This window comes from Falco biarmicus, chromosome Z (genome assembly GCF_023638135.1).
Source record: "Falco biarmicus isolate bFalBia1 chromosome Z, bFalBia1.pri, whole genome shotgun sequence".
Classification (NCBI taxonomy): Eukaryota; Metazoa; Chordata; class Aves; order Falconiformes; family Falconidae; genus Falco; species Falco biarmicus.
The window spans coordinates 34,079,288-34,151,376 of record NC_079311.1 but is presented as its reverse complement, the minus strand read 5'-3'; the positions used below and the strand labels follow the sequence as shown (position 1 = coordinate 34,151,376).

Here is a 72,089-nt window from a genome sequence, read left to right as displayed (position 1 = left end):
GCATTAGAACAGCAAATGAGATTTTTTTAGACATTTGACTGATAAAATTGTTATTAATGCTTCTCTAGTTATGAGAATAAATTTGTCCTTGTCATATGGCAACAGTTGGCAAGCTGAGTCATAACCAACAAGATAAACACTTGTGGTAAAATAACCTTTGCCCCCACACTCGAGCTAAGTGGGCAAAATGAATCTAATCAGTCAATTTATTTTGCCCTTACTGCATCTAGAAAACTTCTGGGAATGCACAAAATTTCCCCATGTACTAGTTATTTAATATGGTTTCAAGGTTATCTTCATGGAGAAAGTCAGACAGGTAGATGATGTGTAGAGGTTTAAAAAGCACAGCATTTGTTGGCTGTGGGGCAATAGAGATGCCAGGGCCACGCTTCTGCTCCTGTGTAGCTGCCGTAGCCAGCCAGCCATGGGAGGGACCACTGCGGAACGACACGCAAAGCAGAACAGCAACAGCCTTCCCCCACCTTGGCAAATCCCTACGTGAACCATCTCACAGAAGTGCACAGCTTGAAATTTCATCAGCTGGTACTCCGGCATGTGTGCAACTCCCTTCCCCCACAGACAACAGCATTTTACATGTAAACATGCTAGCAAAGCCTGGCAACGTGGTAATTCACAGGCAGCCCACAACAAATGGATGACAGAGGTGCATGAACTGAAAACTATCTTTCAGATAGCACTTGTAGGGGGATCAAACTCGGTTTCAAGCCCAGCGCACTCGGATAAGCATGCAAAAAATTCAGCCTTGGTTTCTAGGTCTTGGGAACATGGTGATAGCTTGCTTTTTAGAAACAGACCAGAGGTGTTGCAGCCTCTGGAGACATAACCCATCTTTATCTGTAATCACAGATCTTAGAAGTGGAGAGTCTCCAGGGACCTGCCAAAATGACCCCCAGGCTGTCCTTGGCACTGAAGCAGTGTCAGAACCTCAGCAGTGCTGGCAGCCACAGAAAGGACCAAGCAGTAGAGCCCACGCTACTGCTCCCTCTCCTGCCGTGCCACCACAGGCCTGGAAACACGTTTAACATAAGGAAAAAATGCATTTAGAAAGAAAGCAGGGTGGGGAATATGGGGGAAAGAGTTATGGAAGAATATGGGGGAAAGAGTTAAAAGTCTGTCAGCACCTTAAGGATGGTCCTCTGAAGCTTTCTCAAGTCACTGCAGCCAGCAGCCCAGTTTTAAAAGATGCAATACACCAGTATTTTTTGGAAGGGCAGCCCCGGACTGCTTAAGTGGCAAAAGCTGTGCATGGTCAGTTGGGCCTTGATTTTGTCTGGGTTTGAAGGCACTGCCATATAAATAACCACCAAACATTTCAAAGCCTTTGAAAACATTTTGTTTAATTTAACATTTTAATGCTAGGAATGGGCTAGGTTTTAGGTGTGGTGGTTTCACATATTTTTGGAACCTGTTTATCCATCTTTTATTAAGACTCTGAGAAGGCAGCTCAAAATACTTCAGTGACTCCAGTGATGCTGTAATTTCTGCTTCTTTGTTTTTTTGATTATGATTAAGTTAAATGCCTGTCTCCATCTCAGGTTGCTTCCTGGAGAGGCACTTAAGAGGCCAGCATCACAAGGTTTCAGATCAATGGCTGAGCTGGTAAGCAAAGACATAAAAACCTGTTTTATATCTGTCATATCTTAGACTTATCCCAACAACCCATGTCCCAGCTAAAGTTTGTATTTTGTCTTCTTTTATTTAAGATGACAAGGGAATAATTGTTAATAAAGTATATCCTCTTCTTGCAATGCTTGCTGTGCTTTGACAAACCGATGTACTTTAATGGTGGAAAATTAGCAGTGGAAACTCCAACTGGTAAACTTTCAGCCCACATCTCATCACAAGGGCAGGGGTTTTCAAAATATCTTTAGCCATGCTTGCCCCATCTGAAGTAGCTTGAAGGACTTTAGTATTAAGTTACTTTTTTCCTGCCCTGTTGCTTCCTTCAAAACACAAGTGACAGCAGCCCAGCTTTTACTAGCCGTCTTGGTATCCACAGAACCATGTGCTTTGAAGGGATGTTGCTGTCGCCATGTCTCTGACCAGCTGTTGATAACAAGGACCAGTATGCACAGTGGGAGGCTTGTTAGTAAAGCCTAAGGAGTAGCTTCATGTGCTGTGCAACAGAAGGAAAGTTTAAGGAAAATTCTGTGCAGATGAAGAAGCAGAACTTAGATCTGGAAAAGTCTTCCTCTTTTAAGTATTTTTTCTGCCAATATTAGCATAGAACATGAGTATCCAGGCATTCGTCAACCATGGAGCACATACTACTGCCTGCATCATGGATCTGGTTCTGTTTGTGGCTTCATGACTAGTTACGGACACAAACCACCAAGCAGGTATTTAAAAGCTTTAGCTGTCCTGTGCCTCGTTCTTTTTTATGAGTTACCCCAGGTCAGCTGCTGCATGGATACAGTCTGTCATGCCATACACATCACAAGCTAGTTTTCATAACATGGTAAACAGCCTTCAAGTGTCACTGTGGATGTTTCTCAACAGAATACTGCACACAGGGTATTAAAAACTCACAAAATTTTTCCTCCTGTTTGACAGGATACATACAAAACTGAGATTCTCAAAAGCCAAGAAAGCCAAGTTTAAGTACTGCCTTGCCACAAACTAGGAGCTTTGATTCCCTAAGTCCGTTGGTTTCCTACTTATCTATAGGCCTGCAAGTAAAGTCTGGGGTTTTTTTTCTTTGGTCTGTTTTTTCTTTTTAAATTGCATCCAATACACTAAAGGGACAAGGCAGACCGCAGAACTCGTAACCGTGGGTTGCCACATCTCAGCTGGTGGGATACTACTGTATCCAGCAGAGAGTATTCTGAACAAGACCTGGCATTTGCAAATGCAGAGAGAAGTGGAATGCATTCCAATTCCCTCTACAAAATACGGTGTTTCTGTCCCTACATAAGTCACTATAATGAGAACAGAGTGCATATGGTCTAAATACCTTTCCACTGCATCTTTTATTTTCCCCTTTCCCCTCCCTGGAACATGGTCAGGCCAAAGCAGAAGGATCTCCTTCTCTTCACTGCTCCTTGGAGCAACAGAATGAGCCAGTGACCACAGTGTCCTGCGCATCTTTGTGTCCCTCCCTCACCTTGCTCCAAAATGGGATAAATGAATTAACATCCTGAGAGAAAGAGCCCTCAGCACTGCACAGATCCTTCTTCACTGAGATGAACAGGACAGTTTTCACCTCACCAGGACAGTGCAGATTAACTTCTGCAAGGGCTTCCCCCTGTTGACTTTCTTTTCTCACACCAACTTGGCTCTTCCTGGTCCCTGCAGCAGACGGGCATTTAACTTTTTCATTTGGAGTGAGAGCGGCAAGTTTGGAGAAGAGAACACTACCACCTTCAGAGAGCTGGTGGTAGAGCATCTGGAAATGCACATGAGCAGTCTGACTGCAAGAGCTGAAATCAAAACACCCGAGGCTGCTGCTAATACTTCTTCTGAGACAGGCTGTCTTTAGGTAGCCCCATGCCAACCACAGCAGATCTCTTTTGATCATTATATCTTTGTGTTCAAATGCACTATCAGATATGATTTAGGGATGGTTTTTTAATTCCTTTTTTGTTTGTTTGTTTGCCTGTAAATGCATGAATTTGGTTTGAAGGGTCTGGGCTTTCCACAGGGTATTTAGAGCCAATCATGAAAAAAACCCTAATCTAAAATAGTCCAGCACAGTCTCACCTCAGCATAATTGGTTTCCTTTTTGCAGAGTTCAGTTTTCAACGTGAACTTCCATATCCTGACCAGCTATCTCTTACTTGTTTACAGTGATAAACTCTTGCCTGCATGGTGGTGCTTTTGCACCAGGAGGTGCTGGTCCGTGGTGTTCCCTGCAAGGAAGCCACTCTGACTTTTTTTAAGTATTATTTTACATGCTTTTTACTGAAGCTAACACTATAAAGAAAAAGAACTGTGGATAATGTTACCTCCCTTCAGATGCTGGCAACCTTGAGCTGTACAGTATTTAATGATCCAACCCCACGTGCAGCATGCTGTGCAGATCCAGCCTACAGGAGGGTTAGCCTACATTATAGATTTCCTTAAAAGAAAACAACTCTATCGATCATTCCTACTGTCAAACAAAGGCAATGTTCAAATGAGATCTTTTAGGTAAAGGCAAGGCCATGCAGTTGGTGTAATTGCTGGTACCGAGCGGCAGCTGCCCACAGGCTTCCCCATCCCAGTGAGCTGGCAGGCTGCCCCACGGCTGAGGGATGCCTGCAGCACAGCAGAGCCAGATGGCCACGCTGCACCTGCAGCCCCACAGCCCAGCTCGGGCCTTCGCCTCCTCCAGAGAGTTGCTGCATGGATCACCAGCACCTCGGTGTACAGCGGTGTCCTGGTCAGCCGTACAGGAGGTACCACTAAAACCTCTTATTGCATTGGGGCTTCTGGGGCAGTGGAGGAGCCTTAGCCACCGCCTGTCACAATTACACAGGGAATTAATGAGGAGAAAGCATCCGCATTTTGTTTTGCCTTGCTAGCTTAGTTAAATCACAGCCTCAGTGACAAGAGAGCTGCCAAGCTGGCACGTCTGCTCTGAAGGAGGCAACCAGCCATAGGTGGGTTACCCCACCTGCTTGGGGAACCTCCACCCGGTTTGAAGGCAAAATGCACCTTCTCATCAAAGTGTGATAACCTGTTGATGGGTGCAGGAGCAGCAGGTGCAGGAGGACAGGAATGGCTCAGGCACCTTGCAGCTGGCCTCAAAGCAGCAGCCCTGCTAGAAATGTGGCTGTTTCAGAGCATGCTTTGCTATTCCAGGAACATGGACAGACCTGCTGGCCAAGAAATGATGTACTGTAAGCATCATCCAGTGATCCAAAAGCACTTCTACAAAAGAGCTGTTAGGCTAATGCATAATATGGCCCAGAGCAGAGGTCTTGCACCAAATTACCGCCTCATGCCTGCTTGCTGCAGAGACTTCTGTTGGAAAACCACAGGAGGGCTGTTAATCAAAGTAAATCAGTGCTAGTCTGCTGGCTGCAGTGGAGCGGCTCCAGCGTGCGTTTGGTGCTGCGGAGCCACATGCCAGGGGGGGTGGCCTGTTTTGGATGCTGCTGTGTGTGCATAATTGGACATGCCTGATCCAGGCAGGCTTGCCAGGACCCTGGTGAGGTTTGCAAATGCGTTTGGCAAAAAGCATGCCAGGAAGAGTTGCTGAGCCTAAATGTCCTGGAAGTTTCATCTCTTTTGGAAAATGCTTCTCTGGCATGTGGAACAGACACCCAGCCAGCAGCAGTGAGAGCATGGTGAGTGGCAAAGATCAGCAAATCTTACACTTGCTTCTTAAGAGATGCTTCAAGAAGATCAAGCAAACAAAATTTCCAAATCGCATGCTGTTTGAATCAACAGCTTTTATATTCTGGTGCAAGGAATAAATGCCCATCAACTTAGAGATAATTTTAGGTGTCTTCAGTTTCTTAGCTGCTGGACAAGACAGTCTGATACTTCTCATTACCAGCATGACTAGCTGAGCTACCAAACCAGGAGAGAGATATCTAAGAACCCTCTGCCTTCCAGCTTCCTACCCCTGCTTGTTCTAGGAAGGCAAAAAACAGCTGTGCAGCTGTGACTTACCCTCCCTTAAGAGTAAGCTTGTTGCTTTTACTGCTTTGCTTCAAATGATGGGAAGAAGATTCACACCTTGTACGAATGAAAAATGCCGTTACAGATTGTTGTTCCCAACAGTCTTTGCTTTTATACAGTTACCTTTCTATTTATACCAGCCAGAGGAGACCCCAAACACAAATGCTCCTGCCCCCTCCTAGAACAGCTAAACCGTTTTATACTCCTTTTATCCTCCCTGTCTTAGAAATGCACAAGACACACCAGAGCTGAAAGAGAAATTCTTCTCTCCAGACTACAGCCAAACCAAAACCGAAGTGTCAGTGTGGAAACCCTGCTTAGAATATCTGGGGTTGCACTGCCACATTTACAAGGAGGTTTGTGCTTCACACTGCGTGTGACATATTTTTTGATGCACGTCATAAACCTTTGTTTACACATAAATCTTTCCCTCCCTTAAGTAATAACAAGTGTTGAGGCTGTAGCACATGCTGATGAAAGCAAGCAGACATATGCTTCATAAGGCATCCGCTACAGCATGTGTCTCATGCAGCAACAAATTTGTCACTTTGAAAAAGAAAAACCCAACCAACCACCAAATCACAATTTGTCACTTTGAAAAAGAAAAACCCAACCAACCACCAAATCGCAGTCACCAGATGTGAAACACCTGAAATGCTACTGCTCTTTGCACTGGAAGCAGTTTGTGGCTCAAAGGCCCAGATGAATGACTTTGACATTAGCCTGGCACATGCACTCACCTGCCTCTGCTGCATCCTGTGTCACAGCACAGGATTTGTGCTCACATCTGGTGTCTCCCATTTCAGTACAAATTAAAAACCGATTTAGGGCCATGAAGGACATTCTCTGCCTTGCAGTGTGGGTGGGAAGCAGCTCTTCCACCCTGAAACAAGTGAAAACCCCATCCTCCAGCAGTGCTGGTCTGAGTCGTGTGCTGTCTAACAGCAGAAGTGCAGCATGTGTACACCCAAGGCATTCCTGGCATCCCAAAGGGCATTCCTAGCATGAGGTGCATTCCCAAAGATGACCAGCTGCGGGCCAGTTAGCTCTGGCCGGCAGGTGAGTGCACTCAGCTGCACAGTGTGGTACATCAAGACGTGATGAAACTCTGTAAAACATAAACACTGTGTCATACTGTCACGCTAACTGACTTGTGGCCAAGTGGCCTCAGAGATACCTTTCCCTGTGCCTAGCACTGCATGGAGACTCTGCTGCTGATCTAAAGAACTTACAGAGAAAAGACCAAGGATGGAACATGGAGCAGCTCACCCAGGGTGCCTGCCAAACTAGTGACAGGGTTGGGAACAGATCCCAGCCCTGTTACCAGGCTCTTTGCAAGGCACAGTCCAGCAGCCCTACATCTTGGCTGCTGATCCCCAGCACTTCCTTTAGCAGGATGCTCATGCTGCTGCCACAGTGTTTTCTGTTCTGAGTGCAATATGGCTGTGTGTGACAAGGACAGGAAAGATAGGACGCATCGCCCTAAGTCAGGCTGACTTTTGTCTGCTCTGCAAAAAAACCCAGAAATTTTAAAGGATTACTCCTCAATGATTGTGGTGAATGGTTTCAGCTGTTTGCTTTCTACGTACCTTACAAAAGTTTGAAATTCAACTTCTGGATATAGATTCGATCCCAAATGTCTGCATCCTAGAATTTGCCTCAACAAAGGTCCATATTTGGCTGTGAAACTAAATACCTCCCAGATGGCTCCATTTTAGTAGGTGTTTGAGCATGTTTCAGTGTGGTATTTAGCATATGGGAAAAGAACAACAAAACAGAACATACCCACTATTTCATCATACTTATCTGAAATGTGTATCTAGGATCTATAAACAAAAAAGCTGAGTGTTTCACAATAAATATGGCATATGACCATGTGAGCTTGGGCTGCTAGTGCTGCCCTCGTGTAAGGGCTGGCAGATGGGTGTTAAACCAGCGTGAGCAGCAAAGCTAATGTATGTTGAGACTCAGCGATATGCAGCGTGCGGGTATAGATAAACGCAAGCAGATAACCATTAAGTGGTGAGCAGGGAGCCCTGCTGACTGCTGTTCTTTGTTCTGTGGTTATTCATACACTGATTATATCCTCACACATACCAGTCCGCTCAAGGAAGCCTATGCAGACACACGGAATTGAAATCTCATTCAGTGTTTTAAGTCTTCATAGTGGTGGCACACCATGCTTTGCTTCTAATCCATCTTATGAAAGCTGAGTGGAAGAGGAGAGGGACTTGTTTCTTATGTGCTTTTTAAAACAACTGTTTTATTTATATAGAATTAACTCTTGATTTTCCCAGGCTTGGATCACCCACCCTTCCAGCTTGCGGTTAGAGGGAAATGTCACTGTAGAGGGAGCTCAGAGCAACTGCTCACCAGGCTTATCCCCTCCATCCTCCCTGGATGTCAAGACTGTGCTGCCACAAGCCCCAAGGAAGGCCACCTGGCCAGCAGGGCTGGTAACACTTGCTGTTCCTCTTCTGGCTTGGAAGAGATGCAGCACTGGGCTTCTGTCTTGTTTGTCTTCAAACTTGCCTCTCTCAGTGGATCTGGACTGCTGCTGTGGCCTAATGCAAAGCTACTGTAAAGCCATCACTCCCTGACATAGCCACAGTTAACAGAGAGGTGGTGCCTACACCCTCTTAGAGGCCAAGGTGCAGGGATGAGCTTGTTCGTGACACCCCAGTATAGCAGAAGAAAATGGCCCAAGCTGATTTTCCCAAGTCTCAGCCCACTAGAAGATGTCTGAGTGTCTGTTTCTGTGTAGATCCCCCTTCACTGAAAGAGGCAATTTCACACAGACTTAAATTAAATTCCTACAAATATTGGACCCATCCAATGCCTGGAAGGAGTGGGAAATCTTCAAGAGGACCCAGTCACCAAAATACTCAGTATGGATGGCACAGGAAGCCATCAAGAGGCTGCAGAGTATAGACCACACAAATGCAACAGGAGATAAGAAAAATTTCTTAGGGGACGTGGAGGCTCTATTTTGCAGTGCAGGACACAAAGCTGGAGAGACACTCTCATGGACAGCACTTCACTAGTGGGCCAGACAGAAACAAGGCTTGTTCTCCCAATGTATAACATCAGCTCCACAGCAGTGATGGAGTCACAGCACCTCAGAACTGGCACAGGGTGTGGGAACTGGGGCCACGCAAATCTGAGGAAAGCCAAGCAATATATTTCACATTGTATAATGATAATTTAAAGGAAAGGCAACAAAGCACTTCAGGGTGATCACTGCTGTGATGGCAAGCTACAGCATTTTATGTTACATTTTTGGAAATACAGAGCAAAAGGGGTTAAGGATGTCACTGAGATGACCCATCATTCCTGTGTTTTGAGGTAAAATCACTGAATCCAGTTCTACAGGCAGGACACTGAGGCAGAGAAAAGTACTAATTAATTGCATTGCATGGCAGTGATTGGAAGAGCCAACCCAGCAACACAAGAATAAATAACCCAAAAGCGCATGTCATTCCCCATGTGCTTCCTTCCACTGTGACCAACACCATCTGCTTAAAAAAAAAGACATATGTTGCTATATTGAGACTTATCTGAAACCTGACTTTGTTCATTTAGAGTCTTTGGGTATCTCTGCACTACAGCACAATGCAGAAATAGTTCATTTTTTAAACAAGGGCATGACACATCATACAGGTTGTAACATCTAACAAAGCAAGGTTTAAGAGGAAGTATAGAGGAGCTGAAAGCTGGAAGTGGACAAATTCAAACTAAGAATGAGGGCTATACTTTCAATGAGAAGGCTGGATGATGCTGTTACGAACAGCAGAGGGAAGCCAGAAAGTCACTGCCCCTTGACACTTTCACATTATGTCAGGCTAGGAAGATGTGTGCAAGTCAAAACTAGTTATTGATCTCAGCGTACAGGCAGCTGTATAATAGCTGGTGATGAAGATCAGGACCAGAAGACCTGCTGGTTCTCTGTTTCAAATTCAGTGAAATGGTTGTCTCTGTTCAATGCACATCCTCTCTCTTTCCTCCTTACTTTTTCTGTTTACCTTTCACTTGGATCCTCAAACTATATAATGCACTGGGGATTTTTGTAGTGCATATGTTCCATGAAAAGGAAGCAGGCATGCCTTCAGAAGGTCTGGGAGTGGTGTGTGGCACATGCCACTGCTTAGACCTGCGCATAACATTGTTCCCTCAACAAAGACTCAGGATGAGCTCTGCCCTCAGGAGTGCTGAGGTCCATTCCCACCAGAACTGTGTGATTCTCATCACAGACTTCCTGAATTTTATTTCCCTCTTGGACAAAGCATGAAGAGTGTTAAGTGCCAGCAAACCAGTGCACATCAGTGCAGAAGGTACGGTGTGTCTCCAAGGCAGCTCAGGGTGAGGATTTCTGTGCCTGTCCCCAGAGCTGCACAGACTGCATGTGGCAACTCAGCCTAGCACAGGAGAGCCGTATAGCAGAAAGCTAGGAGGTCCTAACATGCTGGCTGTCATGCAATCTCATTTGTGAAGTGGACAGTGAGAATGTGTCATCTAACTGTGTACTTTGTCACTAGTTTTAATGGTGTGGTTGAAGAAAGTAAACTTTTCTGACATCTCCACCAGCTCACAGGCGTGAGCACTGTCACTGGATGAGCTGGGCTTAGTGGTCTTTAGGAGGCAGGTGGGACTTATGTATCCAGGGCAGACATTTTAGAACCCCTTGAAACACTTGGGTTACGCATAGCACAGGGAAAACTCGCTGATGTGCAGTTCACCCCCAGACCCAAGCACTGTAAAGTAAGGTGTTCCCACCAACTATCCCTGTTTGGCAGTCTGAACTGGAGCATGCACACTTGGTGATCCTGGTATATGAAGCTTAATTGAAGTAGAACAGTCTGTTGGCATTGAAACAACAGAATAATTCCACCATCCTTTCTCAGGGGGGATATCCTTTTGCCTCTCACATATTTATGAAGAAAATTAGTCCAGATCCTTCATAGACATCAGTAATGGGACAGCCGCCACCAGGACCAAGTTCTTGGATCATGCTCCCAGCTGCTACGACCATGCAAAGGCACAACTGGCTGCTGTGACATTTAATTTTTGTCCCACACAGGAATTTATTCCTTTGGCTTTGCTCTTTCGCTCTGTTAACTCCTCAGTGCGAAAGTCCCTTGCGAAGCCATAAAAGAGATATATTCCCCAGTCAGGCACTGTCAGAGAAGTCTGACTTTTCTTCATAGCCCAAATATCTAGCAAACCAAGCTGACATGCAAAAGCAAATCAGTACAGAGAAAGGCAACATACTTGCTACACATACTTTTCAGCAAGATTTGAAACAATCGTTTCCCAGCATCTGCCTTAGGTGACTGCTTAGGTGATGCATGAGACCGTAAACCCCACCTGACAGGACATCCACAGAGGAAGCAATGAACCATAAGTGCATACAGCAGTCTGTAGCTTTTTGACACAGGAGCTTTGAAGACCTCTTTTTTCCTTTGTGTTGCTTTTTTGGAAAGGAGCATGATGCAGTAGAATGCCACAAGCAACAATTTAATGACATGATGTTCATCCTAGACACATTGTTGATCAGATGTGAGATGCACCACCACTGAGCAAGGTGGCATTAACCACACAACCTCAGCTGAAATTGAGGAAAGAACAAATGGTGGGGCTCTATTTCTGACTTGGCTGCAGACCTGACGGAGGCATTGCAGAGGTAAGAGAACAACTCCTGTACAGAAACTGCAATTAAGGCTGTGAGGTGACTTGTGCAAATCACATTGTCCAGTTCCCCTGGTAGCCCTGTGATTTCAGACTCACAGCTGCACACAGTGGGGGCTGCCTTTTCCACCACTGTGCACGCTTGCTAGCGTAAGGTCACCCAGCTTGAAATACAGCTTGCTCAGGCCCGTTGTTTGGGTGAATGACCTTGAAAGATATAACCTTTGTCCCTGTATCATAAACTTCTTCCTCTACTGTGTTTCTTTTTTTTTTCAATCTTCCCCTTATATTAAAGCCTCAGCATAATTAAAGGCTCCAAAAAGCAGCAGTTTTATTCCCTGTTACCCCAGTGAGTACTGTTTGTGTTGTCGCATTGCTGCTATAGAATACTAGGAAGATGTATATGTATTTTTTTCTAAATTACTCTTCATGAACATGGAGCCCATTATAGGAGGCTGGACTAGAGACCTGTAGAGGTCCCAACCCATTTGCAGTGTTCCGGGATTCTGTCAGGGATGCCAAGTAAGGCAACCTTTATATTACTATTGATCACACATGCCACAACTCCAAAGGAAGTCAGTGATGGAGTACTCAAGCTGGCATGGGGACACAGGGACAGAATCTGTGATAGCACATAGAAAGTATAGGGTCAAGAAATGCTCTTTTGTGGCAAAATATTTAAAGCGATGCTATTTGTACAGCAGGTAGAGCAGACTGCCTGCTCACGTCACAACATTCCCAGCCCCGCTGCACAAGCAGCCTGCCCCTCAGGAGACATTAAAAATGCCCTTGATTTTACGCATAGGGTTTACGCCCCCCTCGCACACGGCATTACTGACATTTATGCTGGCCTTTTCAATAGCCAGCATGTACAGACAGGCACATTCAATGTGGGAACAAGGAGGCTGACAGTACACCATCAGTTTGGGATGTGCTGTACCCGCCGGAGCCAAAGGCTGAAGAAGCTGCATCCCGGGGGGAGCACTTAGCCTACAGCTCACCAATGATCCAGCCAAATGCTGGAGGTTGCTGGAAGCACCTGGCTGTGGACCGTACTGATGAGGAGATGCAGACAGAGCTGCTGGGATGTGAGCTGGGTGCCCTGGCACGGAGCCAGGCACAGCCACCAAACATTAGCTACTATGATTGTCTCCAAGCCAACATATCCGTCTGCTCGGACAGCTTTCCTTCAACATTCCCTCTGGCCCTGACATCAGATGGCTTTCCTTTGTGTGACCATATTTGGTCCCCTGCGTGCTCCTGGGATCACATGGGAGCAGACGCTTGGGAAAGGTGCAGAGGGAATGTAATGGTAGTGAAATAAGCAGAGGCCGAGATGGTAGATCTGTGTTATGAGGACTGGAGTAAAGCTATCTCACTATCCTAGGCCTGGGTTACAGTAAGACACTCCTTGGGGATTTCCAGACTTATTACCACTAAACACATCAAACATCACATAAGCACCAGCTGTGGTACCAGAACTCAGATCTTCTTTTCCTCAGTTTCGCTTTTTGGATATTCAAAAAAAGGGTTAATTTGTATTTTTACAGCTTTGGCCAAATTCTTGCTTTCTGTAACAAAGATATGGGTGGGATAAAGTTTATTCAACTTAAAATACATACTTTAACCATACATGTGCTTAAGGTCTTTGGACAGTAGTAATCTCACTTCAGGGAGCAGGACTTCGCAGCAGTGTTGACCAATGCCGTACAGCTTCCTTGTGTTCCTCCCGGTGCAGGTCACACTCCAGTGTCACAGCATGAGGATCTATGTGCATTTTCACGTGGGAAGATATAAGGGTCCCAAAGACATCCTTTTACCATTGCAAACTAGTGTCTCTAGCTTCTCCTCTCTGCTGAGGGTGTTAAGAATCCCTACCAGCAAGTTAGCCTCAGACCAAAGATACAGTTGTCAGACTGAGGAGGCGGGCTGAGATGACATAATGATTTTCCCTTCCTAAACTACATTGCGGACAAAGCTCACTCCTGCCCCAACTGTGAATGAGAAGGAGCAAGTCAGGGACCTAAGGACATCCCTCCCCAACAAGCGTGTGCCAGGACAGCCACCACCACTGTCCTTGCTTCATTATCCTAGTGCCTTGTCACCCCCTTGCTTCAGGTGGCAATGTGGATGGTGCAAACACTTGAGCAGCACAGCAACCCACCCATGCCATGGCAGCAGGAGGCAGGACTGGTATTCATGGCAGGCAAGCTTCTGACCATGGTGACATGCTCTGCTGGTACATATCAAGAGGGTGCCTGCTAAGAAAAAGATCCCCACCTATTTTAGTCCATTTTCTTACACCTTTCATTACCCAGACCCCACAGGAGTACAAGAGATTACTGCAACATCCCTCTCAGCTCAGCTGTTTCTGAGGTACACGTTAACTCAGGACCACACTTCATGGAGCCATCCCAGCAGCAGAAACCCAAGCAAAGATGCCACAATGGGAACACTCACACTGAAGTGGTTTCCTACAACTTTGTACCCACTTATCTCATGTCCCCTTTTTGAGCCCCCCAAGCGCCCCTGGATCCTTTCTCTGTCTCCAGCTTCCTTTGCTATGAAACCACACCCTTTTGTACACCCCTTTATGCCTCGGGTTAGGCAAACAGAAGCTGATTCACAACATGCATGTTGCTTCACTTGCCAGTGGGTAAGAGGCTGTTTCACTGGCCTTTCCACCTCCTCATGTGAAAAATCAGTTACGATATGGAGTTCACATGCTCTGAGGCTGTTTGCTGCTGGGTCACCTGTGGTTAGGAAATGGATTCAGAAGTTATTCAGGGATAAACACTCAAAGACAGAGATGGTCACAGAGGGACAGGGAGGGGGAATGCCTAATCCCTGATTTCCTTAGGAAATCAGTTTAAAAATAACTTTGCATCTAAATAAGTACTTTGGTTTTCCAAAGAGCTAAGCCCCTGGGAGAATTTGACCCAAGGTGCTGCAAAACGCTGATCTCTGCAATCCGCCAGAAGGAAGATATTGGAAGTCCTGAGGTATCACCACCTACCTTTGCCCTTAATTATGTATTTTACATCACCTGTTTCTTGATACAGGGTCATTATGAGTAAAGGAAGTCTGCACAAAATGCTCATTTACATTGCATAGCAGATTTCTCCCTCTGTAGTTTGGCTAATTGATGTTTGTCATGTTTACATATCTCACAGAACTCTAAAAGAGGTTCAGTAAGCATTAGCTATGAATTGCATTTCAACTTTTTCCCCCTACAGTAGAGCTGGCAAGAGAAAATTACAGTTTGAGGAAACTGGAAAACAAAGCAGCACAAAGGCAATCCAACACACGCAGCAGAGGAGCCTGAAGTCAGTTTGTTCTGTGAATTTTAAGTGTGGCAACACTGACAGCATTAAGCAGGGTTTAACACCTGTGACCTTGCATACACACACGCAGATCCATCCAGCTGTGAGAAGCCTGCAGACGGCAGTTACCTAGCCACCCCCTTCGCCATCCTCAGGACACACGGGGGAGAGCTTCACAACCACAGAGCCTTTCAGATACCCCTATGCACTCCATCCGCACACATGCACGCACACACATGCCAACTCCCTTCTCACTAAAGCAGCACTTGGCGCTTGAGCCGTAAGTCACAGGGGCCCTCACACTTTTTAACCAGGGGGCCGGCGCGGATGCAGTGGCAGGCAGCCATCTGCGGCTGCTTGGTTTCCCCCCCAGCCCCCGGCGGGGGGTCTGTAAATACCGGGGGCCGGATTGAGGACCCTGGGGGGCCGTATCCGGCCCGTGGGCCGTAGTTTGAGGACCCCTGCCATAAGAGCTCTGACTGAGCTGATACAGTGCTGGCATGAGTGATCTCCAGCCAAACAGACTGTGGAATCTACTGTTTGCAGAGGGAGTAACAACAGGACACGCTTTCCCCCCACTTAACTGTAGCTGATCCAAGGACGTCTGCAGCAGAAAGGAGTACCTGGTGCGGCATTGTTTGTGCTTGCAAGGAATTACAAACATATTCTAGTTCTGGAAGAATTTGCAAACAGCCAGCACGTAAAGCGCCACCTCATTTCTGGTACACTAGCTTCAGCCTAATGTCTCCTTCAGGGAGCAAAATGGTAATTGCTTCTGGGATACAGTGACAGAGTCTAACTGATGTAATTAATACCAGCCCACATGCCTTATGAAATAAACATTTTATTTCAATGAGACTACTGTGTTGACTTGATGTACTTGAGTTCTCAAAGGTGATTTACCTTACAGTCTGTCATAAGATCTTGCATTATGGAAGTTTTGAGAATAGACATGATATGAATAAACCCTCTCCAGTGACAGGCCTTCCAAGTTCTGTGGTTGCTAATGAGATCATGAGAAATGTGTAGGTCTGTTTTACCAACACCTCCAGATACAATCCTTGCTGCAATACTACTTTGTCTGACTACCCGCTATCTAGACAATACCAAATCTTTGCACGCAAACTCAGTGGATGACTCAAGAGGCTACAGGATAGTAAAACCTAAGGAGGATGGGGTCATCCTTACAGAATGATCTGAAACAACCAGTTAATAATCACAAGGCAACTAAGACATATTTTTGTAGAGCTAAAAACTAGGTACTATCTCTGGGCACAGAGCATAAGTCATACCAACAGGGTGAGATGCTCTCCTGTGCCTCCTCACAGCTAATCCATGTCCATCCCTACTCCAAGGAGGCTGAAAGATGAAGGTAAGCAAATAGGGCCTGTGAGTAACAGAAAAATTATGAAAAAATGGTGCAGAGCAAGCTGGGAGCCACTGCGACTGAGACACAGCTCTGCCCAGATACCGGCATATGGAAAATGCATCAGATGCTAGACAACATCTCATGCTTGCCAACAAGGATAGCTGCTTATGCAGCTAGCGGTTGAAACTAGGCAATTCTTAAGATACAGAATACAGATTTGCATGTTGCCAGCTATCAATACCAGACTATTTCACCCTGGAATTCTGAAAAACACCACAGATTTCCTTTTTTCCCCATACAGCTCCCCATTTTTTAACAAGTGTTTAGTGCTCGAGTTCAGGTAGGGGAAGCACAGACATTGGTGCCGAGAAGAAACATGCTCCCACTACACTTCGAGAAGACAAAAAACCCCTCAGACTGTTTATCAATGTGAAGTAGAAATTACTCCCCTACAGATGGTCAGGTCGGCACAGGCACAGCAGGCAGGCTGTTTTACCTCTGCAATAGACTACCTGAAGATTGTCAACAAGAATCATGTAGCTAAGTCTCAGAAATCAAGTCCTTGGAACTTCATCTTCTGTGCTTGGCATAATTTAATCTCCTGAAAAGGGTAATACTTTTGTTCAGCCTAACACTCTTGGCAGGAGAGCAGGAGGTATTTTATTGTAATGCTGATCAGTTTTCCTGGTTTCCAGCTCTGAAGACCTTGCAACAGAGCCTGAGTGACAGGACAGTTGGGTCAACCTGGGGATTCAGAACAGCCAGAAGCCCTAAGGACTTAAATTTTCAGAGGTAGTGCATCATTTCCAGGAAGTTAAATACACAAGGCCTCATATTTTCCAGAAGTGTGCCTGGTACCTCCTGGTAAATTCCATCCAAAAAATTTTCTAAATGCAGTGCTCCTTCCTCAAAATGCAGCCCACTACATTCTTACTTACAGACTTTACTCCACGTCATGCAAAATGCTGCCCCTTTTCCCATCATGTTTTAAACTGTAACCCCCAACTATGGATTGGAAACTAATGCATCTAGGATGTCTCTTCTTTGGAAAAGAAGCTTTCAGACTTCCATAGGAAGTGCAATCCTCCCAAAAACCTCCATGTGGAAAACAGGTCACAGATGCTCAGATTTTTGTGGTCAGAGTAATTCGCTACGCCACTCAGGCTGACCCCCTGCATTGCATGGACTATTAGAAAGAAATCTCAGGCCACCTGCAAATGTCTCATCGGTTCAGTTCTGGAACACAAACAACTCACAGATTTCATTTTCTATTCAGCACTACATGGTTTTCTCGTTATTTTGAGACCTTAATGGCCATTGGGCAGTAAGCACAGGGCCGTTCATTCTTCTGAGAATTGTATCTCACCCAAAAAACTAAACTAAAATACCACAGTTTTCCACTTCAAAAGCATTTACCCCAGGCTCGGAAGCACAAAACATCAGTGCGTGTGCTAAAAAGGCAAAGGACTTACCCCAAAATGCACAGGAAATAAGCGGTGAAGGTAAGCACTGATGCTTTCCCAGCACTGAACCGTTACCTTACCTTCCGAACCCAACAGCTCCTCAAACGCTGTGTGTCCGCCAGAATGCTCAGATTAGTTTCAAACTCCAATGATGCGCTAAAGGAGTCTTGCTCGTTACCTGGTTCAGGGAATAGCCAAGGGCTGAGCATCCATCAGTGCATGGAGACACTTCATCTCACGTATGGCAACGTCTGTGAGGGGGTGAGGATCGCCAGGCCTGCCTCGCTAGGGAGGTTCATGCGAGGGGTTAATCCTAACTCCCATCGGCAGGGTGCAGGCTGGTGCTCTGCTCCTGCACTGAGCACCCAACTTCAGCACCTGAAGTAGAAGTGAACCCTGCCATCCTCTGTGCACAAGCCACAGGAGACAGCAACCAAGACTGTGTTCACATGCATGCTTTGTTCCCTCAGCTTCTGAGCTCTTGTGGGGGAAAAAAAAACTTTTTTTGATCAAAACTCTTTTCTGATCTTTCTTTCTTCAAATACCTGGTTATCTAGCACCAAGGCCCTATTCTCCCCTCATTCCTCTCTACCCTCCTTGTCCACCAAATCCAACAAACGAGAAGCACACAGAAAGAAAATTGTGCCCCTGCTACTTCCCACAGGTTGTTAGTGTCATTTTGTCTTGGCCCTATACAACAACAATATGGCCCCCATCTTAGAGGGTGTCCTGGTTTCAGCTGGGATAGAATTTTCCTCCTAGTAACTGTTACAGTGCTGTATTTTGGATTTAGTGTGAGAATAATCTTGATAACATACTGGTTTTTAGTTGTTGCTAAGTAATGTTTAGCATAAGTTAAGGACTTTTTGGTTTCCCATGTTCTGCCAGTGAGAAGAGTGAGGATAGCTGACCTGGACTAGTCAAGGGGATGTTCCATACCATACAGAACTTCATGTTCATTATATAAACCAGGGGAAGCTAGCCAGGAGGGGCTGCTTGCTGCTCAGGAACTGACTGGGCATCAGTCAGCAGGTGGTCAGCAATTGTACTAGGGATCACTTGTTTTTTTCCCATGGAGTTTATTCCTCTCTCCCTCTCTACTTCGTTACAATTGTTATTGTTGGTTTTGTTGTCTGTTGTTTTTAAATATATATATATACACACTTTATTTCAATTATTAAACTGTTCTTATCTCAACCCACAAGTTTTACCTTTTTCTACTTCCCCCCATCACACTGGGGCGGGGGAGGGGGAGGGCAGGCAGAGAAAGCAAGTGAGCAACTGCATGGTACTTAGTTGCTGTCTGGGATTAAACCACAACAGAGGTCTATTAAAACAGTAAATTAGGCAGCTAGCAGTCCCTGTGGGTGTCTGATCGGTAGCCTCCAAGGGTTTCCTTTGAGAAGGCTCAAAACTTATACAATGCCACATCTGTATTGTTTGACAAAGCTGTTGCAGATGGCTTTATTAAGGCCCAGGAAGAATTAGTTCTCCACTGTCAGCTGGTGAAGGTCTTTCAATAAGCAAGATTCCCAGCATTTATACTGCTGGCTCAAAATATTCTTAGGCTTATGGGCCACAAGCCTTCCCTAACCAATGATGGCAGTTCCTGTTTTTTAAACCTTCAATCTCTAACACAGCAGTTTCTGGAGTAAAGCTTGGTTATTGCCATAATTCAGGTATTTTAATGATCTCCTACCTGTCAGCCAAGGTTGTAAGGATACATGAACCTTTCACACTTTTCGGCAACACTTTCATATGATGGCTATCGCTAGTGACTAGTCAAATGGTCACCTCAAAAAACACCAGTCCTCCCTTCTGTAATCCCAGTGACTCAGTTATGCTACAAAGGCCTTTGAATGTGTACCAGTGTAACTGAGAAAATGTGTCACTTTGACCAATTTTTTCTTTTATTAAAAGTGACATTTATTTTGAACATGTGCAGTCAGCATCTTCAAACTTCTGCTGCCTCTTGCATTCTTATCAACAAGATTTAGTCTGTCCTGCATGTGGTTGTGACACACTTGGAAACTGTTTATGTGTTTATCTATAATAATCATTATTACTGTTAGGCTTTCAATATCCAGACTTCAAAGATTCCAGGTGAAATGCTACACCTTCACACCTTGGGCCAGGCTTTAATAAGGGACTCCATTTTTAGAGGTGCAACTAATTGCTAGCATAACTAATTGCTATGGCACACATATCTGAGTACCTCAGAGCAGCCGTAAACCAGGCAAGATCTCCTAGGCAAGCTGAGAGCTGGAGGGTTGCACTGTTTTACATCAACAGGGAGCAGGACTAAGAATGAGTGTTTTGCAGGTCTCTCATCTGTCACATTCCTGTGTCACCTGTATCATTCCTCTATGAACGGAACAGGTCACTGGGCTGCTCTTTACCTCTGAAAGCTTACTCCTAATCACATAATGGTCACCGGTATTTGCAAGGCTCAAACCTCACAGTCTGTTTAGATCTCTCTCAATCATGCAACTAGCTCCTTGAAACTGACAACTAAGAAAAGGGAGAGAAGCCCTCAAATGCTAAAATATGGCCATGGCCAATATCACATAATGCAGAAGATTGGCTTTTCCATACAGGGTTCCTCTCAGATGTTTGCTGCTGACATTTTGCTTGTAGAGCCAGTGCATGGTGAAGCTCGAGGCTGAGAGATGTCCATGCTTCAGAAGAGGGAGCATTCAGAAGCAGATGTGGAACTGATGCCTCTCCAGTTCCTCTGCAACAGACTTTCCCCATGACCTTTTTCAAACTGTTTAATGCTGGGTCTTTTCAGGATAGTGAGGGGCTTAGAGAAACAGGAACAAAGTGGTGGTTTCTGAAGCTTCTAAATACCTTTGAAAAATCACACCAGACTATCATTCATATCTTGAAATTCTGGCCTTTCGTCTTTGCCACTTATCCTCAGTCAAAGATGGGGACGTGCAAAATGATGTGAGACACTATTATACCCCAGCCCCACCATGCAGCAAAGAGTAAGACTATCAGAACAAGACAGAGAGATCTACTGCTGACTGAGGTGCTCAAACATGATGGGGACAAAGGCTGGAACAAAACCAAAAAGGGACCCAGACCAACCAACCACTCACTCTGACTGCCACTGAAGTGAGTCGAAAGACTCTTATATAAAAGAGACTTAACGGCAGTTAGATGAAGGATTTGTTTGTTTACCTTTGTGAAGCAAGAGGCATGGCCGCAGACCTGAGGACAGGCCTGGGATCTGTCAGAATCAAACTAAGCGGGGTTCACTGCAGATAGAGGGGGCAAGAGCAGGAGTTCTAATCTGGTTACAAAAAAAACCCCAAAACCAACGAACAAACCAAACACACTACACCTCCAACAGAGCATAGCTACATACAAAACTGCAGTGAAGTAATGGAAGCACCATGGATCTCACAGCTTTGGTGGAATCTAGTGAATTGGGCATTCAGGACTAATTAGGTGGAATTAGCCATGCTATAATGCCCCCTGGCTGGGTCACATGTACCTACTCTCAGAGCTGTTATCAGTGAACCAAGTCACTGGAGTCCTCTGAATATAAAAGGCACCAGTAAATGTGCCGTACTAAGAACCAGGTGTGTTAAACAGGTTTGGTTAGCTGTCAGCACATGGGACAATTGTACTGAACTCTCCTCCTTCCACTCCCCTGACCCAGCCCCAAGCAACTGGGCTGGAGTATCACTGTGAGAAAACCAGCAAATGCAGATCCCTAAGAAATTCAGCAGCAGAGACACACGCTGCCCCTTGGAAACTTGGCTGTGTTAGCCTGGCCTTCTTCAGACAACTGTCTGGGACCAGGAATGTCCCCTACACACATACAAGTTGGCTATTCCAGAATGAGGTGATACATGTGTCATAGCTTTGACTGATGACTGACCAGACTGCATTTTCTGGCAAGAGCGTCACCAGCCAGAAGTTAATTTCAGCCTTTCATTAATACCCAGAAAGCAATGAATGGAGAGGGAAAGAAAGATAAGAGAGTTGTTAATTAGCAGGTAACAAGACTATACTGGGAATTTCCAGAGGACCTTCACCTGATGTTCAGAATGAAGCACCAGAAGTTACACTAGAAAACACCAGCCTAGAAGAAAGAATGAAAACATAACCATTCTGCATTTCATTTTGCTCATGTGAGTAACCCCTCTGAAGTTTAAAGATCTACTTATATGAATACCTGAGCATTTGCAAGAGCAGGGTACTAATTAGCACTTTCTTAGCATTACTTCACCTGTAAAGCCAGTGCTTACGAACAAAACCCACCTCTCCATACAATCACACTACTTGTGTGAACAGTCACTAGAACCCCATTTCCAAATTAAGTGTAGGCTTCTTCCACTTTGCTTTAAAGTAGGCCTTTAATGCCCCATGTATTGACCCAAGCAGATTGCTTTTTTTTAATGTTGCTTTTTTGCCTCCCTCAACGTTGACGGTGTAGATCACCAAACGATCTCCCAGTGACACATCCCAGCTGGGATGAAGGAATATGAATCCCCGAACCAGTAAAACCACAATAATATACATCAGCAAATTATCATTTGTTGCCCTACTGCAAAAATAAATAAATGGCTCTGTCAGCCCTCTGCACTCTTAAATAGTGTCTGATTCTTATTTACACATAGCCTTCCTTACAGCACTCTGGCTTTGGAAAGAGGCCTCCAAGAGAAGTGGAATGTTCAGGAAGGAACCTCACAGTCTTTGTTTCAGTTCCTTCTGTTCTACAAAGGGTCTGGAAAAATACCAGCATCATCTGAAACTCACACAGCAGCCAGCATGCTGCTGTGAAGAAGACTGGAACATTTGTAACATAGTGCTTTTATGGGGTGCTGACAAAACCTGTAGAGGGATTAATGGAAGACCTGGAAAAGTCGAAAATAAAATCTGACATGTAATTATGCAACACAAATCATTCCATTCTTTAGCTTGAAGGTCACTGCATCTTTATTAGTCACTTCAAAAATAAAGGCCTCTTAAAAAAACCCTACTTGGAAGGGCAGTTGGGAAAACTGGAGTAGCTGAGATATCCATCAGCAAACAAAAGAACAGCCCAATAATGGCTGCTCATCCAAAAATTTTGGATGGGCTCAGGCATTCAATGTGGAGGAAAATATCTAAAATAGTGCACAGGGAAATGATGGTGACAAGTTCATATGCCACTAAGGATATAGTGTTTATTTCTAGGGTTTGGGGATTTTGCCAGGTTTCTGAAAAGAACCTTGTTTCCCAAGTTGTATCAATGACACTGATGTATTCAAGTGTGTTGTTTGTGGTCGTTACCCATCCATTTAGGCATCTCCAGTCCTCCCCCAAACCTATTCAACAAATCTGACTGGCACAGAGGTTTGCATCCCTAGGAGGTTATGCAGCCAAAGACAAACTCATCATGCTATGGAAAACCAGACTGTCACGCAAACTCATCTACATGCAATATTCACAAAAGAAAAAATTATAAACATCTCAGCATAAGGAGGAGTTCTATGACGGCTCAATTTATATCAAGAGCCACAAACCCACATGTAACCAAGCTTTATTTCTGGGAAAGGACTACTTGGTTTGGGTTGTTCTGTTTTTTGTTATTTGGACAAGTAAAATCTACCTCCTCAGTTCACTATTTTACTGCAACTTACCAGATCACAAAAGACAGCTCAACTTTTTGAAGACAAGACACATTCAAATTCATGTAACAGTCTCAAAACAGGCTGTAGTGTCTTCTGAGAAGGGTAATTATCAGCCTACATCCAATCTAAAGCAGGCTAGCACTCAACTTCAGCACTGCCAGGTGCTTCAGCTGAAAGCAGAGATGATGATGCAGGCTAACATAGTTACAGGAGTACAGATTGGGCTACATGTGAGTTGACCTGTTCTTTACAAATGATTTTGTCCTTTGCTCTACTTACCAAGTCTCCCATAAGGCTATTTTTTAATTACACTTTTTCTAACTTTTCTTCTTGCCATGAATGATGGAAGTCACTGGTGCTGAGGCGATGACAAATGACACAGCTGCCAAAAATGTAGTAAACTTTCAATAAAGCTTTCCAGGAAACTGAAGTCTTTCTGAAGAAACCAAACTCCTACCAAATTGCCACGAAGGCTGAGCTGTCATTTGGGCACTGAAATCCCTCCACTTTCTATGAAACATAAACATACATTCAAGCTGAGGTGTAATTTAAGTGCCTGACACAGAGCCCCACCTAGCTTGGTATCACACAGGTAATCCTCTCTTAGATTGACAACTGCCATAAACAAGGCTGGATCACCTATGGATCACCTCGCCTCTGATGTAAGCAAGATTTCCACAATGATCACGGGAGACTTGCAGGGACAAGAGAAGACCTAAAATAACAGGGTCCTTTACCATATACTGAAGCACTATAGCCTTGGGCTAACTGATGTAAAACATCCTTCCGTGTTTATTTAGCCACCACCATCTTTTTTGTAAGGCAAGACCAAGATGCAACAGAGAAGTGATTTTGGGGGGCATCAGGGTTATTTTGGACAGGGAGGTTGAGAAAAACTTCCTTCTTCCCTCATTACAACAGGTACACCTTCAAGACCACAGAGTTTCCATTTAGTGTCAGAGTGATTGCTCCAGGGGTGATCTCTCCAACATTGGGTCCAGAAGGGATAGAAAAAAGGGAAAGCAGTTACAAGTTTTTTTAATTTGCTAACGCAATCAAAGAGATACAAAGAAAATAGGAGCCATGCAAACAAGCCATTGCTTTGTAAGTGTCTAAAAGTCTAAAAAGCAGACAAGACTATTTTCAGGGTCTCAGATTGGCATCAAGTAGTAACCTTATGGTAGGAAAGATTTATTCCTATACTGTCAGAGTTTATCTGGTATCCTTCACAGCAACAAGCACACTGTTCTCAAACAACAACCGTACTACTTTGTTTTCTGTCAGAAAACCCTGTACAATATGATACAGCCTGGTCAACAGATGGCTATTTTGTTTGCACTGAGTACCCACCCAGTGTACATCTTGTTTCTTGCAGTTACTGCCTCCTCCCCAGCCTCTCACAGTGGCTGGGCAAGCTGGCACTCAAAATGCAGAGCTTCATTCAGCAGAGTACTCACTTAACCTGAGTATTTCTTTCCACATCCACGGCTAAAAGTGTTGTTCATTGGTTTGTCAAGACACTTTTAGAACTCAGGAACAAGCTTGAGAATTTATAGGCTTGAGATAGCTCAGACTGTGTGCATTAGCAAGAGAGGTAGGCTTGAGAAGCAAATGCTTTCTTCTGCTCCATTTTCTCACAGCTAGAAAGGTGCAAGGTAACTGCAGGACTGATAATGGGGGGGGTCCTTTGAAGTGAAATAGTAGACAGCCAGTTACAGCACCTCATTTGATGCCCTGTCATTCCAGAACAGGAATTCCTCCTCCCGCCCCAATCTGCTCTTAATTGTTCAGAGATCATCAGGTGACAAATCCTCTGAGAACCTTCCACATGGATGTTCCTTTTCATATTGACACTTTTATTGAACAAAGTGCTTCAGTGGCATGGAGACCAAAGCACTCCAACCTTGAAGGATTAGGAGACATTTTAGCAAGCATCTCCCCAGAACCAAACACATTACTTTCATGGATGAAAGGGAGCTCTGACCTTCTGACTCCTGAAAGTACTTACACCATAACACACTTCATGGACTGACAGGATAACGAGACCCTCATTTTCCATTGTAGACAGCTGGAATGTGCAAGTTACAAAGCATAAAAACCTGAGAAGACATGACAGAAGCAGTCACTGCACAATGGTAAGCGGTGACAAACTGGTTTTCATTGTAAATTTTCAGTATGAGCTGTTACAAGTAGGCCAGATTTCTAGCTCTCCCCAGCTTCCACCCAAAGCAGTGATTTGTTGATAAAGAAAATTCATTCTGTTTAGAAATGCCACTGTGCTACTTCCCCCTTAATCACCAATGTTACTAGCTGAACTTAAAGATATCCCAACAAATGAACCCATCTTGGCAATCCCTCATGGCAGTCCCACAGTCAGAGAATATCGAAGGAAATGACAACTAGCTAGACACCAACCCAGAGCAGAAAACAGAAACAGCAAGCACTGCCTTGTGCATCTGCTTTGTTCCATGCTCACCAGAATCGTCTGAAAACCCAGCTCTGGCACGCTGTGAAAGAGTACCCTCTTCCTTCCAGCCGAACAACCCTGGCACAGTCTCTAAAGCACTCCTTTTCACAGCCTACAGGGACTCTGCTATGCGATTTCTCCCACCTTCTGACAACCAACTCAAGGGATTCAACTGGTTTTCTCCTCAAGGAAAACCTGGAAGTCTAGGTCACTGAAATCTGTATGATATTTATGATTTATTCTACTAGTTACTTCCGAACCTAGACAGAGTGAACAAGACCATTGAGATGTATGACTGATCTGAAAATAGTTTAGTAACATTTTCTAAAATTACTTCAGTCCACACTTTTAGAAAATTCGTATTCTTGCTCATCTGGATGATCTGTTTTAAAAAAAACCCACATAATTATGCTTCTGGGGAAGGCTTTTTCCTCTTGAAAACAAGATTTTTCACAAACGCTAACATGCTTTTAGCTAGAGGAAGAGAGATTGGAAAGTAATACCACTGTGGAAGCAATGATTTTAAAAATAAACAGATGGGCAGTTGCTTCCATACCAGGTGAAGGAGGACAGACAATTTTACAGTAAATAATATGAGATGCATAGGGCATTTATATTATATGCCATTCAAAATCCTTTTTCCAGTTTATGGTAATGTCACACATCATCAGACAGGAACTGTCAGCTAAGTCTATCTGATTCTGCAACTTGTTTTCCTCACACATCAGAACCTAAGAAATTTAAGGCTAACTTGTGTTGACATCACTGATGAATTTTTAAAGAACTAACAGTCTCAGCCAAGCTTGCTTTGTTAATTTCTACAGGTCTGCTTTAAACATTAAGAGACCACGATGAAAGTGGCAGAACTGAGCATTCAAATGCTCTTTAGACAGCCTCTACACTTAAAAAACAAAAACAAACAAAAGAAAGGACAAGATACGGAAACTGAGGATAAGCCTTCATGTAAGTTATATCCCCACCAGAATGGTAAGGTTGCATGAGAAAAGTTCTTACATTTGAGACACTGGATCAATCAGGGACCTCAGGAGATTCTTAGCTCAACCTCCTGCTCAAAACAGGGTCAGCCACAGGATCATACCAGAATGGTCAAGGCTTCAACCAGTCTGAGCTTGGAAATCTCCAAAGACAGAGACAATACAACTAGTACAGGCAACCTGTTCCAACCTTTGACTTGAAACTTACTTATTATATTAAGAACAGTGTGCTCCATCATTCAAATAAGCTTACACACAAATGATCCTGTGTCAACAGCATGTCCATCTGCCAACCTGACCATAAAATAAGGTTATCCATATGTAAAATTGACTGAAATTCCATCCCTTTGTGGTTCACAGATGGTGGTCAAAACTACACAGCCTTTCCACTTCATCTAAACCAGCAGCTTATAACTGTTATAGGATATTATCCTTCAAGCAGAATAGCAACGAGAACAAGATGACAGCAGTTCTGTTAGTAGCCTTCACAGATACTTGCTGACAGCAGACAACAGGCAATGCTCCAGGTTCTCAGGACTCATTTCCAGAGTTGAATGTGCCATAGCTTTGTGACTTGCATCCTGTGATCTGCACAGTATCTGCAAGCAGGCCCACAAAGTGCTGCCAAACATAAATGGAACATCTCAAAGTAATATGTAAGCAAGAAGAAAAAAAGTGATGAAAAAAATGAAATTAATAAAAATGCCATCAATGGAGAGCTCAAGTTTTAAATACTTGCAAATGAAAGTTATTGTAGCAGCACAGTATAGGCTCGTTCACTTTGGTTTTAGTTCAAGTGGCTCAAACTCTGCTTCTTTTAACCAAAGCCTGACTCCTGCTGCTCTCTTCCTCTCCACTGGTCCTGTCCGGACTTCAAGCCTAAAAATTTCAAGTGCTCAGACTTCTCACAGCAGTCAAGAACAGCCACCTTTCCATGCCTACAACAAAAAAGTGGCCTGTGCATGAATGGTAAAATCAACATATTCAGAATAGGTCAGATAGCAAGTTGATGTTTCTGGTCTGTCCATAAACAGTTATGTACAAGCTTTCAAATTTATTGACACAGGCAGGATAGATATAGCCAAGACTTCAGACTTCCTGCATCACAGAAACTCTGCCTGGGCATCAAACATTGAAAGCCAAAGAAAAAACCCTCATTAGTTTTCCTCTTTCCAGCTCCAAGCACATAGATGGCGGTGGAGGGGAAAGACCACTTCCAAGAACATCTAGATATCTAGTACCTCTGCTCAGTGAAATGAATTTGAAAAAAACCTATGCATTCCTCTTACTCCCAGTATTATTTTCCAAAACAGCAGAGTTCTTTATCTAAAAAAGGTAGTCAAAACCAGACACCAAGCACCAAAAGTTTCCTTCCAGATTGCCTAAAGCCAGAAAGTTAGAAAACAAACTGATCAGAGGATCTTAGAGGATGTAAATCAGTTTCAGTTAGCGACATTAGCTTTCTAAAAAGTCCCAGAATTGCAAATATTTCCAAAACCACCTCCTTCATTATCATTACTTTTTCTAAGTGTAATTGTTAGTCCTTTATACTATTTAAGCTGCTCAGATCCACCAGATAGCCTTTTTATTTATTATTCCAGTTAAGCACAGGACCAAACTCTAGTCTATTCTCTCAGACAAACTCAAACAACTGTTTCCCACCTCTACACTCAAGCTCTCTGAAGTTTCATTTGCTCTCAGACTTACATATTCAGATTTGGGATAGCAGACTCCATTAAGCAGCAGCAAACAGTCTGGCATTGTGAGGTTACACCCAGTTCGCATGACAAAAGTGATGCAATTTTAAGTAGAAATAACAACTTAAGTCCAACCCTGATACTGCAAGCTGCATAGACTATTATACGTCTATAAAAACCCTCTCATTAGCAAGACAGGTGTCTTCAGGTATCTACCCTCTCTAGCTACATCATCGGCATGTTGTTAAGACTCTAACCTAGGACTTAAAACTCTATAGGCCCAGCAAAACATTACAGACTGATACAGTAACCATATAGAAACCAGTAAGTTTCCCTTCTCCTGCCCCAAATACAAAATCAATCAACTTGTCCCCTTCTCCCCTCTCCTCACAGCTACCCTTTAAGCCAGCTGTACAAGGTGTCTGGTCAGCATTGTGTGACCTCTGTCTACACTTCTGTAGCTGCTAATTTAATTCCACAGCTGAACTGTTCATTCTTCACTTTCATCTCCCAAGCGTAGTTCAATCAACAATTACAAAATCTAAGCATTAACATGAAGACAAGAAACTATGGCTTCGGTGAGAGGTGAAGGGAGATCAAGATTAAAGTTAAGCAACATACACTTCCATCTGATTAAGGTCACTGTATAATGATGACCCTGCTAGTGTTTCTATTAAAGAAAAAAACTGCAGACCTTTTCAGGGCACTGGAATGTCTACAAACACAGAAAACTGGAGGAGATGAGCAGAATCTTGTAAAAGGTAAGTGTAGAGAAAACTATTTCATTTGTCTGAGTGTTCTAAATTACTTGCTTTCTTCTTGCCATAAAGTGAAACTCCAAGGAGAAGCTACATAAGAGGGACAAACCCCAATCTTCTAGCACTTGTCATATACACTAATCGTTCCATGCAGGCTATTAGGATAATGTGACAGCCAAGCAGAGACAATTTTTTCACCTGGAATGGGTAATATGATGACAAGCTTGCAGTTTCTCCACTTACAAACCACAATCACGCAAATAACATCTTACCACCAAGATATCTACTTATGTAAGCACAGGCTTAATCATTTAGATACAAGATATTCAAAAGGTATTATTAAGGCACGTTAAGGCCTATTAAGGCATAATACAGCATTCTAAAGACACCACAAACTCCAGCAGTGAGTGCAGCAATGAGAAGGAACTGCAGCATCAGTGTCCTCAATTTCAAGATCTAAGTAACAGACAGCAGAATTCTGCCTATGCACGAGAAGCAACCCCATCAAACTTACTTTCCTTGCCACAATAGCTTTCAACAGGGTATTTCTCTCATTAAAAACACCACTTTGTCTCTGTTTGATGGCATGAACACCAGATACAATGCATCAGATGCATGACTTCAACTTCAGCCTCACTTTGCATCAACATGCTTAAGTAATGTGACTCTTCCCCAAAAAAGGCTAAGGTCTTAATGCTTGAAAAGTGACTTTCTGTTTTTCACTTGCATTCCTAGCTTTCAACTAGCCTCCTCTCTAAGCAGTGTAGGATATACAATTCACAAATGACAAAGTTGACTCTCTAACAAGCTTGCAAAGCAACAGATCCTTTCCAACAACTCTGAAGCAAAGAAAATTCTTGAACTGAACTCAGAACACAAGGCTAACCTCATTGCTAGCAGCAGCCAACAGAGCCATTATTAAATGCTATTTACATGCCTCTCCCACAGATGGTCATGCCAAACAGTTGTATTCAGCAATAACAGCTCTCCATTCTGCTATCCTGAATACAAACAAAATCATCACTTTTGTTCACAGCAAACTAAGGTTCAGTGTTTTTAGGAACATTAATTTGCCACCAGTTTTGAACAGTGAACTAGGCACTGCTTGCATGCTTTAATCAGGTACAGAAAATGGTCTTTTGTGTATTCTACCTCCTCAGTATTTGTGTACCAATGAGCTAGATAGTTCGTATTTGAGAAATGTGACAAACAATACAGCTATATACTCATTTAACCACAATTTCATTTTTTACTGCAGCTGGGAAAAAAATGGCTCTGTTGATTTATAGCTGTATTTCATATATTGAGAGCTCATCTTAACCTTGCTGCTTCTCTGAGATTGATGAGTATTGTCACTTGCTGTGGCAGCTTCCAACAGGTTACAGTTTATAATTCAGATACATACTCATGGATCATGAATTACGTTCACACTCAAGAGGCATAATCCCATTAGAAGTTGTCCCAAATGAACTTTGCAGCATTGCTCCACTGGTACACTGCATAATTCAAACCATTCTATTTTACATGGAAATACAAATAAAGCAACGTATTTGGTATGCATGGCAAGGCTTTGGTATTGGGGTGCTACAGGAGTGGCTTCTTTGAGAAGCTGCCCCTACATCCAATAAAGCAAATGCCAGCTGGCTCCAAGATGGACCTGCTGCTGACCAAGGCAGAGCCCATCAGCAACAGTGGCCATACCTCTCTGACAACATATTTAAGAAGAATAAAAAACCAGACCACAACAAATGACATCCAGGGAAAGGAGTAAGAGTACCTAAGGTACAACTCTGCAGACACAGAAGTCAGTGAAGAAGAAGAGGTGCTCCAGATGCTGGAGCAGAGATTCCACTGCAGCCTGTGGTGAGGCAGGCTGTTCCCCTGCAGCCCATGGCAGTTAACAGTGCTGCAGATACCCACCTGCAGCCTGTGGAGGACCCCATGCTGGAGCAGGTGGATGCCTGAAGGAGGCCGTGACCCCATGGGAAGCCCACACTGAAACAGGCTCCTCACAGGACCTGTGGAGAGAGGGGCCCACACTGGAGCAGGTCTTCTGGCCAGACTTGTGACCGCGTGGTGGACCTATGCTGGAGCAGTCTGCTCCTGAAGGTCTGTTCCCTATGGAAGGGACCCAAGCTTGAACATTTTTGTGAAGAACAGCCTGTGGGAGGAACTCACATTGGAGAAGTTCATGGAAGACCGTCACCCATGGGAAGGACCTCATGCTGGAGCAGGGGAAGGAGTCCTCCCCCAAAGGAGGAAGGAGCAGCAGAGACGCATGCGATGAACTGACCACAACCCCCATTCCCCATCCCCGTGCACCACTGGGGAAGGAGAAGGTAGAGAAATCAGGAGTGAAGTTAACCCCAGGAAGAAAGGAGGGGTGGGGGAAAGTGTTTTTTAAATTTTGGTTTTATTTCTCATTATCCTACCCCAATCTGAATGGTAATAAGCTGATTTCCCAAAGCAGAATCTACTTTGCCCACGACTGTAACTGCCAAGTGATCCTCCTGTCCATATCTCAACCCATGAACTCCTTGTATTTTCACTCCCCTGTCCAGCTGAGGATGGGAGTGACAGAGCAGCTTTGGTGGGCACCTGGTGCCCAGCCAGGATCAACCCACCACAAACAAACAGCAGTATTACTATGAAAAGCACAGTTTAGGTGGATCACTCATTTCTCTCACTTCAAAAAAACAAAGGTTCCCGAAAAGACTCAAAAGAGCAGATCAGGTCTTAACAGTGTAACATGTAGCTAGAAATAAAAATGACATTTTTTCTCCACCTTTAAAGCAGGGGCACCGCAGCGTGGTTAGACTACCCAAGACTACATAAATCTCAAGTCTGTGAGATTTATGCCAAGGTACAAACTGGTTTGTTTCTTTTTATTGCAGTTAAAGCTGGTTTTGGAAGGAAAGTCCTAGACAAAGAGCTATTGGCTGAAAAGGAACCCATCATTTCTTTGGCTTTGAGAAGTTGGGAACAAGATGAACATCTGTATTCAAGGAGACTTCAATCAATTCAATTCTTATTTATACATGCAAAGTCCCACCAAAAGTTTGCTCATTAGCTCACTCTATTCAGTCCTGCCATACCACTCTGTTCCTCTCAGCCTTTAACATACTGTTTAACTCCTTCAGGCATGACTTTTCACAAACACCACTGCTTCTTCCAGGTGGAGATTCCTCACTTCAACCTAACCTTTCTACAGAGGAAGTCTCTATCCCACACTCTCAGCACTCACAGTTTATTCCATAACCCATCCAGAAGACTGACCACTTCCTTATTCGACAGCACTAATTCTGCCTCTGAAACCTTGTTGTTCTATTCTCTAACAGGAGCTGACAGCACACCTTTTGCAGCTTCCATACTTTCTCCAACAGTAAGACAGAAAGAAAAAATACACGAGATTTAGACTAAAGACAAGAGGTTGGGGGAGGGAAGGTTCATGCTTATTTCAAATATATAATTAAAAATATGTACCTGAACTTATAAGATTTTGACCAATTCTACAGATACATCCACACAGGCACTCTGAAAACACTGTGCCAGTTTTTGGTCTTTGGCTGCTGTGCATTTAGAGTCAAACGCTTCACGTTACAAGGACAGCAGTGAATTCTTCCCCTGGGATGAAAGAGCTGATTGCTGGAATATCTGGTTACTCCTAGTGTATTGCATATAAAATCCACTATCTCAGGCAAGAATTTCACGGATGTTGCTCCCTGTCCTCTGCAGCACACAGTACTAGCATTAATGTGCTGAGCCATATCAAAATAAAAAGGTACCAATTTTGAAAGCAAAAGAAATTTTTCCTTCTAGGTCTCTAGGCGCAGCTGCATAGGTCTACACAAAACCTTCACTTCAGTACTATTTCAGCACTAGATTTTCAGCAAATGAAAGCATATAGTGGATACAGTTGTGTTTTTTTAAATTAAAACAACAAAAAAGTTCACTGAGGAAAATGCCAAAGCAAAAGGATGAAGTAGGGCTAAGTATCTTCAGAGTCTACTACTAGTTTTCCATACTACTACTATTACTGAACAATATGCATGTGTCTCTTAATTTCACTACAGTCTCGACAGGAAATGCCAGAGTGCTTTGATTAGAAGGGGAGTTAAGTTGTGTGGTTGTTTTGTTGGGGTTTTTGTTTGTTTGTGGTTTTTTTGCCTAGGCAATGAGCATTTCTCACTATCAGGATGGAGGAAAGAAGCTGAGTGCTAACAACAACGAAGAAGGTTGACATCCCTTTTTCCCCCCTCGCAGGTCATATATTCTACGAGGAAATATATAAATACAGCATAGGCACTTTACAATTAGAAATCAGCAGCAGCAGCTACAGCTTGCAGCCATAAATTCCAAACTTAAGCAATGCTGATCAGTCATGTATTTTGTGGAAGTCTAACAGTTAAATTATTCCCATACATTGTTTCATCACAGGTGGAAAGACCACTTTTCTGCATAGTTTAGTGAAGTCAGTTTTATAATTTGTGGATTCATAACCATGTAACTGAAGTTTCAAACTGATGTTTTCAAAAGATCGTGTGTTTAACACTTTGTTGGTGTCCAAAACTAGGCAAGAAAGAAAAACCAAAAATGTTACTAAGATGTTCTTTCTTCATTCCCACCTTATTTTTTTTTATGTGTATTTTTCATGTGCATTCTTGAAGTAAAGCGCAATGTGACACTTCAGAATCAGAGCCACAGTTTGACTTCATCTCACATTCAAAAAGTTTTCCCAGGGTGGCAAGAATAAGCATACCTTTGATGCAATATCTTGGGTTTTAGCTAGCTTCGTAACAGGATTCTGAACAACATTAATGAACCATTGCATTAAAGTGAAGCTGTTGTATAGAGGACTTAAGAATAGACAGCTATAGAAGTGATTACTTCAGGTAATTATTTAACAGGCTACAGCCAACCAATGAAGAAATAAAATACAAACACAACCGTTTCAGTCTTTCCTGCTCTTGTTTCCTCAAGACACTTCACTACCACTTAAGCTCAAAGTACAAGTAGTTAATCCACTGACACACAACCTAAGCAGAAAATAATTTTTGTTGTACCACCAAATCATTAGTATTATTAGCGGTACCACAGCTCAGTGCTGTACCACTAAAAATATTTTCTTGGTTACCGTAAAGAGAAATTTGTACTCCATGTAATGGGAGTACAACAGTAAAAACCTCAAAGCATCTTCAAGAAATGTTGCACATAATAGCTTTAGGTTAAATAGAATGTTTTCATGCTAGCATTGCAGTGATGGGCAAAACTGCCTTTAAAAGTCAGTGTATATTAAAAGAAGATCGTTACATTTTATGATGACTGAACAAAATAAATGACAAGTACGTACTAATAAGATTCAAAATTCTATAACTAGAACTTGTTTTCAAGAGAAAGGTGTGAGTGCAGATTCTTTTGGGTTAGAGTAACTTGCCTACTTGCTTCATATCTCAAGCTATGAACTCCTCTTCCTCATAAAGTGAGTAAATCCAAAGTCCTTGCTGAACAGATATAGCTTGATCATTATAATCTACGTAAGTGCAACAGGAAACCAGTATCTTCAGATGCTGGTATTCAAACAGATGAACCAACAAAGCTGGTTCAACAACGGTAGGAAGGTGAAATTTGATTTGAGTCTCATTGCAGCAGACAAAGAAGAAGCTTCCGTTTTGTTTGCTGGCAGAAAAAGAGCATTAGATTCACAAGAGTGCACGTAACAAAAACAAACAAGCAATCTATTGCTTTGAAAACTTTTACTGCAATGTAACATTGAAGTGAACAGTAATTAGATATCCATTGTTTTTCCCCAAAAGAAAATATGTAGACAGGATATTAATTCTACATGTATGTATACAGCTTCTCAGATAATTTGAGGGGGGCAAAGGAGGGGTAGTGTTTCAAGACACTTAACTGAAATGGGTTTTCATTTGGAAAACAGAAAGTCAACATTGTCTTAACTCAGCATTAAACAAAATACTGTGTCCTTGCACTACTTTAACACATCTGAAAAAGCAAAATAACTACCCATATTTTGGCATTCAGGTTTACACTTCCTCAGATCTTTTAAGGTTCACAAAGCTGCTATCCCCTGTTACCACGCAATACTGACTGTAGAATCTAAGTAGCACAGGCTACTTCCAATACAAATACTAAGTAGAAAGAAACATGAAGCAGGGCATTACACATTTCTGGAACCAGCAGAGTTAAGAGTGAAACCCCAGAAGAAGTTAACCTACAGTTTACAGAAGGAACAAATTATCTGCAGAAGCTGATTTTTGGTTGCATTTTATTTTACACTGTGTGATAATTTTAAACAGACATACTTGCTGGATTGCTTTGCTTTGTTTCTTACATTCTCTTCTCCACCCACGCCCTCCATATACCATACACCAAGTGTTATGAATATAAGCCCAAATATCCCAAACAACCCAGTGAACAAAGTTAGTGTAATGCACTGGTGCAAGGTGTGGGGGAAAAAAAAAAACCACCAAAAAAACCCAAAAACGAAAAGAGTCTCTCAATCTTCATCAAAATCCTGTTGTAGAAGAAAGTTGGCAGCCAAGTTTTCATTCTTGTCACAAGCAAAATACGCCTGTATCACAAGTCCTTCAGGAAATCCCAATGCCTTTAACTGAAGAAGAGAAACACATTTAGAAAGTACATTTTGTATATTAAACTTCTTTATATGTCTAGGATCTTGAGATGCCACTTAAACAATTAACTGTCTTCCAGAAACAAACATTGCTGCCTAGCTCAATACAGCCTTTAGCAAGCAAAGGTGGTGTTGCCTCTGTCTTTAGTAAACAGAATTCTCACTTGAGAAAGTGATATGAATAAGTAATGAAGCACCATAAAACATGTCACTTTTCTTTCACGGCCACAGTAAGTCACTAAAACAGACCTGGGTCACAGTAGTGTCAGGAAGCAACAGCACATTGCACTGCTGCAGAAAAAATAAACACCTTCAAGCAATGCCCATTTCAAACAATTAATCATACTGAACTCAGAATTTTTAACAAAAGTTGCCTGGAACAACAGCTCCCAGAGTGATCACTAGTAGGTAACCCAACACATCACATTAAGCCATACGTTCAGTTATTTTTAAAAAGTGAGAAAATGACTACACATTGCAGCCATGACAAGTTGAGAGCAATGTTTTTCAGAAGTCAAGGAATTAATTAATGCCTGGGACAAAACAACAACGGGGATAAGGATACTAGAGAATAGCTTATTACCATGCCAAGGGAAATGCATTTAGCCTGCACCTCACTTAAAATACGTTTGGCAAACCAATTTTTGTTTTAGCCAAAGGCAAGTACATACAACTATTTGGATATTTTCTTAAAATCCTCACAGCACCTGCAAGGCATTTTACATACAGGGCAGATCAAATCTCTGCAAGAAACTATGTCCTATTATCCCTTATCAACCACTTTTAGATTTAATTTCATGCTTACAAACAGCACGAACATGTCAGGTGTACTACTAGGACACCTAAATTTTGAGGTGTGTGTTCCATGGAAAGGGGAAGAAGCATACAAGTGTCTGTTGGGTTTTGGAACATGTTGTGGAGGTAATGTTCTACTGCATAAAATAGTTTTACAAGGAAATGTAGCAGACTAAAGAGGATAATCAGTGAAGTAGTAAATGGACAAGCAGTTTTAAAAATTAGAAGTTTCTTTGAGATCTATAGAATTGACACATTAAAATTGTTCTTTTCTGGTGATCCTTATGTAACCTTTTGCTTTGCCAGTTGAAAAAAACCACTGTCTTTGATATACAATAGCCCTACCACAGTATGATAAGTCTTTGCAATTTGTTCTAAGAAAAAGTCTCAGAGGCACGGCCATCTATGCAAATAAGTATTTAGTCAGTGTTACACGCATTTATGAACGCAACGTACCACCCCCAAATATATTTTTATAGATATTTTTACCTTACCTGTATTTTTAGAAAGCTAAAATTAACTAATTCTCATGGATAGCCAAATAAGGAGGTTAAGTAGCAACTTCAACTAACCTACTTAACTATGAGAGCTCTTACTATCCAAGTCCTTTGCAAACAGTGCTCATGCGGACACACCTTTGTACCTAGAAACCTATCTTAGCATGATCTGGAACAGTACTGAAGCTTTTGCCAAGTTCCCATTCCTCAGGAAAACCCATTCAATCATCAGTTATTACAGATGACCTCTGATCACTTAAGAGACTGCATCTTCTCAGTAGGACAGATTCAAAAGATTTTAGACTCAACTGCTATAAAGCAAGAGCGTGATTTGAAAGACTACAGCAGCTATGAAGTATCAAATATAAAATATCAGAAGTTACGCATAAGTACTGAGCCTAAACAAAGTTTAAGTTAAGACATGTCTTAGGCATGCACATGAGTCAACACCAGGAACATCAAAGCAACACTTCAAAGAAAGGCTCACCCTTTCTATAGCTTCTTTTTCCTGAGGTGTTACTTGAATGTAGCTCATATGATCACTTCCACCTTCTGCTCCAATGATGGGACCATCATCAGTGTCACCTGAACCTTGGTAGGACTCTACAAATGGCTCATTCAACATAAGAACAAATTGCTCCTGATATTGACTTATTTGCTGTGACACAAAGGAGAATAAAGAAATACATTGAAATAGAGCATGTTTAAGCCTGCCAACAGGCAAATAAGAATATTTATTTTCAGTCAATTAAGTAGGCAAAAAGAATGTGTAGAAAGTATATAGAGAAAAGTTATTAAATCTAACCATAAGAAATGCATTTTCATGTTTCAGTTCAATTGCAGTGACCCTTCCCTTTTCTTGATGCCCTTTACATCTCTTACGAAGAGACTCGGACTCACTTCTGTCATAGAAAATATATTCTGTACAGCAACAACTACTGAAAAGCCAACAATAGAAGTTAACATCAGCACATCCCTTTCTTGTAAAGCTAAGTCAAAATTAGCAGCATTATTTTATTGTTGTTAAGGTTCACCTGTAGTAGTTGAGGGTTTTCCCGTCCAATCTGCTGTAGCAATGGTGGTAACAGAGAAGGATTTTGCTGAATAATTTGTCTCATCTGCTGGAACTGAGGCTGATTTCGTAAAAACTCAAGTGGATGTCCTGAAAAACAATGTGATAACCTGTTTTTTAAAACTTTACCAAGATTCTTAACAAGACACATACCTACACTGTAACTGTTGATAGAAAAAGGACATAAAAGTGGCAATACACTCCTCACTGAAGAGCTTGCTTCCTCACACTAGTTTACTTAGCTTTAAGCAAGAATTCTTTACACTAAGGTTAAACAACGCAGTGGATCTTAAGAGAAGGCTGGGGGAAGAGAAAATCACCTTCTGTCCTTGATCTCCAGCACTTTTCTCTTTGTCTCCAAGTAACCTCATTCAGAGACACCTACTGAGCCTTCTGTCTTCCTTCTATGGCCACAGAAGAGTTCTCTACCTCCTTCAATAGGTCAGTTCTGTCCTTAAGCGAGCCTTGCCTTCCTATTTATCCTATACCAGGGGTCCTCAAACTAAGGCCCGCGGGCTGGATACGCCCCCCCAGGGTCCTCAATCTGGCCCCCGGTATTTACAGACACACACACACACCCCCCCCCCCCCCCCCCGGGGGTTGGGGGGGAAACCAAGCAGCCGCAGATGGCTGCCTGCCACTGCATCCACGCCGGCCCCTGGTTAAAAAGTGTGAGGACCCCTGTCCTATACTGTCAGGTACTGCCTTGAACATAGCACTGTCTGAAGCGCTCTGAAATGTCCCATTTCCCCCATTCCTTCTTTATGGATGATGTCATGTATGCCTGTCACTACTACCTGTATGTTTAACACTCTGGCCTCTATTAAGGCTTACGTCTTGAACACCATCTCTGCCACAGCTTAAGACAGATCTTTACTACTTCTTGGATATGCTTCTTTTGTGTATTTATTTCCTTTAAGACAAAGTTCTCTTCAGCAGGCACCAATCACACTGTCCATGTGCCGCAGTGCTGAGTGAGGAGTCATGGAAGGTCTCAGGTGCTATACTTTATTACCTTATTGCAGGTAATTGCAGGCTTCTTCCTTGATATTCCAACTTCCAAGTAGTAAACGCATTAGTACAGTCAGTCAACAGTGCAGTTAGCACAAGTAGGAAACCATTGTTTTAACTGAGAGAAAACACAACCCTCTCAACATTTGTGGTCTTACATTTAAATCCAGAATACTGAATCAAAGGAATTGTTCAAGTTCCCAGCATTTTTAGGAATTTCATACTTTTTTCCAGATATGGTCATATCCGACAAGCCATTTGTTTCAAGTACCACACCTGGAATTTCCATGTTACAGCTCTTATCCAATTCACTTTGATCAGTTCACAAGCACCAAGAACTTAAAAATTCACTGAAGAAGAGAATGTTTAAGTGTGTTTACCACATGCTCTCAAATATAACCTTTCTTACCTCTTAATGAACTAGCTGTAAGTGTAGTTTCTACTGGTACTTCCACTGAAGTCTGAGAGGCACCAATACTTGCTGCTTGAGGGGGTTCAGTCACAGCCTGATCATCTCCAGGTATACCCTAAAGCCACAGTTCACATAATTACCTACGGAATGCTAAAAGGTTGCTTACCGCGTGTATTACTTAGTTTGCAAAACTAAGGAAAAAACACTAATGCTTCCACATTTGCAACTGGAAAAGAACACAGTGAAAAGCTTAATTTTATGACACAAAAAATATGGTTTGTATAGTGAGGTATAAAGCATGCACTGCATGAGTTTAAAATACATTTTACTCCATAAACAAACACTTGCTTTGAATCCTAAGATATCTGATATGCGTGAGTCAAACTAAATACACCGTTACAATATGTTATACTGTTATGCAAATGAAGTTACATTACAGCAACAGAATTGTAGCACACAATGCTGACAGTAAGATTATAGATGCCATATAGTCTGGCAAGAAATTGAGATATAAGAACATGGCTCTTTGGACCTCTTTGCTCAATGTGACAGCACTACAACAGTCATTTACTGTATCTGAAGTGTGAAGAGGGCTGTATGTTAACAAATTTTAGCAGTTAAAAAACCAGTTAACTTGCACTTCGTTTATTTTTAATGTGCAAACAACTTCATAGGAAATTAATTGCTCAGGAGGATGAAATGAAAAAATCTAAAGAACAATAACTAAATTAGAATGTGAGTTATACAACAGAGACAAACCTTACCACATTACCTTTCTCCTGCATGAGAATCCTTCAAACTTCCCATCCTAATCATGCTTGCCCTACTGTCACTGAACTCCTGCACTAAGTTTGTCCTTTCCATCCTCCTCCATGGAGCCTAGAAAGTTAGGCAGCTTGCCATGGTGAAGACACCAAGAAAGACTCCTGTAGGACTACAAGCCTTCATGGTATAGGCAAGGGAAGTTGCCCAACCGGAACCCAAGAGGCAGACTCAGAGCAGCAGACCTCTTGAAACACAAGAGAAATAGTGGGGGGAGCCATGTTAAACCCAACCCCAAAGGGACAAGACTATATAAGATCCGCTACCTCACAACACTCAGTTTCCAGGGCATCAAAAAAAAAAAAATTATCTGTTTTTCTACAGTCATTCATACAGCACACTCAGTCCAGAGAAGTCTGAGAAGGCTCTAACATATTTCACCTGCCTCAAATGAAGAAGGCACTCTTCAGTTTGGGAACCACAAAACATGAGAAGCAGTGTGGGTGGAAATAATCACAGAACTTCAGTGTAACTGGATAATGAAGAAGTCTGGCAAACCTACCTACCAGTGATTTTCTATGGTTATGTAGGTTAAAAATCCTACTATAACATGTTCTTCACGTGGTACATTCATCACTATAACTGAATAAAAAGGAGAAATACACAATATAAAGGCCACATCTAGAAATGGAGAACTGGATAGTACTCCAGGCAAAACTTCACCTCCTCACCTGTGAAAAACAGCACAAAAAGGTATAAATCACCTAATCAAGTCCATATTTAAGCCACTCAGGAATTAATGCAAGTTTTTCTTGTCATGTATTTCATTACCATTATATGGCTTGGTCAGCTTGCTATACATCCCTCCCTCCACAGAGGGAGAAGAAAATTCCATTCATGACATAACCCTGAGGTAACTCTCTTATTAGGGCCTTACAGAGCACTGCTTAAATACCTTTTTCCCATTAGATCAGTCATTTCTGGGAATCCAAGTATGATGTAGGAACTTGGGATTAATCTCATGAAATAACCGGTTGATTTCACCTATTCATAGACTTATTTTGTTACTGCAATCAGTGCCCAAATCAAACAGCATATGCTTGTTTAAACCTCGAGTTTGCTATTGAATAGAAAGACTATGGGAATTAGTTCAACCGAATTTACTTAAGATACCATTTGCCATCTTGAAGATCATCTGAAGTCTTTAATATAAGTTGAAGTTATCACTCTGAGTAAACTAGACTGTACAATTGTAATCAGATGAGACTAGTGAAGTGCGTGCACCTCATTCATGCAGCTATCCAATAGAATAAAGCATACCAATTCACATGCAATTAATTTTGAATGTAAACATTGGTCAGACAGCAAAAGGCCATTTGTGCCTTAAGGTGGAATAAACAATTGTTTATATTTAATTGAACCCCAGAGCAGTTTTTAGCTGACATTGCCCTCCACAGGGTAATAATCACATTAGGTCCAGTGCAACGAACATGCACATCTATAACAAAATAGTTCCAGTTGGAAGGGACCTACAATGATCATCTAGTCCAACTGCCTGACCACTACAGTGCTGATCAGAAGTTAAAGTCTATTATTAAGAGCATTATCCAAATGCCTCAAATACCAACAAGGCACGGGGCATTGAAGACCTCTCTAGGAAGCCTGTTCAGTGTTTGACTACCCTCACAGTAAGAAATGTTTCCTAAACATTTCCAAACTAAAGAGGCTTCAACCAATGGTCTGGTTGTTGGAGGAAAGAGACAGGACTCCTTAATTAGGGGTTAGAAAATCTTGGGTCAAAAAGAAACCTGAACCTAAATTCCTTGAAAGATGAGTCTGGAGCATAGAAAAAGAAACAGTTGTCTTCTGGAATGGAGACCTCCTTTCACAACCACAGCTCAAGGAAACAGGACTACATCTAGAAGCTCAGCCACAACGATATGAAAACCAAAAAGCTTGTCATCTGAACCACAGACAAGTGGAATCTTCAGGGTTTATTTAAGCAACAGCTATGCTTTAAGCGTAGACACTCTCCCAAAATTTTTTTCAACACTTTACAAGTACCTTTGGCGTACTGATTCTTTAAACCAGGACAGTGGTATACACTTAAGAGCTCTCAACATCCTAATCCTACCCTGCAGAATACATAAAATAACATTGATCATTTGGAGGCAAGTGAAGTAGAGGGTCAGAGAACAGTGTCATCAGTGGACCGCTATTAACTAAAGAGAAGCTTTCTTGATGCAGCCGGATGGCAAGGAACATGTTTAGACCTCAGCAGATCAAGAACAGTTAGAAAGATCATTTGCAGCAGCAGGATTCTTCTAGAAGGACCAGAGAAGTCTGCCAGCTAATATGGTCTTTAAGAGCAAGACTGATCCTCCCTACTCCCTTTTCCAGTAGGAAGAGGAACAACAAAGAAAAGATATTCTCAGTAAGAGGTAACAACACAAGACAGAAAGGGACCACCTTATATAACAGAAGAAGTCATTTTAAACAGAGGACCTACTGAAGGAGTAAAAATGAACTGCTCAGACTTGTCAGACTGTATTGTAGCAATGTTCTATTTCTATTCAGGACTTCCTGAACAGATGTAAGCTAGAGCAGGGAAATACCAGACTGAGCGTACAAGCACTCTACGTGACTGGCACATGCACAACAAGCCCAACACTTAGCAGGACACACTGGATTTATGGTGCATGGACAGACTAAATGAACAGTAAAAACAACATTTAAGGCATGAAAAACAAACATTTTGAGATGCCATGCATTTGAGATTCCAGACTTATGGCTGATAGACAGGAGCTACTGCATTCACCCTTAGGGCAATACAATATTTATTACCTTTTGTTGGCCTAATACTACCCAAACATCTTACATTCACATACTCAAAACATGTGTTGTCTGTTTAAAAACTGCAGGTTAAAGTCTTGGGATCATTAACATAAACAGCAAGCATGCCAGTGACTTGTAACTACTGAAGAAAAACTTCATTAACAAAAGAAAAGTCTTGTAACTAGAGATGAAAATGCCAGTTTTCTTACCAATCTGTCAAAAATTCAATCTCTATTTTGCAAGGACTGGTTCAAGATATCTAGCTTCAAGATTTTAATAAAGTTCAGTTTAGAATAAGGACAAACCATACTGAAAAAAAATGGTATGCTAGAGTGAAAACTAAATGCACCGGAAATACCGACTAAGCAACAAGCCCCCAGACAGATTCTCTGGTGCTTACAATTCACCTGTCAGATTAAGGTATACAATGAGAACTAACCCAAAAAGCCCCTGAAACAACTCACAAGATCAATTAAAGTGAAGCTACTCTATTTCCTCTCACACCAGTGACGTTAATGTCACCCTTCAAATCATATTTATCAAATGAGAAATTGTTTCTTTAAAAAAAAAAAAGAAACTCCACAGCACACCAGTTAAGTTAAACACAAATAACTCTCAAAACTTTCTGTTTGGAAAGTATATTAAGAACACTGTCTGTAATTAGTAAAAACAATGAACTGGAACTTTAAAAAACGTCTTTATGCTGTTATAGAAACCAATACAAAAATACAGGTAATGCTGTCACTGCTGTGTGACACAAAAATCATTCCTTAAGCCAGCCACTGGCAGTTAAAACTATCACTGTAACTGGACATACTTTACATACATCCTCATGCAATTCAACTAAGAATAAAAGCAAAGAAGTGATAGAGGTAGTTAAGAGATTACTTCAGTATTGTCTATAACACACTATGACCCTCAAAACCCCAGTCTCAGCCTTCCAGATTCCCTGCTTAGATACTGTTCTCCCTACAGATGTGCATTACTCACTGGCTGGATAACATTCAAAAACACAAGTAAATGAAAATTAGTCTTTAGTGAGGACAAAATAAAAAGTGAAAGAATAAGATGTAGTAACATGAACTGCTCACCATTAAAAGGTATTCCACTGCTCTGTCAGGATTGTTGAAGCTGGCCCTCAGCGCCGTAATTACTTCGTCTTGTTCATAGCCCATTAACATCATCTCAGTCACCATATTCTCATAGGACTGACCTGTCACTAGAGGTAACATGATCACCATTTTAAGGGAATAAGGCAAAAAAGCAGAAAGAAGTTTCAATGGACAGATTTAATTTCTACCCAAATTTGAGTTATTCATTGAAGAGTAAAGAACAGCTCATATTAAATTTGCCATGGTTCTGTTGCTTTAATTCCAAATATATTCTGATGGTTTCATTATGTATTTGATTGGAATAGTAGAAGGTAATGAACATAATGCAAACTTCTATTGAAAAAAGCAGCACTCGTGATACTTCTATACTCATAATTGCAGTAATATTCCCTCTATGCTTTCATCTAAGGTCAAGGGCATCCTCACAGCTAATATTTAATTCCTGATGTAATCAAGAAACATCTGCAGTGCAAGTTTGGAAATTAAGCTTTCTAGGCAGAAGTCTGCTGTTAGCCACTAAGGTTTCTCCAAATAAAGATTTTATACTATAATGTGGTTAAACAGGTGACAAATAGCCATGACCACATTACAACTGTATATTGCTACATGCTGGTGATGATGATCAAAGTCATTTAATCAACTTCACATCAACCAACCCAAGTCAGGCAGAAGACGTGAAAGTTACATCTAGGAAAGTCACTCAAGATTTCAATGAGGATTCAGGAGAACAAGTTCTTGTTTAGTTTAGGTATATTTGACTGGACATCTATCATATCAAATCCCCTCACCTCTTACAAAAGAAATGGACTAAAACTGGCCCACACCTGCAGCCATCAGGACAAAAACATATACTACGTATCGGGCAATTTAAGGACAACTGTTCACTACACTAATGGTAGTGTAGGGAAAAATTATTATTTCTATTCATAATATGTTTTATTTATCTTCCATAAAAGCAGAGAGCAGGCTTAATTAAAAAATTAACTGTTCTATTATAAATTGTAACTAAGCAACTCCTTAAAGATTTTTATGCAAAGACAGAAAAAAAAACCCAAATCCAGACATTAAAATACCATTTCCTTCCTTGGATAAAGGTATTACTCATCCCAGTGGAACCTTACCAACTCTGTAACAATAGCAAATTAGTGGCAAGAGAATTAAATTATTAACAGTCACCATAAACGACAGATTAAAAAAGTAGAGGAAACAAATACTGCTGGAGCTCCTCTGTTAAGACAAGCAAGTCACAATCAGAGGAGTCAAAGAAAATATCAAGTTTTATTCCCCTAGGGAGAAGGTGTTTAACTCAAGTTAACGTTACCACAATCACATTTCCTGATTTTTAAAGAATGCTTCTAAATAAAACAACCAAGGGCAATATACTCAAGAACAAGTAAAAAAACCCTAGCCCAAGGATACTTGTGCGTTATCTATAAAGATAAATAATGATTTACAACCCTTGGTTAATTTGAGTATTTACTGCTCAGACTTCAAAATAACAGTGCCAACCTGAGTTTAAGGAATGGTAAGTTCACATCTTCATATACAACTACTAGATCAAACATTTTACATCTACCTCAGTTTTCTCAAAGACAAAAAAAAAAAAAAAAAAAATCACCTAAACTTTGTTCTAAAGATACACGTCTGTATGTATCTTCAGAGACGCAAGAAAGCCAAGCCAACAATTGTCCCAATATAGTGATTTTGTTAAACTCACTGCTCATGCTTGTTCTTAACACAGCATTACTTTACCTCTATAGATTGTTAGCAATAGGAAAGGTAAACAGCAGACAGAACACCTTTTGATCTATAATTAGTTACTACAACGTTTCTGTAGTGCTCTTTCAATATAAGCTAGGTAGAGGCTAGAACAGTATGAGAGATTTGGTACAGAAAAAAAGATACAAGAAAGTCAACTTGCTCTGGACAGACCACTACATAAGTCATAATTAAAAGCCAAAGAAGGAAAGAGAATTACTGCAAATTTAGGCACATGTACAACTACCTGAGAAGAGGTTATAGACAGGTGGGGGTAGGTCTCCTCTCCCAGATAAGAAGCAATAGGACAAGAGGAAACCGCCTCAAGCTGTGACAGGGGAGGTTTAGATTAGGTATTAAGAAAAACTACTTCACTGAAAGGGTGGTCACACATTGGAACAGGCTGCCCAGGGACATGGTAGGATCACCATCCCTTGGAAGAGTCTAAAAAAAACAACTTGTAGATATGGTGCTCAGAGGCATGGTTTAGTGGACATAGCAGTTCTAGGTTAACAGTTGGACTTTATGATCTCAAAAGTCTTTTCCAACCTAAGTGATTCTATGATTCTGTGTACTCCATATACAGTCTACTTACCAAAGTTGTGAAGAAGGCAGACCAAGAATAGTAATTCAGGAATTCCACGCCACAATGTAATGATACAGTCATGCTTATTTCTACATAGAACTACTGGGAATATTTGTGATGTCAATGCTGAACTGATTCTGCTCTTTGCTTCCATTTTTCAAAAAACATATTAAAAGCTGGATTGGCTTTCAAATCCAGTTCACACTCCCCACACTAATTCCTGTCCCGTGCCCTAAAAAGAAAGCTTAGGCTGCTCCAGCGAAAGATATGGTTGCACAGGAACTGCAAGATGTGGATATGTATCTTCCTGTGGCACAGAAAGCCACATAGTTTTTCAGTCAGTGTCTAACTGAAAACAAAAGTAAATCAGTAGAAACCAATCTCTGTTTTTAATGTGAAGTCAATTACCTTCAGACAACGTAATCAAGAAACCACAGTAAAAACACGCCTAGGATCCTTCTTAGAATGTAAAACCAGCCTACATAGATTTGTGCAAGCAAATTCCTTTTAAAACGGTTTCTAAAGAATAAGAACCACAGAGTTCATACCAACTGTCCTTGAAAATCTGCTGGCATAACAAACCTTGCAGTATGCTTACCCAGGAAATTACACTCCATGCCTGTTATTTCCAAACTGTTAGGGATGTGTGGGTTTACTATATCACATACCAATAAAACAACTTCCACATAAAATAGTGAGGTGATGCTCTCCTGCTACACTGAAAGAGTTTTTTTTTCCTCCCCAATTAAAAGATAACTGAATCAAGTCCACCAGCTTAATTAAACTTGTTGATCATTATTGTTAATGTGAGTATTTGTGATGACCATATCTCTGCCACTAAGGTATGATTAATGGTTAATGCAGCCTGCAGCACCGTTGGTAGCAGCAGTCACTTTAAAAGAGTAACGGAAATTGACGGGTTGTCTCCAACAGTAGCTATTACATTTCTTCAGTCAAAATCAGATAGTCTTAAGACCTAAGCTGCAGTTAGATAGACTAAACCTGGTGGCTACCACCAATACATGTAAAACATGACTACTGCTCCTAAATCACCTTGGACTGCTTAATCACAAGATCTGCCTCCAGTATATCCACACACCCCTACACAAAAATGTAAATCAAAGTCTTCAATTAGTTTAACTTTTGAAGCAAGCGGCAGCTTAATTTTTACAGATATAAGACAAAATAAAAACCCCACCTCTCCCTTATTTCTGTGTCTTTGTTTGCTACACTAAAAAAAAACCTCCAAAAAATTAAGTAGGAGTAAGGAGTTGTGGGTTTGCCTAGTGATTTCCCAGCTACCAGAATCTGCATAAGTGAGGGGAAGAACTTACTACTGTTTTTACCCTGTTTATTCCACTAGGAGACAAAGATATTTAAACTGTCAAAAGAAAAGTGAATTGACTGTAAGTATATGGAGCCAGCAGAGTGCAGCAGATCTGCTGAATTTATCTAAATGTGTCAAAAGACAGTACTGTCAAAGCTAGAACAAGTGAATATTAAGGCAGCCATTTTATCAGACCTGCATAGTGAGAAGTAAAGGTGAAAAGAAAAGAGTATACATGTTTATGTCCAGTCTTCTATTCAAGCCACTTCAAATTGAGTAGTTAGAAAAGAAATTAAGGCAAATGGGGAAAAAACAGGAGTGATAAAGATCTTCCTTTTACACAATAAAAATATATGAAGTGAAATATTCTTCAGTAAAGAAGTTCTTGATGCCGATTCTAAGATACCAACTTTAGGTCTTAGAGAAGAGTATTTTGATTATAACTTTAACAATGACAGATACAGAAGAGAGTGTCAGCATCTGCTAATCCGTCATGTTTCTGCTGCACCAAAATAACGTCTACATTAAAAAAACACTCCACTTACCAAGTGCACTTATAGCATCCTCAAAAAGATTTGATCGAGATGTATCACCTGTTGTACTGTAAGATGAAGACAAGTGCAATGGTAATTACAAAACTTTGGAAAACTTCCTGTTTTTCAAAAAAGCAGCAGCAGCTGTAACTCTAATAGCCCCTTTTGTTTCTAAAAAAACCAACAAAGCTTTCTGAAGAGCTCTCTTTCGGTCTTATGGTGAGATCAGATTTTACAAACTTACAATACTACCATTAACAGAAGGCCAACGTTCCCCCCTACCCCCCAGTCATTTGACTCTTGCCCATCTGCTCAGGGATTAGCCGTTTACTTGCTTGATTGCTTTAAAGGGTGGGAGAACAAGGTGAATTTTCAGAAGTACACAGCAGTCTCACTAACTTCTTCCCCACAGTCACCAGTTTGACTTCAATGAGGACCCAATGAAGTCAGTGGCAAGCACTTATTAAAATCTCGGTATCCTACTTTCCCAGGAATATAAACTGCTAGCATTTGCAATTACTCCACCTCAAATTATCAAAGCTGTTAAATTACAGGATTAAAGGCTCACCTCCATGAACACCGAATTAATTCAAAGCCAAGGATGCCCCTTTCCTGGCTCCTCCAAGGGCTGCAACTCAAAGCATCAGCCCTTTGGTCTCAGGGTGACACCCGTGATAGGGATGGGAGCAGGTCTCCAGGTCTCCTTACAGATCAGAGGCATTACTGCCTACAGGGTGGTACAGCTCAACATGGGGCATCAGGAAAAAGTGTTTGGGGATTGTACAAGACTTATGAGACATCTAGGGGAACAACCAAAGGCAGGGAAAGGGAAGCATCAGTTCACCCTGCAGATGAAAACCATGGGTAAAGAGAGCAAAGAGGAGAAAAAGGGCCAGTCACATGTGAACAGCATTAGCCTGGCCAGGCCCTGTACCTCATCACCAGTCCATCCTGCCTTCTAATTAAATTATGTTTCTAACTATTCTTCATGCTGGGGTGGAAGTGTCTCTCTAATCTACATGCACATGTGTACAGAAGTCTAAGCACTCACAACTGTACAGGGAACCATGGGTCAGAAGGATCCACATATCTGTGGAGCCAGCAACTGCAGAAACCAGACACTGTGGAAGTCTCGGTGCCAGCAACTGGAGAAGGGGCCACAAGGGGTCCATGTGCCTGGGGTGTCAGCAACTGAAGAGACTATAGTGTATGCATAATCTGTATGGATGCATACACTGGCATGTGTGTAATCACCAGCAAACATCAAGCTTGACTACAGTCAGTAGGGTAAGACGCTTGAGAGTCAGGTATCGAATGGCTGCAAGACAGAGTCAGCTGCTGCAGAGCTCGGAGGGTCTGAGATAGGAGTTGCTGGGAAGACTGTAACATTTGGCGTCAGCTACTGGTAAGATTATAGGCCTCAACCAGCTAGTGAGATCTGTTCACGTGTCCATGAATGAAGCAACTAGGAGGCCAGGCAATCTAGGCACTAGCTACCAGGTTCAGTGCATGTCTACAGCCAGTTCCTGGATGGATCCCCCGTGTGTGCATGTGCAAGCAAAGGGAATCTGAGTATCAGCAGGGCTCAGGCAGTCACACACCCAGGTATCAAAAACTTAAGAGACTGGGAGGTCTGGGAGCAAACTATCAAAAGACTATCTGAGGCCAGCTACTGGAGAAATTTCATATTGTTTATATGTCTGTACATATATATTTTGCGCTAGTGGGTTTTGCACCAAGTAGCCAGAGGGAAGCCAGATGTGACCGCTGGTGTTTTATTGTTGCTTGAGTGCTGGTGTTTTCCTGCCTGTGTTAAGCTACGTGGCCAGGTATATACATAGGTATATACATATTCTGTGTATGTACTGGGAATACAGTTCAATCTTGATGCTTGATAGACCTGGAGAGATGGGGCTGCAGCAGTCTTACATCTATCAGGCTACCAGAGTTGCAACTCCTATCAGGAAGTGAAAGATGATCAGATTAATCTGAATCAGTTTTCAGGAGATGCCAAGAATAACCTAACAAGGTGTTTACAGAGATGCATTTTTTTAATGCAAAAAAAAAAATGTTTCCAACAAGAATGCCTCACTTATCACCAGTAAGATTTACAACTAAAAAAGATCAAAGGCGAAACGGGATACCAGCTTGCCTGTCCACAGCTCAATAAATCTTCACCAGCCTTAGTAATTTAACTTCTAAAGCAAATCAGAAACAAACAGTACTCACTGAAATCAAGGCAGGTGGTAACTACAATGTATTGTTAAATTATTCTCTTGCTTCCTCTTAAGTATGTACGAATACAGTAAGGGAGCCTCGGTGTATAGAATTGCAGTCTCTACATCAAAAACCTGAAAAGCACTGTTTCAATATCAAAGATCAATCTAGTCTTTACATCTACTGGACAAACACAGCAGCAAACCCCCCCACCCATTAACATTAAAAAAAGACCTGAATTATTTGACTGATAAATAAAGCTTCACTTGTATTTCATTTTAAAAAGATGTTAATTTCTCAGAATCCAAAATTACATCATCAGTTAACACAAGAAATTTCTGATTACATGTTCAGGATATTAGACAATTGTAAGTTGCTTCCTTCTCATCAAATCAGAACTGGACAGTGTTTAAATACAAACATTTCAAAAATTAGTATCTTGTGCACCAGTATTGACTTAACACAAAATACTGAAAACTAGCATATAAAAAAACCAAGGACTTGATGCTATGCAGCACTTCAAGGGCCATTAAATCAGTTAGCAACACATTTATCCCATGCAACACTTAAGCAACTTAAAGCAAGCAAAATCACGCCAGTGTACAACAGGGATGAAACCTCTAACTGGCATTTGATTTTCTTAGAAGTAGAGAATTGAGGTTAAAAGCTATCCCAACTCCCACAGCCACCTGCAGATGGATCAAGGAACATTTAGAACAAATAAGCTTGTAGCTTTAAGACATTATACAATTAAGATTAATAGCCTACATTTTGGAAGAAAAAACTCTTTCCAGAAATTAATAGATTCTCACAGCAGTAAAGAACTTACGGTTCAAACTTAACCAGCATGATTCAAAACACCAGAGGCCTATGAACAGGACAGGGACACAAGCTCCCAAGTCTTTAAGAGCTTTGTTGACAGCAGATCCATACACAGGTGAATATCCTTAGTCTGAAAACAAACTTGTGCCACAGTAACTCTGAAATGCTTAATGGAAGCACCAATCCTGTCATTTCACTCTCCACTCCATAGTTTTAGTCCCAAAACCACACTTCCCACAGGATAAGGTACAGCAAGGAGGGGCACTTCTTACAATAGTAATGTTATACCCGAGCCAGAGACTGAAATTACAATTAAGAAGAAAACTTATGTAGGACCAAGAAAATGATTGAACTAACACTGTGATGGAAAATTCCAATTAAAAATCAAACCTAGAAGCAACAGAAATGGACAAGGAAGCAGTTTATGGAGGCTCATTCATACCTTTCAGTTAGCAGTGGGTTGGCAGCAGCTGGCATCTCAGGTGGTTTTCCTTCTGGCTGCTCTTCTTCAGGAGCACTCACAAGTGCAGATTCAGAAGCAACTGTATATGGTAGTGGAGGAGAGACAGGAGCCAGTACGGAGGCAGCAGCAGGTATCAGTGCAGTGACTGGTACGGGCATTTCGGTTGCCACACAAGCATCACCCGTAGCACTCAACTGCCCAGTCACCCCAGTTGCTGCTTTGGGCTGTAAGAGAACAAAATTCAGACACGGCACAAAGCTCCTAAACCCATGCTTTCTATTAATTAAGTTCTGTTAGGACACCGGTGCCCCAACATCAAGCACAACATTAAAACATTTCAAAACATTAAATCTATAATGCCTTTTATTATGTTTAAGCAGGCCACTGATCGCATCACTAAAGTACTTATACACCTAAGCAGTCACACTATTTGAGTTACAAGTGAAATACAAAGGTAAGATCTAGAGTATTATACACCACAACACTCTAAACATGAAAACAATCTTGTGTTTTACAAAAGCACATTTTTCAGAAGAAACTAAAACAGTTGTCAAAAGACATCTGACAAACACAACAAGTGTAAGTTTTTCTCACCACTCAAATTTGGAATAGTGATAAAGACAGAAATCACATTTCATTATGAATGCTATTTGCTGGAAAATGAGACGCTAAAATTTAAACTTAACCCGCAACAAGGTTTACTTATGCACTCTTTACATTCAAAGCATTATGTATTTCACATAGCTTGAGTTCTGTAGTGAGTACCAAAACTCCAGCAGAATCAGGGACTACCATATCTGCAGCAACAAACTTAAGGGTACTTAATATTTGCATATAATTTTGATTTAATCTTTACATGTCTATTCAAAACATTAATTTGGATTGAACGCAATACTAATCCATTAATCCCATTATACAGAAATTACACTTTTCAGAATGCATGTAACTTCTTGCTAAGGTAAAGAATTACATTTTTGAAAGCTGTAATTACTGCTGTCCCTTACCTGCAAATATCGGTAAGGCTGACGGCCATCTCTGCCTTACACAGATGAATAGCTGAACTTTAACAAAACCCAACTACTCATTCAAAGCAAATCACTTTTGACAAGTTTGCTTGAACTGGGGGAGGGGGGCATATTTCCTCCTTCTTTTGTCTGAAAGGACAGGCGGTTGAGAATTAATAGCTGCCAACTTCACAGGCACAATAAAGAACATTTTAAGAATCACTCAAAGAAAAAACCTCACTGCAACACGCCTGAGCTTCAGACAAAGTTGGCAGTTGTGCCTACATGACAAGGCATGTCTGATCCAGAAGATTAAGGGAAAAACTGAGCTTACAGACTTAGCAAAAAGACCTTAACACTGAAGATATGTCCAATTCCAAAACACAGGTCTTTTAATATAAAGTATTGCATTTAGCAGTTCTTCATGAAAGTCTGTGTTTCTTCTGCTATAAACAAAATGAAAGCTGTATACTCTGAAGTCATATTTGCACCTGTTTTCTTGTACAGAAAAATACCTCTCCTCCACACAAGCCACAGGCTGGAATGCTGTTTGTTCAGAAGGAACAGTTACATTCAAACAGAGAATTTAGTGAGCCAATACCAGACAGAAGCAAAGGGCAACTGAATATAGGTTTTCTTTGTCAGACGACCGATCTCTAACTACAAAACCAACTTCATTATCTCAAGACAGATGAAGCCAGTTTTATTCATACCCCAACAGTCTGGAATGCCTAGAAAATCAGTGACTTCATTCCTGGAAGCAATCAAGCAACGGCTTAAGAGGAGAGGTATTTCAAATAAATGTCTATCACCCCCTTTAATTTGCCACTGCAGTCATTCAAAACTCATAGGTTTGATTGAAATATGTATATTTTCTCTACCATTTATGCTGTTGAGCATGACAAAATAAACAACCATGAGTTCAGAAAAACAACATCGCAAACCTGAACGGTTCTGTACAGAGGATTTAACAACAGACTATCCAGGTTCCTTTTAACAGTATCACTGGGAAAATGAAGAAACAGTAAAATCAGCCACTCAAGTTTTTTCTCTGAATGTAAACACTCAGTATAGGCAAAATAGGGCTGCAAATCAGTAATTCCTACCTATGCACACAATAATTTATTTTTACTGTCCATCAAAACTTCCACATGATCGCATTCCACTGGTTTTAAGGATAGGCATATACAGTCTGTCATGACAATGAGAAAAATAATGAAGTGAATGCAGTTTCCTTCTCAAAAATAATGACTACTCACTTTTGTCACCATAACCACCACAAAGCTCTTCTCATCTATTTTGTATTCTTTAAGAGCAGTGTCATCATCAAGAATTTTACCTGGCAAATTAAACAGATATAAATTAAGTTATTTAACAGATCATTAGAAGATCTTGGGATTCCCTCACATAAACACAGTTCCCAAAACAACCATAAAAGCATGTTTTATGCAAATATATAACCATTAATAACCCAGGAAAAAGCGTTTCAGCACTTAAGCTTTGGCAGTACAGCTATCAGTAATTTTCCTCCTATGATGTCCACAGTACTTCTTAGCTTGAAGGCTGTTTCCAGCAGTGTTGAAGATGCTTCAGATCATTTAAAACAGCACCACTAAATCTAGAAAAAGATTAATTGGACCACCTTTTACACAGATACAAGTAATATAGAGGAAAGGCTTTAGCATACAATAAGCTTAACTGAGTAACTTAGACCTACCTGACACTCTAGACACAACAAGAAAATTCCTGCCTGCTTATGTTTTGTCTGCCCTTCAGATGCAGACATCTACAGCTCTCTCCCACAGACCAAATTTATCTGCATTACGTAAGCGACTTCGCAACTTTAAAAATTTGTTCTTAAAAGAATGCTAAACATTAGAAAAAGCTAGAACCATTCCATACCCTGCTACCTTGACAGGAGGATTAAAAAAAAGGAGGATCAAAGCTAGAAATGTGCATCATACTACTGCTTTGGATGTTTCATAAGCAGAGATTAAGCAGAGATGGTACTGTGGCAAAGTAGATTTGCCTCACACGACAAGAACTCAGAAATATATTCAACTACAGACTTTTTTTTAGGATAAGCTGATTTAGAGGCAGTATCACAAATCACAAACTTAAGTTTGTATTCCAGTGAGTTTTATAGCACCTCTTCCTACTACAGAATTTTCAGGAAATATTTCATTATTTGAATTTATTCACTTTCCAAAGATGTGCCAAGGACTAAGGGAAAAACACATTTTCATAATGCTAGTGGAATACACCACTTAAGGATATGTCCTGCTAATTAGTTATCCTGATGATTGCAAGGAAGTCAAGCAATGCATATGCATTATGGCACTTAGGACAGTACCACCTCATTTGTGCTCTATTTTCTACTGGTTCCAGCCTTGCAGGTCAAATACTGAAGACCATGTTATATGTACTGTAGTAGCAGTAGTAATACCTGTAACAGATAACTGCAGCATCTACTCAGAACCTGCACAGGTTTACTTACAATTTTCTGATTTATAGGCACTTTGGAGAAGGTGCTTGCACAGTGTATAAATGCAGATGCCCTACCTTCTCAGGACACACCTTTCCAGGGTTTCTAGACTTTACCCTAATACAGATGACAATGTAACAGATCTAACACCACTAATAAGCAAAACTTTTTTTTAAATTTCAAAGTATTTTTAATAACAAATGTTATAATCGGTTCAGTTAGGATACCACCCTGTTTTACCAAACTATGAAAATTTTAAAAGCTCATTTTAATGTAAAAATGTCATCAAAACACCCTTGTATCTCTCATCCAGGTAAAAAAATTACAATCAATCTTTAGACTGTCTTCTATTCTAAAACTTATTTCCTACATTTCCTGCTCCTTGTGAGGATTGTACAATGCCACCCATGAATTCTGACTTCTGAAAAATACTCAAGTCCCATCATATCTTCTTATGTAACCCCTGATTTCTTTTAATCACTGCAGTATAATATTGTGTCATGCAATTATATATATATTGCACAAGGCCTTCTGCCTTGCCCATCTTTCTTTATTATACATGCAACTTTGACTTGCATGTCCTTGATGTGCATTCCCTTCACTAAGTACAAGGGACATAAAACTTCATAAGAAACATAGTCCTGAGGAGCCTGTACAAACACAAAAGAGACTCCCAATTTCTCTTCCATTGGCATCTTTCTATTGTCATCAGTGGCTTTAGCTTACTAGAAGTGGAAATCCAATACTGTTTACAAAGCAGTACACCGAAGCAGTAAGACCAAAGTTTCTTTCAAGCACAGTTTGAGGGGGAAATGCCTGAGAGGCAGTACTGGAATAAAACTTTTAACTTCTGACATGAAACAAGAACAAGCAAACAAAAAAAGGACCTGTGTATTAGTGCCAGAATGGAGCAGCCAGGTAGAAAACTCCTAAATATTGCCAAAAAAAATGCCAACTATGTTAGCTCACATGAAGTAACTTCATGTCTTTATCTGACATTAGTCTGCTGTTTGTTAGCACATAATACATGTCTCTAATGACAGAGCTCAAAAGTATTGAAAGTATCTTTGTATAGCAAGAATTTGGTGGTAGGTTTCTTCTGTTAATACAAAAAGAAATAATCTGATTTTTAACCCTCTGAGGTATACACAGGAACACTTCAGCTATATACAGCATAAACTGAACAAATTTATGTTAACCTATAATATGAAGCATTATCTGCTTAAATTCTGATTTCTTTTAACAACAGCGTTTCTTCTTCTTCACCTAGGATATCCCACCCAGGCCTGAAGCTGTTAGCATTTTTTACCAAAAGAGCAAAGATAACAGACACACATATATTAAATAAATCTGACAAATTCCCATTCAAAATTAAGAATTCCCTTTGACAATGTTTGTTGTTGGCTTGGTCTATTGGGGTTTTTTTAACCTGTTTGCATTTCAGTACTTACAATCTTTAGAAGATTTAACATTCACATCAAAGAACATGAAAAATAAGGTAGATTCACATACAGTATCATCAGAATATCCATTACCTCCATAAATTAGTTTTTGGCCAGCCACTGGAAAAGCATCTTTCCCCTTTTCTAATTCAATCTTCTCTTTCAGTGCCTTCACCTGAAGGACAGAAACAGTCTTCATTAAAAAAAAATAAAAAAAAATCACAGTACAAACCTACTTAAGTACACTTGATTCTAAGTTTTAAACACCAAAAAGGAGTTTTCAGTCATATCTTGATTATGTCAAGTACATCAGTCTTCCAAAGATGTCATTGTAACCACTTGCAGAGCAACATGTTCCCTTACCAAATAATCTCTTGTGCTTAATCAAATTAGATAAGTAACGTCTCCATGAGAAATCTTTTAAGTCCAAGTTTCTAATGGAGTGAAAAACTGAGAAGTCTGCACAAAAAAAATGCTTTTATCTACTGACCCATTACCCCCTCCTGGTTCTTGCCCTCACTGCTGGGGGCACACATTCTATGCACAGCTCATGGCTTACTACATCATGATGACTCTTCACAGAATGCCTATTTCTTTGGTAAGGTAACTCTTTCCCCTCTCCCAAAATTTCTGGAGCTTTACATAGCAATTTTAAGCCTACATAAGAAACCATTTTGTCTTGTTTACTTACTTAGACAAACCACTGCCACAGTCCACACTTTCAGAGCAACACATACACTAGCTCACAAGATGTTAGTTGTCACATATCAGAATGCCTGTATTCTCCAGAAAGACTAAATAATGCTATCCCGAGGAGATAAACAATGTTCCTGTAGAAGCACTTCTGTACCAATACATCTGAAATCATGTTTTAAGACAAACTGCTAGTATACATTCATACTTCTTGCTTCCTGACAGACACTCCAAGTATATTTAAAACAAAGACAACCAATCTGTCATGAACTTGTTACTACAAACTAACTCCATCTTCTGAAGTGTCTTTTTTCTTCTCTGAATATTCATAAGCTTTTTTTATGAAACCTTGTAATTGAGATGCATATACCTAGCTATTTAAGCAACTGAGCATGTGAAAATATGTTTAGCTTAACAGTTAACAGACTGGCAACTATGTGTGTCACAGGTAGCTGTAGTATTTCCATTTTTTGTTAATTTTTAAAGCTGCAGCTCACTACTAGGGTTGCCTGAGTACTAAATACACTGAAACATATTTTCTGGTGCTAAATGGAAATACTTTGTGAGCAGCTGAGCTTTGCGATTCTCAGTATAATTAAAATCTGTCATCTATTTCACATGCCAGTCATGTTTCCTGGCTTCACGTTGTTATTCTGTTAACATAGTCTTAGACCTTTGTATTACCTCTCTCCTTTTCCTTCATTGGTCCCCTTGCTTCTTCTCCCCATCAGTCTCTCTACCAGGCTAATCCTTTCAATTTGGATGTCTGGTCCAACAGGAACAAACCAAACTAACACTCACAATGAAGCTGCGTCTTCTCAGCAGTACACATAAAACAGAGCATTTGTTTTATCAAGCTTCGTGACCCAACAAAGGAGACCTGCAGAATCAACCCCCTTCTCTAAACTTACACCTTAGGTGTTTATAACACTAGCCACAAGGATACAGAACACAACATATGACTTCACCCTTATAAGACTACACTAAAATAGGAAGCCAACTCCTTCTTTCCTCAGCAGATGGAGGAAGGATGCTTTTGGAATAATTGTTACACATGCCACCCCAGCACATGTCAAAAGCTTCAGGATCAGTCCCCAGCCAGCCAGCTGCTCTTCCACAGCAAAATTAACCACAGCTCACTGTCACAGGCAGGGTCAAACTATTACACATTTTAATAATAATTTTCTGATAGCATCATCATTCTTATGCACTTACAAGAGTTTGTTCTGTTCCATCTCTGGATTTACATTTATTTTAAAAGAGTATTTCCTTGAAATTCTCTTGAAAACTAAAAAAAAAAAAAACTGTTAATTCCAGCCCCAATAATTATTTAACTCTGGAAGTCACTCACCTGACAACAGAACAGTCTCTTTAGGTCATGGATAAGCCATTAAGCAGTTTTTCCTGACCTTTAAAGCATCAGATACCTCTGGCAACTCCAGTTAAGCGTCCTGTACCCACTAGGGCAAATTAACCCTAAATCATGCTAAAAGCCTGTTCTGTTTTCAAACACCTACCTTTTAGCACACTGCTTACCTATTAATATTTTATGCCCCTGTATTAATCACTTGAAGATGTTTCTAAGCTTCTTCTTTCCTTCACAGTCACCTTATTTGTCACAGCAGGTATGATTATTTTGAGGGAAAAAACCTCAGGCTTCTTTCATGTCCACTGCACTCAAGCTACTGGTTTCAAACATCTACTTTGTTCTCCTCATGTTTTATTGTTTGAGTTTTATTCTGGACTAGTATTTCCTACAAGGGACAAAACCAAAATGTGTTCTCTCAAAAATGTCTGAACAGCTAAATGTCATAGTGCAGGTGAGTACACATTAAACACACAGGTTAATTACTATACAGTAACTGGATACATGCAAAGAAGATATTTACTATAGTGAAATACTGACAGAAAAATTACAGCTATTCATTTGCCTTTGCTGTGCACCTCACATGTGGTGCTTCCCCACACTACAGTGTGATTGATGTACTGCAAGTGACCTGGCACGCTGCCCTCTTCCAAAACCTTCTGTCTAGAGCTATGCTTTCATTGCATGAACCCTCAGGTTCTGCAATATATGTCTATCAGTTTAAGAGATCATATACTAAATTCAAACACAAACTACTTCAGTTCTTACACATATCTCCAGCTGACAGTTTACAAAAATCTAAACTAAGTTTAGGCTTAACATAGCGCGGCTGACTTACAGTATTTTGCTAACTACACCCATAAACACACTGCCATTTGCAAAGGCAAAGATTATTAACATAGGCCTCCTTTAAATGGACATTCACTCTGTAAACTTTTGCCATTCAAGAGGTACCTACTGTGCTATGGTGACTGACAGTAACTTAACACGTAAGAAATTCCAAATAACTAAAAATTCTGTAACATAGTTCAGATTATTCCTGTAAAACAGGAAGTGTACAAAATAGTCAATTCCAGAAAATACATTTCAGAACATTTTTTAGCTGTTTATACAGAATAGTAATTTACATAAGCGAATCTGTCGTAACTCAAATGAATTCACCTAAGTGGTCATACCCATTGAAAGGAACAAATGAACGGACTTGTACTTAAGGCAGCTCTTAACCACTTGAATCTGCAAGAGAATGCAGTCAGCTGCAGATGTCAGCATTTTCCTGTTTCAGGCAGAAATTCAAGAAACACTTAGGCTAAAATAAGTTTTTATAAACAGTGCCTGCCTCTTCTTTTGGCTTTCATCACTGCCTAGCCTAAGTGGCCAGAAACACTTCATTTGCAGAGGATACAACACTAACTCTCATAATAAAAAAAGGAACAGATAACAGCAAATACATCCAATTTTACAGTAACATGCTAGTGGCATAAAATTTCTTCCTGTAGTTCTAACTAGAATGACTGATGACTTAGCACCCACTAACGAAAAGATACTCATGCCTTTAGTTCTGCCAAAACAAAAGACCAAGTTCCCTACACAATCTGTATGTCAAACACAGTAGCCTGAACCACCTTCGTTTAGATTGAAACTGGAAATGCTGCTTTTTCAGGAAGGCAGAAGCCCTCTCACTGCTCTTCAGAAAGCCAGTTGCATCGCACAGCTAGTGGTACAGTGAGCTGCTGAAAAGAGCAACAGCCTAAACTTTGCCTCTAGCAAATTAGGCCACTCAGAATCTAGACATCAGCATCACCATCAGTTCAAGGTTAGTAAGTGAAAATTAATTTTGGGAAAGCACATCCAGCACGTTATCTGTCAAACTTAGAAAGCAGGTTTAAGATAGTCAACCTTGGCATCCATAACATTATGATATTTTTCTCAAAAATACAAATCCATAAACCACACCTCCAGGCTACTTAGCTTTATTCTACCTCATCAGAGTTCAAAACATATTTCAGTCCTCAGAGAAACCTATTCTTCTTCTGCCCTAATAAATTTTCCAGCAGAATAAAGGGAACCCACACTTTATGACGCCACCTGTAAGAATGAGCATCGATTAATCTCCAAAGACCTTAAATATTCAGAAACAGCACACTTATGCCACAGAGGCTAGCTTAAGACAATTTTCTTCTGCCCCCTATCCATTTAGATGTGAAACTTTTTACTGTTCAGAGATTGTACTGAACACAGTGTCCTCAAGAATAGATGCCCCGACATTTCTTTAACCGAGTCAGAGCTCACTGACTCCTAAGTGGTAAAAATGAGGTCTTCCAGAGAGATACCAGTCCCTAACTGCATCCCAGCTGGGCATCCTAGAAACATGTTACATGAACCTGTAGTGCTAAGTTGCCTAGTTGTTCCCTACAGTTACTGAAGCCAGCCAAACAGGGCATGCTGGGTTCCATCTAGGCAAGTAGCTCCCATAGCTCAGTACACTGAGCAGACTCCTTCCCTTCCCTCTCACAGATCAATTTCCATTCCTCCTACCTTATATACTAAGCTAAAACAGAAAAGAAAAAGTATCAGTTGATTCAAAGATATATTTTGTAATTCCTACTAAAGTGAACAGTATACTTCCAATCAATTTTAATTTGTAATTACACAGGCAAGATAAATTTCTGAATTTGAGATCTCTACAGAAAATAAATATAAAACTAAGAAGGGCCGCTTTCAACATCAAGCCACATTTCCGCCTTCAACACCACAATCTGTCTTCATGAGGAATCCAATTAACCTGTACCTAAAAACAAGTATGATCATTTGCTGTTACTTCTACCACAAGGCTCCTACAAAGTTTATTCTGATCTTGGAAGCCTTTTCCCAATTTCCAGCCCAAATTAATACACAGACTATTAATAACATCAGCATAAGAAGAAATTAGTATAATTCAAGCATGAATAGCCTTCCCACCTCCCATGGTGCTTACCACTATAAAATATTTATACAGCTTATTAAATCTTTCTCTTCAGTCTTCCTTACCCTACTAGCACCTCTTTCCTCCACCTGCTCTGGTGGAAAGTCATTTCCCTTGGGAACAGGTAGGTGGCCAGCACACATAGTAGAGCAGCATTACCACTCTTACTCGAAGTTCCAGGATCTATGAGCTCCAGGGTTCCATTTTTTAGTGAATTCAACTCATTAATCTATGCGGCTCATTTGACACCCAGTGCCAAAAGACTGACTGTCAATCAGGCAGCTGAGTCCAAACATTAAGCTTTGTGTTCTTCAATTCCATCATGTTTCTACCGACTTTTACTCGAAATCATCAAATTAATAAAAGGACTATGAAAATTACTGTTTCTCTTTGAGAAGAAACTGAGCAGAAGGGTTTTTAAATCTTGTAACTCTCCACTAATCCCCATCTTTTCTTTAACAGACCAAATAGGTTTCTCCCTCACTCTGGGGAAAGTCATCATTTAGACAAAGATGGAAGTTTTCATTCCTGAGTTTTCCCTCCCAATGCCTTTGAAAACATTTACCACACAATAACGTGGTATAGTAACTGCCACACAAGACATTGCTCAAAGTCACGTGAGACCAATGAGTTGTATCGAACAATAAACCAGCTAATGAAGCAACAAACTGACTAGTGCAACAGTCTTTATTACCCTTAGTCGAATTCCATGATCAGCAACAGATTAATGTTGTGCCTGCTACTGAAATGTCCAAAGGATAATAAACTACTCGACTCCTAAGTAAATGCTTTATAGTAGCTTTACTGATAAGAACACATTTGGTTCTAGCTACTTCTCCCTACAAATAATAAAAGCAGATTTTGCTGGCACAAACCTGCACTTAACAGTAATCTCTTACACTGTCTTCCTAAACAAGATGCTCATATTTAATCAGAAGCCCACCACGGTGGTTGCATGAAGAGACAGCTGCCCTACTTTGTGTCCCAAAGGCAGGACAGATGCCGCAATTGTGAAGAACCAGTCAGGTTTGCGACATTAGTGTGTGACTGGAAAAATAAACATTTTTACTCAAATGAACAAGGCAGTTAAAATTATTCCAATATTTGAAAACAGCCTCATAGACAGTATAAAGTATTCATAAACTTCTATATTTACTATTTGCAATTACTCTGCTGAAGTTTGTATACACATAAAGCAGCAGCATTGCTTGGAAGGTAGTCTGGAACTGGCAAGGTACAAATCCAGATTTAGCTCTGACATTTACTTCCTGAGCAATTACCTCTGCCTTTCTAATTTCCTCTCCAAACCTGAGCTCATCTACACTTAGGTGAAGTTTATCAGTCTAGTTGTTGCTGCTATTCATTTTGTTGATCTCTGGGCAATTTGTTTCTGATCTCAAAGTTGGCCTCTAAACATTTCTACCCTTCATTTCAAAATTGATCTAAGCCCTGTTTAAAACAGGATACACCAGGGCCAGTTTCTGATGCTAAATAGTGACTAAAAGAGCAGCAGCACACTGCTTTTTACTAACTACATGAACACACAGATTTCAACATAAAGCAGAGCTTTAAGCAACAGGAAAAAAAACCCCTCAGCTACCTGCGCCTTTCAAAAAAAAATAAAAGGCAGAAAGATGCAGCTATTGACAGTTTTGAGTGCTCCCTATGAACCCACAAGGGTTTGTTTTAAGGAGCAAGCCTACATTCTCTGAGCGGTGACTCTTGCATTGTCATGTTGATTAGCATAAACAACCCTCCAGTACTCTAAGCATACCATTTTTACAACACAGATACACTCCACTGATTTATAGTAAGTGTAAAAGCAATATAGTGGTTTGAGTATTAACAAACTTGACAAGACATTTTCAGTAATTGCAAAAAGACACATAAAAAACCTTCCCCAATACTGCTTACTGACAGACCAGTTGGAGGGGTAGAACAAGTTTTATTTTGATATGCATTAGTGCCTTTCACTTAGATAACAAAATAAAAAACAAGTTAGAAATACAAGGTGTGAAACACAGATATTCAAGCTGGGGGGATGGGGGTAAGAATTTCAGCCCCAGTTCTTCCCTTCCCTGATCTTAACATGCCTCTGGTACAAAACCAGAGGGAACAACAGAGACAGGGAGAACTAGAGTCAGTTAGCCTGTAGACCATATTCCAACTCAGTATGCTTACAGCAGTCACAAGCCCTTTCCTCTTTTAATGCTTATTTGGCGTTCCCTGTAGGGTAACATGCAGAGGAGAGCCACTGAGGCCTCCTGTCTGGCCCTTACAGGCCCAGATAAGACATGCTGCACCTGACTATATCCTGTAAAATAAAAGGTAATTTGTCTCAGTGAGTCTACTCCATCCACGTATCCTGCCTGGATCAGTGGTCAAAGATACAAATCTTGGTGGAAGAAGACACTGGCAGCCATTTCCTCCATACCTATAAGTTTACATAGCCCTATAAATGTACCTTCAGGAAAGTATTTTCCTGTGTTTCAGAAATACAGGGAAAATACTTTCAGAAGGTTTGCCAGTACATACGCCCTTGTACACACAAGAACAGTAATGAGACTGCAGACAGTAGCATGGTCATCTGCTCATACTCTGCTTTATTCATCATGCACTCTCTGTTCTCCTTAAGTTCCAAAGGGATCACCTTCCAGCCTGTTGTTGTTATCCATATCAAAGACAGATATCTTCACTCACCAATCATACCTGCAAAACAGACTTTAAATATAAGACACAATTATGTACAGAGCTATCCATAAGTGCATACAACCAATACACTACTCAGTTTACTGGCCACCTTGGGAATGGTGGTCCAGGGAAGTTTGGATTGTTGAGAAATATAATCTCATAATACAATTGTAATACTGATAAATTATTAGGAGTATAAATTTAACTTTTGCCAACAGATAAACTGGATAAGAACATTCCAAATAAAACACTTCTGAAATTATGGTCAAAGAGCCAATGCATTTGAGAAATGGCTAACCCGTAAAATTCCAATATGAATAAAATTAGTTGTATTCATAATTTATACTATATTAACCTTTCTTTTATTAAATTTTAATGAATTTGTGTCACCCCCCCCCCCAAAGTCCTTTGCAAATTATGTTAGAACACTCACTAAGATTTAAGGAAAATATTCCTGAATATTCCTTGTTCAGGCAGGAATTAGAACCTCCCATGCTTGAAAATTCTAACTCTAGCCAGGAAACAGGGAAAAAAACTAGCTACAGAAGAAAAGCACTATTAACCCCCCCCCCCCCCCCGCGACAGTTAATAAAATAAACATGAATTTTCAAAGAACATAACCTGAAAATGCTACAGTCTGCGAAGTATAAAAATAATGAAAAAACAATGTAAATACTCCCTGACACTCTTAGTCTGGTAGTCTCCGAAGCTACAATTTTTGCAGTCATCTATCAATCCTCAAGCAGAAAGTACAGGCCCTTCAAATTCACACCTCCTATGACTGCAAAAGCACATATACACGCCAATAAAATCCTAGGAGATACAAGAGCAACATAAGAATGCTCTAGAAGAACAGTAAGACACCTGCTGTAAAACCAAAGAAGAATTAGAGAAAAATATCAGGACTTTAGACATAAAGACAACTAGAAGGCTATTTCTGGATTTTGAACAGGATCATGAGGGCACTTCTCTAAACACTAAGATTATAAACTCTCAGAGAAATGTAAAAACGATCTTTTTAGCAGCAAGTGCTGCAGGATTAATCTACACTGAAACACATGTAGGAAGGAGGTCATCTAGCTCTTACAGGATTGTTTTAAGTTAATTCTTCTAACAAATACAATAAAGTACACATTGAGCAAAACTACAATGACCAAAACTAAATCTATGATATTTGTATCTTCACAAAAAAAGAAAAACACACTTCCTAATGAGATACATGTACTGCTACTTACAATTCATTCACCTACATATTGGATTGTGTTAAAACCTTATTCTTCACTCACACTTCCAGATCGGGTGTTTTTCTAACAGAAGCCCAGTTTCCCAGGAGAGCTCTGAGAAATATATTGGATACTTTTTACAACAACCCATTATTTGTTTCCATGTATCTTCCCTAGCCTCAGTCAGAATAACACTTGATGATGCAAAGTATGCTTTAAAATTCCATAGGCTTTCAATACTAATCTCCTTTTTGTATTAGCTGATTTAGTATAGCTGTCAATATACCCAACAGATACAAACAAACGTAACCAATTAAAAACCTGTGGGTTCACGAATAGTATTTGCTTTCATATGGGTTCACAAATCATACTCTGCCCATTCAGACAATAGTCTGCCCTCATTGAGAATTTTATCACTGCACTCGCTGAAGAGAATGAGAGGAGCTTGTCATTTTATCTGATGCACCCACGTAAATATTAAAAAGTGCCTCCCTTACATGTACCACCTCCTTGTTGTTACAAAGTCAGAATATTTTTTATACCTCTTACATATCAGAAAATATAAGTTATTTTCTATGACATTGTCTTTTGAAAAATTATAAGTAGCACCTCTTTTTCCCTGCAGTATACCTGTTTTATGTGGAAACATGAATTATTTTTTCTTTACTACATACCCTTTGGATCCTGTTTCATTTTTGCTGGAGCATACTCCCCACACATTTAGTACAGCTTCAGTGAGTATCAGTTGAGTATTAACAAACTTGACAAGACATTTTCAGTAATTGCAAAAAGACACATAAATGTCTAGCCTAAATGTCTAAGCTTAAAACCGAGGAGCTTCCAGTACCAAAGGGGCATAACATTAGCATTCAAAAATCCCCATAAACACATTTAACAATAAACATATTAAGGATGTACCAGAACATACACAAGTTCAAACTTTCACAACTAAGTGTCCTGTTGACAGGGTGTTAAACAAGCAGGCCTTTCCTGGGTGTTCAAAGGCGTAGTGACATAGAGGAATGTGAAAGCCAGTATTAGGTGACACACAGACTGCAGCCAAAAGGCTACTGACATCCTGAATATTCCTTGCACTTCTCTGCCTCTTGACAATTAGGTTTTTAGGTTATCAGCACAGGGAAGCTGAAAATGGAACAAGACAGACTTACTTTCAACTGGTATTTCACTCCCAAAGAAAATGAAGAATGGCTGTTGAGATTTTTTAAAAGCTTATTTCACATGTACATAGCGATAACTACAACAGAAGCACTAGATTTAGAAGCTTACAGTGTCACCACCACCTCAGACAGATGTGGCTACACAGGTCTGCATCAATTTCAGACAGAGCTCATTATCCGCTCCTAACACAATGTCTAATATATTTACTCTCTCACAGTCAGCCAACAAACACAAGAAACAGGTTGTGCATATAAATGCATGCTTTCATTTATCCTGGGGAAGTCTGAATGCTCAAGTACGGAACTGCCTCACTCACAGCTCAGAACACTAGACATGAGTAAATCCACTCCTCTACAAAGCATGATGAGCACGACATTTCATTCACATGCACTCCAGAGGTATTTTTCGCCAGAACTTAAGACAGCCATGCCTGCAAAGATTTCTTCATTTGATAATAAGCTTTCTCAAATAATAGGGCCTGAAGCTAAATCTTTTTTTAAGTCAGCCAAAACATTTCAGTCTTCACCTAGGACTTCCACAAGCAAGACTACTAATGCTTCAAGTCTAATTTTCATTCAGTCACAATACCCAGATGGCCATTACTTTAAACCACAACTAAACTAAAACTGAAGTCACATTATTAAAAGCATGTTCTGAACTTTAACTGTCTGATTAAGCAGCAAAAAAAGAATCAGTTGCTTGTGTAAAAGCTGTAACAAGTCTAATTACTTATCACAAAGTACGTTACTTCAAATTCTCACTGGAAGGTTTAAATATTCTTTACCATTAATGACAGCTTTCAGTTACAAGCTTAAACTGTTGTTAGAATACTACCTTGCACTATAACATCAAGTCTCTTCAGATTCAGTTTTCTATTGAGAATAAGGGGAGGAAGTGCTAGAACCAGAAAACAATTTTAGAACAAGTTTCCTGGGCCTATCACAACTAGATATTTTTTGGCCTTGTCACAGTACAGGGCACAGATCCAAGTAAACAAGCCTACCTCTAGCAGAGAAACACACACACAGATATAGCACAAAGACTAAAAAGCAGTGTTTACTGAACTCTGCAGAACAAACACATTTGTTTCAAGATGTTAGGAAATTAACCTAAGAAACCAATGCTTATTTAGATAAAATTAGGATTTTTAAAAATCATACTGAGATCTTTCAAACATATACTTGTGAAACACTTAACAGATTACGTTTTCAAGCATTTTCCAATTTTGACCAATTTGGTTTCTAACTGAAGGCTCAAGTATTCTCCTTATTAAGTTCTACAATTTATAACTTTCAACAAGGACTTCTTAATAATTTTCTAAAACTTATTTTGGTCTAAATAGACCAAGGACATTTAAATGCATTTTTCACCTCCACACCTCTACAGCTAATAAATTCAAGGCTTCAACCTGCTCACTTTAAAACAGCTTCCTGAAGTCCTACCCCCATTTCCTCTATCTTACCACCCATTCCTAGATAAAAACTGAAGTATTATGCTTGTGAGAAGCATTCTTGTTTCAGTTACTGAGCCACTACTGTAGCAACTACATTTATAAACAGAAAGTGCAGTCTAATTTCCCATAATTCAATTCCTAGGTAATGTATTTTGCTGTCTCATAAGCTGCTAAGGGGGTGTTTTTGACTGGCAACATTCCTTCAGTCCTCTCCTTGATTTTATTTCCCAGGACCTTACTGAGTAATAAGAACTGGAAAAAAAGATGGAAACAGGGCTTTTCTCAGTAACAAGACCAAAGTTTTAAATACTTGCAAGGTTTCTAACACATGCTTCTGCTACAAATTTGCCATCTCCCTCTGCCATACCGTTCAACCAAACGGACCCTTAGTCTGACTTTTACCTGTCATCCTTTACTTTTCTTAAGATGGAAGTGGAAGAGGGTAAACCAACAGACTTTATAAAAGCAGATGCAATGTTCCCTAGTTTCCAGAAGTTTCACATGACATCTGGGCAGTGAAAGTATGTATGCTGCAGACATACCTTCAGACACTGAAGTCCTCAAATCTTTCAAAATAAAGCCACAAGGATGTTTGGACTTGGCTATCAGAGGCAACCATCTATCTTCAAGCAAGAGACAAGGGAACTTCTAACCTGCAAACTCACTTAAGGCCCTTCCTCTCATCTCAGAACACTCTCTTTCCCTGAGGATTTTCCAGCAGACTCTAACGTGCCGAACAGAAAACATTCGCCCACAACCAAAATATGTCCTCTCCCCCCTCCCTGTCTCAGAAGTACAGAGACACACAGACACTGCAACCTGGCAGTAAGGCAGACTAACTCTCATAAACCTCACCACACACCCAAACACCTGCTCTGCAGGAGACACCAACATTCATTCACCCTACAGCCGCTACCAAAAGTCTCACATGCACTCCCTCACCTCGTAAGCACAGATTAATCACTGCAGCTCACACTGTAGGCAAAACAATAGTCTTCCCAAAATCACCCACCTTCATCACACAACAGTATACGCCTCCCTAAGTGTACACAGATGCATGTAAGAGCAAACGCTCGCCAGCTCCTCTCTAACTCCTCTCTGCTACACGCTCCTGCAGAGAAGAGCCCTGCAACCCTCCCGACAGTTCCTTCCTCGGGGGGAATCTGTAGGGAGCAAGCACATTTTCCTTCTGCTGCACGCCCCCCCCCCCCAAGAGGACATGACCCACTCCCAGGACTCCCCATATAAAACAGCACAGATTACTGCTTTATCCCGTTACCCACTAAACCACGGGTGCGGTGGGCACATATCTTCCCGAAAGAAAAATTTTATTGCTCTACAATCCTCTTGCTCCTCTGCTCCAGCGCACAACGTGAGTTACCCTGCCTTCCCCCCTCTGGTCATCCTTCCCCAGAAGGAGGGATGTCCATTCGTCGGGGGACAGGCCACAACGGCCCCTCTCCTCCGGCTGTGAAAGGTCGCTCTCAACCAGCAGAAGACCACTCTGCGCTCCCAGTAAGAGGGGTCACCCCACGACAGGTCGGGCCCTCCGAAAGGGGTCCGCCCCTCCCCCGCCGAGGGGCCCCGGTCCTTTCCCCCACGGCGGAGCTCCCAACGCCCAGCCGGCCCCACTCCCCTCCCAAACTCTTCCTGGGCGACCACTACATCACGCCCTCAAAACACCGGCCCTCACATGAGGATCCAACGACCGCTCCCCCCGGCACATGCTGCCCGCCCTTTCCCCAGCGCAAGCGCCCCCCCCCCCCGCCCTTTCCCCTCTCGCCCATTGCCCCTGGGCAGGGCAAAGCTCCCAGCACCAGGGCCCGGACCGCTCTGCCTCCTCTGGGAAGGGGGAAGGCCTGGGCCGGGTGGGGAAGGAGCGCGGCCCCCCACCGCCTGCCGCCCCTGCGCGGGCCCACACCGTCTCCTCGACGTCGATGTCGATTCGGAAGGTCTGCTGCTGCAGCGTTTTCAGTATGATCTTCATGGCGGCTGCAGCTGCTTGCCCCTCCGGCCCCCGCGGCGCAGCTGGACAGGTCAGCTACGAGAAGCGACAGAAGCGAACGGGGGGGGGGGGGGGAGAGAGAGGGGAAGGCGCTGAAGAAGAAGCGGCAGAGGAGGCGGAGCAACAGCTCGACCAGTGCCGCGCGGCCCCGGGCTGCCAGTCACACTCACGGCGCGGCGGTAGGCGGAGCAGAGGCGGGGGCGCACCTCGGCCCCTCCTCGGCCCCTCCTCCGCCCCGCCTCCGCCCCGCCTCCGCCCCGCCTCCGCCCCGCCTCCGCCCCGCCTTCGCCTTGCGCCCTCCGCGCCACCTGAGACGCCCGTAACGCGCATGCGCAGGGAGCGGCGCGGCCGGTGCCGGACTCACCGCGCAGGCACGGCGTGGGGCGGGGTGGGTCTGAGCGAGGCGGGGCGGGCAGTTCCCGGGAAGGGGGGTGTGTGACTGTGTGTGTAAGTTACTGTTCTATAAGTTATATACAAGTATAAGTTTACGGTTAACAGCTTTGTTCGTACGTACACACGGTATATAAGTTATATAAACGTATATGTTGCTGTTAACTCTTTGTTCGTACGTACACACGAATTTATAGGGGGCGCGGGGGCCTGAAGGCCGCGATGCTGTGAGGCGGTGAGCCCATTCGACATGACATGGGTGCAGTTTGCTACTGGTGTTGGCTGATGCGGGGAGACCTCAGATGACATGTCAGGAAAGGAGGTTTTCCTGTCACCAGAGCAAATCTCCAGTTAAGCACAGCGAAAGATTTCCCCCAAGTTGTTAAAAAATGATGTATTGTTACATGTAGGACAAACTGCATGAAGGCCAAATGTCTTCTAGATCATGACAAGCCTTAAGATGCACATGCTGTGGAAGTTTAGACTAGTTCTCTGTGGTAGTAATCTCAAACTTTATAACTAACTTTTATAAGGTGTCTGCTTTTCCTGAAGTCTGTATCATCTTTTCTGCGTTACCATTTCCACTTCATTTCGATCCTGTGCATACAAATGGACACCCCAGGAGGCTACTTGCTTACTACAGAAGCTGGTGCAGTGGATGGGACAATGTGTCTCAATTTCACCAGTGCTGCTTTCAACAGCACTTAGCTTTCATGAGTTACTAACCTCTGTTTCCCCTCATACTCCTTTGGCAGTGAAGAGACAGCCCTGCTACAAATAACCTTTAAAGTTGAGCCAGCTACACTGCTAAGAGATCCCTGCTACAGCTCCTTATAACCTCCTCCGTCAGCGGGTGTGGGATCTCCCAATGCATACGTATTCATTGTAACCAAGGCTGTCTTTCTGCAAAAGAGGATGCTGATGTTAGGCTAACTTAATACTGTAATGAAATTATACCCTAAATGTCTTAGTGTTGTGCAATGCCTTGAGAAGTTCTACTCATCCACATTGTCAACATAGTGTTTGTAACAAAAAAACATCTTTTATCTCATTATTACAGTAAAGGTGGCTTCATAACAATTTCTTACCAGCAGCTCAGTGCAGCAGGGGCCAGCAAGCTGTGTTGCAATACAAAGGGAAAGTGGGAGACACCTCTTCCTGCAGGAGTGTACAAATGTGTACATGTTGCACGCGCAGCTGGTGGTGCTGCTTCTGTCATCATCCACCTCAGGCTCTGACACACAGCTGCTAGACAGCAAAAGCCTCTTAGGGCTTTTGCAACCAAAAAGAAGCTGCTGAGTGTTGCTAGTAGGAATCCAGCATTCTT

General features: G+C 41.4%; 1 protein-coding gene across 1 annotated transcript; it reads right to left on the bottom strand.

Annotated features, from left to right (window-relative positions):
* Positions 1–35,284: 35,284 nt before the first annotated feature.
* On the bottom strand, positions 35,285–70,460 carry RAD23B (RAD23 homolog B, nucleotide excision repair protein). Its single transcript, XM_056324309.1, has 10 exons — positions 70,289–70,460; positions 56,894–56,975; positions 54,133–54,212; positions 51,849–52,093; positions 48,380–48,435; positions 44,143–44,270; positions 39,452–39,569; positions 37,994–38,121; positions 37,447–37,617; positions 35,285–35,646 (listed from the first exon to the last, which is right to left on the bottom strand). The coding sequence occupies exons 1-10, from the start codon at positions 70,352–70,354 to the stop codon at positions 35,533–35,535; spliced, it is 1,188 nt and encodes a 395-aa protein (XP_056180284.1). The 5' UTR covers positions 70,355–70,460; the 3' UTR covers positions 35,285–35,532.
* Positions 70,461–72,089: the final 1,629 nt, after the last annotated feature.

What these genes read in the sequence shown, in the direction of transcription:
- RAD23B (XM_056324309.1), bottom strand. Translation starts at nt 70,354, where the DNA reads ATGAAGATCATACTGAAAACGCTGCAGCAGCAGACCTTCCGAATCGAC. An exon ending in ACATCGACGTCGAGGAGACG is followed by an intron (nt 56,976 to 70,288) that starts GTGTGGGCCCGC and finishes TCTGTCCTTCAG; the next exon opens with GTGAAGGCACTGAAAGAGAA. An exon ending in CAGTGGAATACCTTTTAATG is followed by an intron (nt 39,570 to 44,142) that starts GTGAGCAGTTCA and finishes CTGTGGCTTTAG; the next exon opens with GGTATACCTGGAGATGATCA.